The 66070-nt window shown below is 37.1% G+C and overlaps 2 protein-coding genes across 2 annotated transcripts; one reads left to right on the plus strand and one right to left on the minus strand.

Annotated features, from left to right (window-relative positions):
* The first annotated feature begins 25569 nt into the window (after window positions 1–25569).
* On the plus strand, window positions 25570–27776 carry LOC133530341 (proteasome subunit alpha type-7-like). The gene is made up of 4 exons (XM_061868250.1): window positions 25570–26012; window positions 26805–27018; window positions 27212–27364; window positions 27642–27776. The coding sequence occupies exons 1-4, from the start codon at window positions 25753–25755 to the stop codon at window positions 27753–27755; spliced, it is 741 nt and encodes a 246-aa protein (XP_061724234.1). The 5' UTR covers window positions 25570–25752; the 3' UTR covers window positions 27756–27776.
* Window positions 27777–44409: 16633 nt separating this feature from the next.
* Window positions 44410–48778, minus strand: LOC133530430 (uncharacterized). Its single transcript, XM_061868338.1, has 3 exons — window positions 48271–48778; window positions 44732–46752; window positions 44410–44418 (listed from the first exon to the last, which is right to left on the minus strand). The coding sequence occupies exons 2-3, from the start codon at window positions 46433–46435 to the stop codon at window positions 44410–44412; spliced, it is 1713 nt and encodes a 570-aa protein (XP_061724322.1). The 5' UTR covers window positions 46436–46752; window positions 48271–48778.
* Between the last annotated feature and the right edge of the window lie 17292 nt (window positions 48779–66070).

Consider the following 66070-nt stretch of genomic DNA (forward strand, 5'->3'; position numbering starts at 1 on the left):
AAAACTACTTACTAGATCTCGTTCGAACCAATTTTCGGTGGAAGTTTGCATGGCAATGTATATCATATATTTTTTTTAGATTTTTCATTCTGTTATTTTAGAAGTTACGGGGGGGGGACACACTTTTTACCACTTTGGAAGTGTCTCTCGCGCAAACTTTTCAGTTTAGAAAAAAATGATATTAGAAACCTCAATATCATTTTTAAAGACCTATCCATAGATACCCCACACGTATGAGTTTGATGAAAAAAGATTTTTTGAGTTTCAGTTCTAAGTATGGGGAACCCCCAAAATTTATTGTTTTTTTTTCTATTTTTGTGTGAACATCATAATGCGGTTCATAGAATACATCTACTTACCAAGTTTGAACAGTATAGCTTTTATAGTTTCGGAAAAAAGTGGCTGTGACAGAATCGGACAGACAGACGGACATGACGAATCTATAAGGGTTCCGTTTTTTGCCATTTGGCTACGGAACCCTAAAAATTACATAGTACACATGTATTGTATGCAATGGCCAGAGACCACAAACTAGGTAGCTTTTGCTTATGCTCCCATCAACGCATGTATAAGCATATTTTTATACGCTCCGTCCCAAATTTTGTTAATATTTTGCGTTGGTTCAAAGATAATTAGGAAGACCAAGAGTACTCACTCCATACAACGGTTTTGTTACCTTACCAAAAGTAGAGTTCCGCTACTCGATGCTAGATGTCGACTACGAAAATAATAAGCGTTTTGGTACCAAAACTGATGTATGGAGTGAGCACTCTATGTACTTCTTATTTCTCTATGGTTGGTTGAAGTTAAGTTTGATTCATGGGAACCCAAACAACTTATCCCAATATGGTGCCTATGGCCATGGTAACGTCAGTGAAAATTGAAAGTCCTTTGCTAATTATTCTTGGGATTAGTTCGGATTGATAGTGTCTTCGGAATATGCGCGGTTTCTAGCAAAGTATGAGGAAACAACAGGTTTAACCTAATGATCTTTCTTTACATTATGTCCTTTGCTGAATATGACCTACATATTTATATTTAATGCAGTTTTATTATTTTCCTCTTAAGACATTTTTAACAGTGAATGATGTCATGTAGTTTCTATGTAAGCAGATGTCGTTACTGAATCATCGGTGTCATTAATGAAATCGGTATGTTATTCAGACCAAATACTGAGAATTAATCAATATGGAGCGATTTTTATAGTCTGTTGAAAGGTTAAAGTTACTTTGCAAGAGAACAGAAGTATTAAATAAATCAACTACTGCAATAATAATATGTGACCGTAACCGGCAAAACGTCTCACTTTGTCGCTTGCCATAAGGACGCCTTGACAGGTTATTCGTGTAAAGATACAAACAAATATCGTCCTTATAGCAAGCGACAAAGTGGGACGTTTTTGCCCGTTTCGGTCACATGTATTGAAAAACTGACAGCATATTTTTTAGGCACATTTATGTGTGCTGGATTTACTAGCACCCTCGGCGCCAGTTTCCGTAAACGGTCGTCCAAAATAAGCACTAGTATAATAAGCAGCCCTTAGCTTTACTCTTCTACAAATTTTCCTAACCTTCTTATTTGCACTAAACTTGAGAGGTTCGTTCGGAGGTTGCTTGTGGCAGTTTCGACCAAGCACTTAGCGTTCTTTGGCAAGATTTGCAAGTAGGAGAATATCGTGTCATAGCAGGATCGGCACACCGGCAGTCTGGTCTAGCTTTACTTTGTATGGCACTAAACTAGCCAGGAACATTGCAGCAACTGTTATTTTGATTGCTCAAGCTAACTATTAAAGCCTACTCAGAATATGATTAGCATCCCATCTGGTGACTAAGCCTCCCACTGATGTTAATTAGTTCGTTTAGTCACTCAGTGGCGTAACGGCCATTTATAACTTCACCACCACTTTCAGAACGGATTCCAAAAAAAATATTGCCACTTCCTGAAAATCGTCGTATTCATACTCATAGATAGATAGACAGATAAAAACTTTATTGCAAAACATTATCGTGACAAAAAAACAAGAACTTATAATAAGGATAAAACTAAAACTCTGCCTACTATACTAAACTAATTACTTACTACTACTACTTTTTTTCACGATTGTGTAGTCGCGAAAAGGCGCTGACTCAGCATGTATTCTGCCGGGACCGAGCAATACCTACTCACAGGCTAAGGGGTTAATTTTGAACTCAAATTTAGTGATATCCGATAATATACAAGACTTTAAATTTGGTTTCTATTTGGGATAATGTTTTCAGATTGGATAAATTGCAATTAATAAATGATTCTGCTGATAGCAGTCCTTAATATAAGTTGGGTGAATCAACTTTTTTTGTTTTGTTATCCTGTCCGGTTGTCCAAGGGACAACAATGGCACAGTTTGTTTGAAGAGACGTTGTATGCCGTTCTATTAACATGCTTAGTAGGGGGCCCATTATGGACATTGGTTATAACGACCACAAAAACGCAAGTTTAATTCATTTAAGTACCATAAAATCAGTATTTCAATGAACTTTTGTCCCCTGGACAATTAATCGTAACCATGGCAACGAGTGACGCTAAAAAGTTGATTCTCACAGTTGCATGCATTAGTTTGACACTATTATGAATGTGACTTTGTGGTAATTTAACTCTTGTCATTCCTAATTGATGTTAAGTAGCAGCCTGTGCCGTCCTAATACAAAACGCAATATTACTCGTACTATATCCGCCAAAAAGTGTATTAATTTTGACGGCCCAGGTATTTTTTTATTAACTATTACAACTGGTATTCTCACGCAGCCCAAGTCTGTATCGAAGACCCTATTCTAAACCACTTGCTTAGGCATACGAGTTTAAGCTCTAGTGCTTACATTTTACAAATCTAATGTAACCACCTCATTGGTTATACCCTTATTTTGACCTCGGCGATAATATATCACCGCCTTAAAGTTAGTCTAATACAAACTAACTAACTGCTTTGGCTCAGCGATCCAAAAAGAATCTTGGCCTCCGAAACGAGAGAACGCCACCTGTCCCGATCCAGCGCGGTTTCACACTAACAACACAAACTAACTTAATCTAATAATTCAACCTGTCTAATCATCAGCCCATTGATGGAATTGGCGACGTTGACAGCCGACAATGTTAAGTCAAGCATTATTTCCATATACACCAAGGCTCAGATTCTGGGTCGCCGCCATATCTAGATAGGCAAGGGGACCAACATACATACTGAATGATAATCGCTTTATTAAATGAGCGATCTTGCATTCGTAATGGTGACGTCAATTGCGAATGATTATATGTTGTTCTGAATAAGTGGGGTCATGTGATTTACAGCACACAAGAACCCAAGTTGAAAACTATTAATATGTAACGGCTTAATTTACATTACAATAACTATCAGAGCTTCTCTAACTTGTATATCTACCTACAATAACTGACCTGTATATCTACCGCCTTATTCAAAATACTTAGCAAACCGCTGCTAGATTTGTCCCTTCCTAACAAACACAAATGTCAAAATGACAGATAGAGACAAACGATTACCAACGGCTTGTTAGACTTGACAGACGTTTACGAATACTGCGACACTAAACTGCAATGCAACGAAATCTGATGTACACTAACCGCAAAGGGAGGTTTAATAATACCAAAAGACCAAAAATCAACCATTTGATTAAGTTGATATGTTTGCAACCAGAGGGGGTGTTGCTCCAGATGCTGACCGAACCCAAGGAAATCGAATTCTGAGACAAACCAGTCTAATATGTTCTCAAAACACGAATAGTTATCACGAATTTTGAGAATCAGTAAGAGTACGCTGCGTTTGACTTGCTTGCGGTAGACCAACTATGGCAGTCGTCCAGAGAAATAGCTCATTTATAGTCGAGAACGCGCAGTTAAGGTGTCATAACAACGCATGCGGGCGGGCATTCGCACTGGAAAGCAGCGTTGGCGCTACGCCACGTTCATGCCGCTCATTAAGTTAGATATAGGTAACGCACAATAACATGTAATAGGGAATATAGGGATATAAACAACGCTAGCAACTACTATGGTAAAAGGACGCGTAGCTATATCACACCGCGAATAAATAATGAGTTATCAGCTGAAGATGAATGTGCTCGTAAAAACATTTTTCAATCAAAAATTATGTTGCTAATAGGTACAACGCATGACTGAATAAATAAATAGGATAGGTAAATATACTACAACAACTTATACTGTGTTAATATGATATAATTATGTATTAACCTTAGTATTATAAGTTAATCATATAATTTAGATTAAGGTACTAACGTTGAAAATGAGTGCCTCATTTCGCCGTTAAACATAAGTTTGGCGAACCTAACATAAGTTTAAAATGTACCATACTATTTTTGAAAAAAAAAAAATAGTATCGCTGGTAAATTAAATTATGAGACTTGAAAGGATATTCGGACGGGAAAATGATGAAATAGTCATAGCTGCTGTTTTGAATAATCATCCTTTGTGGGTAACTACCACCTGAACAGTGAATACGTTGGCAACAGACAATAGAGCCCTTAGGAAGGAGAAAAGTAGGAAAGCGGACCCCGTCACAGTACGGGACAAATGCTAGTCCTTTGCGGATTAGATGTCCTGTAAGGGTTGAAGATATACTTCAAAATGAGGTGAGCTGAGGTCAATATCTCACATTTTTTGAAGCGAAAACTTCTTTAGCGGCGCTGTGCACTTTTTGTGATGGGGAAAAAATGTTAAACTCGCGTCAGGTGTCACGTGACCGTCAGATTGAAAATTCGTAAGAAGGACACGTGACATCATGGTGACGTGAAAATTGAATGTCATCGAAGCCTGGTTACTTTTGAAAAATCGTATCTCATTCAAGTGTGTCATTTTATTTTCTTCAAAATGAAAATGCTGTCATAACGGTTACAGAAGTTTAATCTTTGTTAATAATGGATATATACAGATGAATACTAATCTTAATACTAATTTTAATCTTTGTTAATTGTGTTGTATTGTATCTTTGTGTTGTTGGGGGTCTATGATTGTAGACACTCAAATTCTTCTTTACCAAAAAGTTAAATAACAGAAAAGAAGCGTGATTGTTTTACTTAATATGATGGTGAACGATTCATTAACATTTACTGATTGTTTAAGCTGTAGTCCTGCTCACGTCTCATGAATTACTCTGTATATGTGTTATATATTAACACTAAAAATCTTCCACCACTCAAATTTATTTACGTAGGTATAATAGAGAATTATCTCTTTTTATAAAACTGCTACTCAATTTCTCCAAAATATCAAAAATTCACAACGTTAATATTCAAGTTTTCACTTCTGCCGGCACTCCTGGAGTGCCACCCGTTGTTTTTTTTTTATCTAGTTTACACTAGCATAATTTATGAAGTTTTCTAATTGCGTAAGCATGCCATTCAATACTTCTCCTGTGACTTGACAGGGTCCGTTGGTTCTAAAAGTAGACAATGATCAGCAGGGCTATTATGGTCGATTTTATAAATGATATGGCTGTATAAATGATAATATAACTAACATTTTATCCAGTTTTTATTGATTTGACGTCTTTTCCACTTTTGACAGCGATAGATGTTAAATGATTTACTGCATAACATGGTCGGTGGATAATTTGTCATTTGTCTTAATTTCTAACTTAAACTTAGTTGATAAGTGGATAAGTTAAATGATATAAATGACACTTGTCTAGATTTATACCGTTTTATAGCATTTACACCGTTTTGTCTACTTTTGACAGCGATAGACGGTAAATGGCAACGTTTGTTGAATAATTAAATATATAGTCGAGTTTTGACGGCTAGACTTTGATTATTTTATCCTAGTGCTCACTGGGTCACGATAAGTGCTCTTGTGCTATATAAATGGTGCAAAATACAAATTTTTGGAGTTAAGTATCAGTAAGTATCTGTTTTTTTCATTATATATACAATCAAACTCATATATTTACATATAACATTACCAATACATTTTTCAGGGATGGCAAGATATCATTTCTTCTTGGCAGCTGCTGCTATCGAAGAAAAACAAGACAGAAAACTTCAACGCCGGGCCATAAGGGATGCATGCAACCCGTTTGATAAGCCCGACGAGGAGTTTCGGCGCATATATAGGGTGCGCAAAGAATTAGCACTCTATGTGTGCTGAACTTGACGCCGACCTCAAGCCTCAACATGGCGATGGATTGCCGGCACATCTTAAAGTAAAGATATATTATTTCATAATGATATACCTACTTACAAGTCTTTGTTTTGGGTTTTAACATTACTGCACCTATTGGCTGACGGTAGTTACTAACGGGGAACTGGACAAGACCATGGCTTGTCCATTGCTCAGTCTACCGTCAGCCGGTACTTGGATCAATTTGTAATTGCGGTGAATAGAAGGTATGTCCGTTTTGGTACAGAATACCACTGACACCGGAGATAAGAAGGTAAAAAAATACGAGTATGGATGTGTAGTGAGATTTTTCTATAATGATGTTCCTTGTATACAGAGTAATCAGTATGATCACATTTGGTATTTGTATTTGAAGTGTTTCTACCTAAATATTTCAATGCAGAATCATACCTTATTTTTGTTATTATATGCAACTTCTTTACCACTCTTACATATGTATTTATGTAAGTATTATTCAATGTTAGGTACGTGTAGCTAAAGTACCAAATCATGAAAGTATTGGATTGTTTACAGACTCAAGGACACATGGATAGTCTTCCCAGGAAATGAGAGGTGTTCAGGAGGCATATGGGGTTGCTAACATTTTAGGCACAGTAGACTGCACCCAAGTAAAAATATTTCCATAACCTTTACCGCATGGCGTACAGTTTCTAAACAGAAAAGGAATTCATTCGCTAAACGTTCAGTTGGTATGTAATAACTGCAAAATCATAATTAGAAATTTTAGAATGAATGCATTTTATTTTCTTGTAAACCGTAAGATCGCCAAAGTAATCCCTGACAACACCAATGGGGATTACTTTGAATCGGGATTAGTACGTTTTGTTACAACTCATCTATCATTCATTCTGCTAAAACGGATACAAATAGGTAGTCAAATACTATTTTGTAATTTATAAGATATTAAGAGATTACATATACATATAACCGTTGTTATAATATTTTAAGTATAAATATTTGTGAAATGTTTGACGTTTTCCGCGATTAAGTACATAGATACCCAGAGTCGTTCCATGCAAGTCACCTGTTAGTTTTACGTGATGTATCTGCAAAATTGCATGGACATTGGACACTATGAATAAATTAAATTTAGGTTTACCTACCATGTTTAGGGCTCCACTCCTCAAATTTTCTCTGCGGTGACCGAACACATACCCATGTACATGGATTTTTTGAAATGGGGGACTGGGGGCAGCTGCCTACCACATCCATTGAAAAAGTATTGTACCTACGTTGGTTGCTCTTAAAGACTAAGAATTGTTATTAGAGAAAAGTGGTTTACAAATACCTTAACTAGGATTCCTTGTGTTTCAGGCAGAAATGGACAATATGAATATTTTTTTAACTATTCACTTAATTATAAAATCTTAACGTCATAATGTGTTGAGAAAATAACTTGTGAGACTTCTAATTGTTTTTGCTGCAATTACCTTATATCTTGCGATTAGTTTTAATGCAACAATATGATATTATGATAAGAAATTTTAATATAAACTGACGATAAGGCACCGACTTCAAACATATTAGTTGGTAATGCATATACTTAAAAAAGTATAATATTTTATTTTATCCTTTTTGAAGTCGGTTTACTTTTTTTGTAAAAAGTTTTTTTGATTATTTTACTTTATAGGTATAATAGGTTTTTCTTTTTTCCAGAAATCTTCCAATAAAAGGCGAACCTGAAGCGGAAATAGAAGGGGGCGCTGCTCGAGGGATGCATTACATGCAGAGAAGCGTGCCCTATTAATAAATAATTATTTCGCCTAGTATTATTTTATTTTGTTATGTTCATTAACACTGCCTTCCTGAATACATTCTGAGGAAACCGGACTAGCCCCAAGAGGTCATCCATTAATTAGATCACACGTTAAGGGGGAGAGAGGGGGTCAAGAAAATGTGACATGTTGTGACAAGAGGGAGGGGAAGTCATAAACTTTGTGACTACATAAGTCATTTATTTACGAAATATAAGGTATACATAGGATGTTGCAGTTCAACTGAGCCAAGCTAACAATAAGCACGGCGTGGGATCGAATTTAAACGGTTGTGAGTCTAACTTTAGCAAAAAAGAAATATGACTAGCGTGAATGCTCACATGAACTAGACATGATTGAAAATGAAGACCTAATAGGTTCTCCGAAACATGTCGCACAAGTGTCAAAAATAACGTGAGTTAGTTAAACCGTAGTGTTTAGCTTACGGTGTGGGCTGTCATTAGATAGGTCTTTTAAAACAAATATGGGTCTTTAATGACCATTTTTAGATAAAGATAATATTTTTGTAAATAATCGCTCTGAAAGAAAAAAAGAAGAGTCCCTCCCTTTAACTTTCGAACCATGTTGGGTCCAAATAATATGACAAAAAATCATACATTCAACTTGGAACACACGACTGGCTATTGGCAGGTCTCGACATTTTTTTTTAAGAGCTCTCAGAGGATAGCTTGTTATGCAATAACTTTAGTTTTGTACTAATTTAAATTAAATTATGAGCAGGCTCAATCAAGGGGTTCTGGAGCTATATAAGAGCCTAGAAGCCCAAAAGCTATTTGTGAGGGGTCTTATTGCTATTCTAGTCAACTTGTTTGCAAGAAAGTGTGGTCGGTGGTATCAAGTGAAAAAAAGCGGCCAAGTGCGAGTCGGACTCGCGCATGAAGGGTTCCGTACAATTTAAGACGTATTAAAAAAAATCTTCTTATTAGATCTTGTTCAACATTTTACCACTTTGGACACACATTTTACCACTTTGGAAGTGTCTCTCGCGCAAAAACTATTCAGTTTAGAAAAAAATGATATTAGGAACCTAAATATCATTTTTGAAGACCTATCCATAGATACCCCACACGTATGTGTTTGATGAAAAAAATTTTTTTTAAAATTTTATGACGTATTAAAAAAAAACTACTCACTAGATCTCGTTCAAACCAATTTTCGGTGGAAGTTTGCATAGTAATGTATATCATATATTTTTTTTAGAATTTTTCATTCTGTTATTTTAGAAGTTACAGGGGGGGGGGGGGGGACACACTTTTTTTCACTTTGGAAGGTTCTCTCGCGCAAACTATTCAGTTTAGAAAAAAATGATATTAGAAACCTTAATATCATTTTTGAAGACCTATCCATAGATACCCCACACGTATGGGTATGATGAAAAAAAAATTTTTTTTTAAATTTCATGACGTATTAAAAAAAAAACTACTTACTAGATCTCGTTCAAACCAATTTTCGGTGGAAGTTTACATGGCAATGTATATCATATATTTTTTTTAGATTTTTCATTCTGTTATTTTAGAAGCTACAGGGGGGGGGACACACTTTTTTTCACTTTGGAAGGTTCTCTCGCGCAAACTATTCAGTTTAGAAAAAAAATGATATTAGAAACCTTAATATCATTTTTTGAAGACCTATCCATAGATACCCCACACGTATGGGTATGATGAAAAAAATTTTTTTTTTTTAATTTCATGACGTATTAAAAAAAAACTACTTACTAGATCTCGTTCAAACCAATTTTCGGTGGAAGTTTACATGGCAATGTATATCATATATTTTTTTTAGATTTTTCATTCTGTTATTTTAGAAGTTACGGGGGGGGGGGGGGGACACACTTTTTACCACTTTGGAAGTGTCTCTCGCGCAAACTATTCAGTTTAGAAAAAAATGATATTAGAAACCTCAATATCATTTTTGAAGACCTATCCATAGATACCCCACACGTATGGGTTTGATGAAAAAAGATTTTTTGAGTTTCAGTTCTAAGTATGGGGAACCCCCAAAATTTATTGTTTTTTTTCTATTTTTGTGTGAAAATCTTAATGCGGTTCATAGAATACATCCACTTACTAAGTTTGAACAGTACAGCTCTTATAGTTTCGGAAAAAAGTGGCTGTGACAGAATCGGACAGACAGACGGACATGACGAATCTATAAGGGTTCCGTTTTTTGCCATTTGGCTACGGAACCCTAAAAAGCCCGGTTTACACGTTTTTAATATTGTTTTTAAATGTACCATTTTACATAATTAGCAAGATAAACGAATTCAAAATTACATAATATAGTCATTTGACAAGAAACGTAACCGTTTACCACAGATACGGTCTTTTTAAATCTCTATGGTGACTTGAAACTATACTCAAAGACACCCAGTTTGTCAGTAGAAAAAGGCGCAAAGTTTAAATTTTATATGGGAGATCAACCCTTTGCGCCTATATTTTTAAAAATTTACCGCCTTTTTTTCTACTGACCAAGTTGCTGTACCAGAGTTTATTATTTTCCGAGTAAGTAGGTGCAACAAATGCAATCGCTATACATAATTTTTGGCAAACCGCGAGGTCTCAGTTCCGGGCGAAAAACTATTGAAGGAAAACTATAGCGAACTCTGCCGTATACTAAACCATCCACGTCGCAATGGAATGCGGTGCAACGCCAGTGTGAAGACCGCCTTACGTTAATTTCACTCAATAGGCACAGTCCGTACCAAAAGTAACTCATCGTGTGAAATGTTGGAAATGATCTACACGCTTAATTTTGAACACCTTACACGCTTCACTACATTTGCCTGTCTTTCAAACCTTAAAACGTGCCTTCAAATCTAAGCGAGCAATGATTCCCCATTTGCTATGTATGAATTGTAGACACAACTTATCATTAAGCCAACTATTTATTAAAAGACGTCTTAATTAAACACAATAAGACTTTATTTTGCAAACTCTTAAATCATGGATAACTTTTAACTATCAATGTCAAATGTGGATAAGTGGTAATATGTCATTTGGCCAACTAATCATTAAAATACGCTTTAAGTATACTTGTTTACAATTTATTTTTCAAAAGCTCAAACCATGGATAATTTTTAACTGTTAATGTCATATGAAGATAAGTGGTAGAATGTGATTTAATCATCTATTCTTTAAAATACGCCTTAAGGCATAGAGTTTAAAATTCATTTTTCAAAACCTCAAAATATGTCGCGCTATCATTAGTCAATTATAGGTTACCCTCGCGACTTTATACCGAATTAAGTCACTTATCAGATAATCGCCAATCCAAGCATTAAATGATTAATGACAAAACCATCATAGGCCGGCAGATATACCTAACCATATTATGAGAGCGTTTTACTTAATTGATATAGTACGATTAATTGACACATGTACGCCGTGCCATGGCACTTAAAAATAAAGTCATAAATCTGTTCCATATAAATCAACAACACCATATCAGAATCTTATAAAATCCTAAACGGTCTATTTCTAATAAGTTACTTATTTTTGGAATATTGCCGTTTGGAGACCACAATTAGATCATCACCAACTTACTTCGAGTGAAAAATGGCGCTGTCATCGCTCAAAATACCTACTATTAATATGTTTATAGAAAGGCTAGTTCCGAATTTATCCACCATGTCTTAAAAGGTTGTAAGGAACAGAAGGCCAATTCGACCCTTCTCAATGACACTTATTAATATTGCACCATATGACCACTTTAGTGATATGTAAATAAGTGTCGATGTAAAAGGCGAATTGTTATAAATAATAATAAATAAATAAATAAATAAATAAATGGGAAATTGGACATTTATACAAAATTGGCTGTCACCAGTTTTTAAAGGCCAAAGTGGAAATATGCCCCAAATCGCCATTAGATCACCATGCCTCCTACGCGTCACCTACGCTCTCTAGCGGCGAGTATCTGTCAACATTCTTACGCTGATCGGTCGCGGGCAGAGAATATGGTAATTTCGGCAAATGTCTAAATTAGATGTGGATTGGGTTGGATGTCAAACAATCTGAAGTCTAGCCTAAAATCCGAATTTTTGCACTTTCTCACAAACTACGCAATGTTTGTTTGTTATTTGTAATATATTTCGGGGCAAATCTTGCAAGCTAAATTAGACCTACATTACTGGATTGAGCTGAAATTTCACATAAATGTGTAAGTTGGGTGACAGTGCAATATTATGTTGTGGTACCTGAGCTGATCTGATATTGGAGACAGGAGGTGAACATGTGTGATAAAACAACGCAATATAAATACGTTTGGGTTTGTTAGAATTCACACGATGAGTATGAGTTTACTGTTAAAAGAAAAGTACAGTCAGCGATGAAGTCTGTATCAAAAATGATTTAATTGACAAAAAACTTATTTTGCTTGCAAAACAGTGTTACACTCCACCAACGAGTCCAAATAACTTAACAAAAATACAGCTTTACAATGAAGCTTTTTGCAAGATTTGACTACTCCGGTATATATCTGATGGCAACTGAACGGCTTACAAATATTTTAGTGGATTGTAATTCACATTCTAACAGTTCCGAGTATATCCTTAACCGTCTACAGAACAATGTAGCTAACTTTGCACCAGGACCTTATGGCACTTGAAATACGAGCTAACTTGCCATGTTAGTTAGGTTTTATTGCAAACGCATGTAGTTATAGCTCAGAGTAGTCGTAAAATGTTAAAGTTGGAAGGCGAGCGGAATTAGTTGCCTTCGTCCAAGGGTTATGTCAAACTTTGATTTATGAGTCTGAGCCAGCCAGGTTTGACTCTGGTGCCTAATAAGTGAACTTCAGATATAGTTAGTCATAGATATAGTTAGGTCAGGTTGACGATTTGCAGCTATATAGTTCAGGTTTAGGCCGGCGCCCCACTGCAGCGCACGCTATGTACACGACCCACGTTCCTATACAAAATTTCGTGGGCTTGCCCACGGTTTGTATTAAAACGTGGGCCGTGGATGTAGCGTGCGCAGCAGTGGGGCGCCGGCCTTACAGCTAGTAGTACAGTCAGCATCAAAAGTAGCGGATCAAATAACGCTTCATAAGTATCTACCATTCTGTAACAGCTTAACAAAAAGTGATGTCTTTAATATAGAACAACTAAAACTGTAAAAGATATATTTTTGAACGCGAATTTTAGAAAATTATCTACATTTGGAAAAGTTATACGGAATATCAGATACTTTTGGCGCGTTGTTTCATCCGCTACTTTTGATGCTGACTGTACATGTAAGGTCAAAGGTCATCGAGAAATTTATTTTCACTTTTTCATGGTGGTCAAAATAACTGAAATAAGCCCATGGTTCCTATTATCAAATGTGTTTGCCAAAATCAGGCAACCCTAGCATAATTTACCTATAAGTTGGGTGCGTCCACAAATAGCAGGGTGTACGAACCCTAATGTTGATAGATTGCTGAACCTGCCCGTGCATTAGCGAATGGGTCGGCGGCGTAAACAAGCCTTTACCTACCAACACAGGCCCATGGTACAGTTGCCATCAAAAATGTATATATTGTATGTACAGTCAGCGAAACTATTAGCCACACACCTTCATATATATTTGTAAATGTCATGCTGAGCTAATAACTTTGCTGACTTTACACACAGCCGCAAAAGTCCATACCCATTTTATGATTGGAATTTGCAGCTCGCTGTAAAAGGTGCTGAAAGATATTCTTTAGATTCCGTTTGAGCTAAGTTCGCACGCCAAGTCAAGTATCAAGTATGGCCGCTCCCATTGTTACTGCATGCAAAATCGGTGCAAACCGCAAACTTAGCGTAGAGACTATGTAATCTACGTTCTTATAATAGCAACGCCATACTTCGAGTTATTTAATGAACTAGGCTTTTACGTTAAAACATTTAAGCTTAATAAATTAAGCTAGTATACAATTAATGTTCGAGTACTTTCTATTTCCTTTCTAAAGTTTCGTTAAAATATGCCTTTTGCGAACGTTATCTTAAAACAAAACACCGAATGAATACCCATTTAAACGAACCGTCACTAAACAGCCTTGTAATACCGCGTCCATTCACCTTTTGTGTTGATAGTTGATTAGAAATCTCTTTGATAAGATAATAGATCTTTGGTGGGTTAACTGGGCCACCTACTTGCCGCTGTAATGGACTACTAACTTGTGTTGGGTTCTAAGAAATAGTCAATTGAAAGCTCAGAACTAATTCAAGCTGTCTTATAAGCTTAATAGATAGAGCTTTTGAGAATGGTTCCTGGAACCACTGAATTTTTTTTTAGTCTATTAACTTACTTGGCGGGCGCGATGACCCAAAATGAGTCTTGACTTTCAGCACATCAGTCCGCCATTTTGCTCGATGCTGAGCGAATTCACGCCAGCTTTCGCTGATTAGTATAGTCCTAGGATAGTCTAGTAACTATCAGTAGGTAATTTATCTTGCTACCAGTTTTTGCTAAAGTTTGAACAGTATACGCAACTATTATATTAATAGGAATATGACAAGCTTCAAAGATCAAACTGACCCTTAACCTCCTCCTCCCAACTTTTTTAACCAAAACGGAAACTTAAAAAGGTGGGTACAGTCAGTATCAAAAGTAGCGGACCAAATAACGTTTCATAAATATCTACCTTTCTGTAACAGTTTAACAAAAAGTGATGTATTTAATATAGAACAACTAAGACTGTAAAAGATATGCTTTTGAACGTGAATTTTAGAAATGTATATGTATTTGGAAAAGTTATCTGGGATGTCAGATACTTTTGGCGGGTTGTTTCATCCGCTACTATTGATGCTGACTGTACCTGTAAATAGTGAAATGGAACTTTTCAATTTAGCTTGGAAAGTGGTAAGTTAATGTTGTGTGAAGTTACTAAAACACTCATCAACATTATCCTTCGCAGACAGGGTTGATTAGAGATGATATATTATAAAATATCAGTTACATTAAGTGGTTGCAGTAAAGTAAATCATAAGGATAACCTACAGAAAGGAAAGTTAATTGTAACGGAATAATTTCGCCCACGGTTGTCAAGGACTAACAAATCACTGAGGTAGCTATAAATCGCTAAAATTTGCATACTAGATACTGTAGATGCAAGACGTGTTGTAGACTCGACACCTCCAACAGCAGTGAGTACCAGAAATAAAAATTAATATTAGTTAATTAATATTAATATTATGTGAACCTTTTTTCAGTGCTTCACGATATGGTGCATGTTAGAACAATATTTGTGGGTCCCATTGCAATGTTCGCACGGACAACGCGTATTTAATTAGCATGCGCCACAGTAAATGACTGCATCTGATGCGAATTTACCAACCAATATCGATATTTTAATTTTATAAATTGCCCTGACATCTGTCATCCTAAAAAACTACTAATTTCTTTATCCCCGAAATACCAGTCGACATGAAAAACACATTAGGTAAGTAGATAAGACTATTGTATCTGTTGGTTATCAGCCGAGTCATGGAGTCATGGAAGTTTAATCTCTAAAGACAAATCACACAAACGCGATCAAGTCGTCGAGCCTAGTCTAATATTAATATGATCTTTAAACGGTATCAAGGCGGGATCAGACTTGGGTACTTTCGCCAGTTTCGCCACTACCGGGCGTTACTGCAATCCTCGTTACTCACCAGTCACCCGACTGGCTCGCCTTACCGAAACCAGGTGAATAAATCTTGCCGAAATATGCTAATGTCTGGATTTGACTTTGTTTAATATGACAGGTTAATCTAGTATTTATAGAATCTATATTGACTAAAGTGTCATGCTGTTGGTTACCCTGGTAGCAAATTGCAACCCGTCGATTTGAGATAATGAAAGAAGAGGATATTTACAGTTCTAAGGAAAATTTAAAAGCGAAGGTTATTACTTCTCTGGATCACTCTCTGAAAGAGCTAAGTTCGCCTTTGTACAAATGATGGTGTTTCACTACTACTACTATTACACTTCCGCTTTATGCAAACTTAGATTCCCTATGCAACACGTGTCATGTCATCACGAAACACTCGCATAGGTATTATAAGCTAGTGTAGGTCTTCTTCTTCCTCGCGTTGTCCCGGCATTATGCCACGGCTCATGGGAGCCTGGGGTCCGCTTGACAACTAATCCCAAGATTTGGCGTAGACACTAGTTTTTACGAAAGCGACTGCCATCTGACCTTCCAACCTAGAGGGGTAAACTAGGCCTTGTTGGGATAAGTCCGGTTTCCTCACGATGTTTTCCTTCACCGAAAAGCGACTGGTAAATATCAAATGATATTTCGTACGTAAGTTCCGAAAAACTCATTGGTACGAGCCAGGGTTTGAACCCGCGACCTCCGGATTGCAAGTCGCACGCTCTTACCGCTAGGCCACCAGCGCTATTATTGTAGGTATTAGTAGGTTTATTCCGAAGACGTTTCAATTTGCAATGAATTCTAGTTAGTATCGAACGAGGTCTAGGCTGAATGAATCAGCTGTTCACGGTGAACTCCAACATTATGTAATTCCATTGTTGCGAGCAAAAACTAAAATGACATTCCTATTTACTCGTCGTATTGAAGAAACCAATATAAGAGTGAACTTGCGATCCTTAGTAACTTTTGTGTTATTGGAAATAATGGTTTTACTGAGGCGAATACTCGGCCAGCCATGAATAAGACTCCTGGAATGGTGTGGGATGAAACGATCCGTTACGTTATTGAGGCTGGTACGATTAACGATAAATTGAATGCACTTATACGGCGTTCATTTGTTTTACAATGAAGTGGTGGATACTTTTATAAGCTTGTGGTTGCGACATCATTTTGTAAGTATCACGTAAAGTCACTGTGTTATATAGCAATATAGTTTACACCGTGGAAACACTATCGAATTGTTGCACCGTGGAATCGCCCATAAGCAGTATATAAACGAACTGTATTAACCAATGATGACTAGCGTTCTATAGCTTGAATTGAAATACAAGGAACGCACGCATTTTGTTTCGACCGAAAGTGTTCGCGCTTTAGCTAACCCAATCCGACCCTTTTCGACATTCAAAATCAGCTCCGCTACATATGTGGCTATAGAGCTATTACAACAGCTACCAAACCTCAATGTGACGCAGCAAGCGGAGGCGAGGCACGCACTAGTAGTCAAGTAGCTGTCCGTATAAGGCGCGGGAGAATTGTACAAAAAAGTTAACGGTGACTGTCCGAGTGTCCGCCTGTGGGTTAGTATTGACAGTTCTTAAATTGAAAGCATACCGAACTGAAACCGGTAAATATTGTTCCCGATTTAGTTCCACGATTAGCCACCGGCAAATATGATTGTGAGCGGTGATGAGGAGTTCATAAAACCTATTTCCCAGATTTGAGACCTTTGACCGATATCGAAAAAAATTTCTCACTTTCTTTAAAGGAAAATACACCTCCCAGTTTTAAATTTAACTGCATAGGATGCAATGTAACTATGTAATGTATTCTATATGTAGTAACAGCAATACACTTATGAACTAGCAGTAATTTTTTTAAATGGTAAGTTAATTATGTCGACAATCGTCAGAAGCTTTGGGCATTTTGGGATTACAGTATATCAGGTAGATTGAATGAATTACCGGAAATTGTTTGGTTCCCTCATATAGATATCACCAAGCTACACATAAAGTGGCAAACTGAAGATTATATTATAAACATCAAAAAGTCTCACCCACATGTGGTTGTATTGATTCAGGAGATTCTTAAATTGAATCATACCAAGACCTTATAAACCAAACATAATATCACATTTTAAAAGCCAAGCATAAATGTCCATATCGGTCCACCGTTTCATCGACAGCATGTGCTTGTGACAGCATTATTCGTTAATAAGCATAATGTTGTTTGTGGAGCCGATGAGATCAGCGGGATCGAACCGGCGCCGATTTGGTAACAGCCGCCTCCACTGCGCCTACGTGATATGCGGGCACAGTCGACATACGGTCGGCAGTTTGACGACGTCTTATTTGGTGAATAAACCACAACTTTCGAGTGCACTTATATTAACTTGATAGGGTCATTAAGAATATGCTATCCTCAAAAAGTGTTCATATAATCGTTGACATTCACTGTACAATTATTACTCTTTTACAAAATGGTGTCGTGCACCCTGCAACAAACTAATAAAAATCTTGACATATTTTACTAAAGTTGATACTGCGCTGCGGTTAACACGACAGATCGCACTCGTGCGCAGAACGAGTGTGGTTGACTGAACACTCAGACCACCTACGGGGCAGAACAAATGCTAGACAGACCAGTAAATTGAAGAAAGGTCAACTTGGAAATACGGTACTATACGAACTGAAAGCTGTCGATGTTTTGCTGTTTTAGTGAAGAGATCCATATAAATCCTGTACTGTTAAAAATGTATGTAGGTAATGTAATGTATAAATGCCGTACTGTTAAAAATGTATGCATTGCGACATAAGGGAGACAATACACGATATTTAACAGCGTGATTTAGGAGGCTGCCAACTCGCCCAATGACAATTATAGCACTGTTCCATATAAGACAAAGTTATCTTGGTTTATCCAGAAAATTAAACAAGCATGAAACTTAATACACTAGGCTTTTAAGAAAGCTAAGTATTTGGTTGCGTTAAATTTAAGTTATTACAGTGTCTTATTTAGCGTTGTAATCAATTCGTTGTGGTGAAAATAATCATGTTCGTAATTTAGACAATTTACAATCCTACGTCCGAAAATGTGTGAAAGCTCAAACAACATTAACACCCATTTCATTGCTCAAATCGGGGAATAGAGTATGTAAAACTTATATTGACAGTTCTTTCATATTCGTTTTGGACATGGAAAGTCTTTATCATCGCACAAACTTGGCCCTTGAATTGTCTTCAATGTAACCTAACGATCCAACGACAGACGCACGCGCAGCCGCGCACGTCACGCCGGTGCTGCCTAATCGAAGCCTATTCGTATGCCGCTCGTGGCGCCAGGCGCCTTGAACTGGCGAACTTGAACTTGCTGATTTCTATCAAATGTTACTTTTCAATAAGAAATTTACGAGGAATATGAGGAGCCAGCACTATTTTAGCTTTTACCTCGGTTGTATGGGGATCCAATCGGATCCGAACACTGAGAATTATACATTTTATTGTTGTTTCTGATGTACGTAATAATATATAAATGGCCAGTTGAGTTGAGTTTGCATTTGAATTTGTTTTCTGTGATTGAGTTTTCCAATAGCTGTTTTGGTTGTTTTGTGGTACTCATGCATAATAAATAAATAAAAAACATTTATTTCAGACCAGGTTGATCCATATAGGGTTAGTTACAGAGTATCTTAATAACTATGTTAGTGGCACAGTACAAAAACAAAAGCAAAAAATAAAATAAAAAAGATACTCGTATAAATGGTACAAGTATTGCCAGGGACAAGCAGGGCAGAGAACCTGCTCTACTTGGCCCTGCCAATCGCCACTTCCACCCAGTAGCGAGTGAGAGGAGAGTCGAGGCGCTCTGCCAACTCCCTCATAATAGTGTAAGTAAAGTAATGACTTTTAGATGCAATTTACTATTTCTCTCGATATAATATTTTGATTATTTTGTTAAAAAAATACGTGTATTAACCAGCTACAAATAGAATTGCCTTTAGCAATCTCCTTTGCATGTTAAAAAGGCATAAAACAGTATAACTAGTTCTATCTGTTCAGCCCAAAATCGTGTTCACGGGCCGTTTTTGTCGGTGTGGGTCACTAACCTGAGGCATTTGCATATTTCTGAAACTACTTCTTTAACTATGTTCTGTAAAAGGCTACGGGAAATACGTTATGAATGTGAGAAATAATTGATTAGGTACACTTATACCTTGTCGCTTAAATTTTCTGGATTATAAGATTTTTGAAAGAAACCTTTTATTTAAAAGTTCAATAACTATCTAAATTACTATTGACTACACGCGAGCGAAACATTAAGGTAAGTTTTCAATTCTATCGAGTCAATAATATCAGCAAGTTAAATTAGACCAAATAATTTATCTAAAGTTTAGTTTACAGCACTTTAGCAAGCGTTAATGTATAGATATTAGCCGTGCGACTCCAACTTGTCCTAGACAAGGGGATAACATGCAATTTCCTGCGAAGCGTTGCTTAATTTCGCGCTTACTTATTATAATATTCCCACCGCAGGGAAACCGGGCGAAAGTCGCGAGACAACGGCCATGGGAAACAAATACTAGATGCAATTCATAGTGGATGCGTAGTCGCTGCGTGGTGTTTCTTTGACCAATAAAACGAAGAAAAGTATTTGTTCTATTAGTCTCTTTGAATAGTTCAATTAACTTCGTAACTAAACTGTAATAGCATACTTTTCAGTATGGACTCAACTATAATTGTTTCATTACGAAACAATTTAGTGAACTATAATCATTTCGACAAATCGCGTCTCGCTGCGGTCAATAGGACAAAACCAAAGGATAGAAGAAAAGACATCAACGAGCCTCTTTTTCTTTTTAGGGTTCCGTAGCCAAATGGCATAAAACGGAACCCTTATAGTTTCGCCATGTCCGTCTGTCTGTCTGTCTGTCTGTCTGTCTGTCTGTCTGTCTGTCTGTCTGTCTGTCTGTCTGTCCGAGGCTTTGCTCCGTGGTCGTTAGTGCTAGAAAGCTGAAATTTGGCATGGATATATAAATCAATAAAGCCGAGAAAGTCGTACAATAAAATCTAAAAATTTAATTTTTTTTAGGGTACCTCCCCTACACGTAAAGTGAAGGTGAATTTTTTTTTTCGCTTCAACCCTAGAGTGTGGGGTATCGTTGGAAAGGTCTTTCAAAACTAATAGGGGGTTTCAAGAAACATTTTGTGATAAAGTGAATATATTCGGAGATAATCGCTCCGAAAGAAAAAAAAAATGTGTCCCCCCCCCCTCTAACTTTTGAACCATAGGTCCAAAAAATATGAAAAAAATCGTGGAAGTAGAGCTTAAGAAAGACATTAAATGAAAACTATAGCGGACATGATCAGTTTAGCTGTTTTGAGTTATCGCAAAAAGTTTTCCCTTCATAGTAAAAAGACTTATTTTAATTAGGTACTGATTATGCAAATTTGCCTATTTGTTTAACTCAGGTGAAAGGTACCGTTTCATCCCTTGGTTAACAATTTACTATACTTTAAGCTCGAGTTTAGCTTATTGTGACGGAAGAGTAACTACGGAACCCTACACTGAGCGTGGCCCGACATGCTCTTGGCCGGTTTTTTTATGATATCATCAAACGAGCAGAGCGATCGGCTGATGGAAAGCGATTATCGCCGCCAGTAAATATGAAGTCGTTTTCAGTATACACTGAATTTTGTTTATAGGTATAGTAGAAAAAGTATTATTTTAGTTGACTCATAGAAAAAAGTATTGTATACAATAGTCATATAATCAAGCTGTATTATATCATGTTTGTATAAAACTACTATATTTAAAATCAATATTCCTGAATAAAGTAACGATGACTGATAGAAATCGTGCTTACATATAAAAGAGATGTTCTTGCGTTAAGACAGTTCTGACACACAAATAACTTAATAACAATCACTTATCTCTCTTACTAATTTGTTGATGGTAACACCCCCAATAGCAAAAAAGCACACATCTATGATTTCAAAGATCTAACCAAGACTGATACTATCTCTGGCTAAACATGCCGGGACATAGCAAACGTTTTGACTTAAAATACTGTCAAAAACGAAAGCACGCTTTGTATCCAAACTATTTTCACATCCATGTACGGTCGCGGAAATTGATTCTTTAGCAACTTGCGGTTCAAGTAAATTTGGCTGTACATACTTATGGTAAGAGCTGTCCATTGTAACGTGACACGTTAACTGCTAAAGAATCAATTTCACAATTATGTATAAAAACCCAAAATATATCCTATTATCCAGATTGTCGTAAAAATCGTCTCATTAATAATTTATACTAGTGGCTCTGTGAGCGGTAGACCTCACATAGCTTAAAACTGAATAAATGTATGGCTCCGCCATAAAAAAAAAAAACATCGACTGAATCAACAAAAAAAATCATACGAAAGTATTTTTGCCCAAGCTTAAACGAAGATCTTCGCTGACGCTTTCTCAACTATAGAGTTCAGTCAAGAACTCAAGACCACAAATAACCGGATCTACTTCTGGCAACGAATAAGATCAAACGTGTGATATTGTCAACAGGCCGACTGTGTTAACAGTTATTTTTATACTATTACTTAAGTGGAAGCTTATTTGTACAATCACATCACAAGGCGGTCAATAATTGTGTAATGTTTGTTGAGACAAACATGGCGATCCGGCCCACTGTGCGTGAATCATTTTGTTGATGGGACTCTAGGGCTGTAAACCATACATGCCCATACATGGACACGTGTGGAATATTTTGCAATCAAATTGAATATCTCAATATTCAACATGTGCTTTTGTTTAACCCTATTTAATTAAAACGCATTGCGACATCCCATACATCTTGCGCAATGTATATAATCAGAAACAGATTAATAATATTTGTGGTGTTAAAAGAGGTGTACGTTTATCATATGAAGATTTGAAATATACGGACTGTTCTAAACTTAATACCAAATAGGTACTAACTTGTAACAGGGCAGGGCAGATAGCGCTGGTGGCCTAGCGGTAAGAACGTGCGACTTGCAATCCGGAGGTCGCGGGTTCAATTCAAACCCCGGCTCGTACCAATGAGGATTTCAGAACTTAATGTACGAAATATAATTTGATATTTACCAGTCGCTTTTAGGTGAAGTAAAACATCGTGAGGAAACCGGACTAATCACAACAGGGCCTAGTTTACCCTCTGCGTTGGCAGGTCAGATGGCAATCGCTTTCATAAAAACTAGTGCCTACGCCAAATCTTGGGATTAGTTGTCAAGCGGACCCCAGGCTCCCATGAGCCGTGGCAAAAATGCCAGGACAACGCGAGGAAGAAGAACTTGTAACAGGGCATCGCGATGTTTAGTACTAAACCAGGTAGATACAACAGAAGCGTTGTAGAGCACAGAGCGCAGATTGTGTTATATGCTTTACTTACATGAAATACTTAAACGTGGGCTGGACCACATTGCAATACTTTGCCAAAGCCGAGTATTTAGGTACTTCAGATCATGAAGCGATCTGATCTTTTATATATAGGTATGATAATTTACTGAATTCATCAGGTTGATGAAGAACAAAAGCCGACTTGAAATCAGATCAGTTTGAACCATGTTTATTTGCTTAAGGGTTATCTCAATACGGGACAATACGGGTGGAATGCAGACGGACGGTTTTAGCCAAGGCCGAATATAGGCGCGCGTCCAGGAATTAGCGACAAACACATTAAGTAAGAACCAGTAGTATCAGTACCGGTTATCAAGGATGTGTAAAGTCAGAGATTCTAGCATGCCTGACATCACAAAAAGGCAACTTAACTTGAGGCATGGAAAACTAAAATATGAAAGATAAAAAAATCCCCGTAAAAGCTGGTTGATTTAACGAAGTCCTCTGGATGATGTTTTGATTTTTAAGACCAACAAATTCAAGAAGTAAGAAAATAGTAGTCGGTATTATGGAAAACTTGTTTTTACGACTGAATTTTTGACATATGAAGGCGGACCAATGCTACGCACGGTACGCAAGAATATGATGAGAGTCACATAGATCCACTGTCTCTTGGGTTATTTCTTCTTTAGTTTCCAATAACACAAAAAATTCTAGGTTAATCGATACATAATAATCTGTTCCTAATATTAAGGATAGCAATTTCACAATATTTCACATCCTCCAGAAATATAAACAATTATTTTGAATCACATTAAAATATCACTATGCTATGCTGTTCACATCGAACACATAGCAACAGTGACAAATTGCAAAGCCGGGTGTTTATAATTTTACATCTAAATAAACAAACTATTACTGGGAAGGGACAAGGAACTACAAGGTTTTAATTGGAATATAAATTGTGAAATTCTTACATGTTTGCAAAAATGTATAGAACTTACTGTTATTCCATAATCATAAGTAATTAGGCCACTGGAACATTTTTTAATCTCGTGCATATACACGTTACTATATTCACACGCACTACATTTTACGATAAGCAAATAATGCCTCATCAAGTAAATCTCACATCGGTACCAAGATAAATTAATAACGATCGTTCTCTCGACTTGAGCTAAATTGGTCGTTACGACTCTTTGTCCGAATTCCGTGTCTGTGGCATTCAGTGTCTGCAATCACTCTTCTACCTGACGTTATATAATTAAAATTTAAACTTTATTAAAACAGGATTAAGGTCTTTTTTTCATGTCGCTAAATAGAATCTTTGTTGGAATGGAGGCAACTTAAACATGTAGGTATATGCTCAATTAGGAACAGACAAAAAATCTATCTAGATTGCGAATCAAAACAAATTAAGTAATAACTGTAATTTAGTGAAACATTTCGGTATGTATTATTATTTGAACAGACAAAAAACGCTTGGTAAAGTTGAAATTTTTTGAATTCGGAATTTAGTGTTCTAAATGACTATTTGCTACCTGCACACTGTATCTATCAACTTTTAAGTCGATTTACTTATTAAAAATATCAGTCTCTTTAGGAGGTAGACTTTCCTTAGATATTCTATTATATTACTTTAGAGAGATGTTGATAAAACAGTTAAGTAACAGAATCCATTTTAAATCTTTCGCTATGATATGCTGACATTTATCCCTCATGCGATTAATTTTATGCTTGCTTGCGGTGTTGCAACCATTTTATTAGCAATTTAGCAGAGACGTACGATTATTATGAATAGTTCAAAGGAGGATATAATAAATAATTCATCACTATGATCGCAGCGAAAGCGGGATTATTCGTACCTCCTTCTCGAAGGCAAAATTGTGCAAAGGTCAGTCTGCAAAACGTGGAAATAAGATGCTGCTTGCTAAATTAATGCTAAGTTCAAAGACTGCTACAAAAGCGACCTGGTCTGTTCTAACATCCAACTTATCCAAATACGCTGCTAGGGGACTGAAATAAGACCAGAGTGGGGGAATAATAAAAGAACCACAGCCAGAAGAAACTTCACAGTTCCAATCCTCTAACTCAGGGGACTCGCGTTAAAAATGAAATGCTCTGCTATGCAAAGTTTTACATTTGGGTTTGACGGGTAAACGTTCCCACAATATTCTACCTTAACCCTGTTTGATACCTACTGAAATCAAAAATCATGTCACAATGATGAACATGCTTGGATTTAAATCGGTAATTAAGTATATTTACAACTCAAACTATGATCCCTTTAAGCAGGTGACATACATTAGAAGCCGTATAATAAAGATTTCTTCATCTCCAATCACAATACCTCCATTGACAATCTTATCTCAGAAGATTACACTGATGGATGTATCGGTACAGAGATGCATTGTGGCCTCATTCTGGGGGAATAGTCACTATTGCATAAAATGATAAATGTTTCAAATATGTATGTTATAAATTACAAATATATAGCGCGACTACGCTAAGTATGCCACCACCGATGTGGGTAAATTTTATATTTATGTTAGAATATTTTTTGGATTTACAAAGTTGTAGTGGTCTTTATTTAATATGAGTACAACCTATTTAAGAGACATTCATACTTTGATTAATGTGCGTATCGCCTTAAAGTCCAAAAACAATGTTTGGAGCTGATTTAGTATTGTCAGATTTTGACAATACGAATAATGTCATAACATTGGTTTTATACAGAAGCGTTATTTTTTATCTTTATATATATTTTTATGTTTTACACCGTTTACCAAAGATATATCAAAAAAGTCCTGTGAAAGAAGAATACGATGTCTCGTTACGACAGAGCGGTGACAGTATTCTCTCCTGACGGTCAACTGCTCCAAGTCCAATACGCCCAAGAAGCAGTAAAGAGGGGGTTCGCGGCCGTGGGGATTCGAGGGCCGAACGTCGTTGTACTGGCCGGGGAGAAAAGAGCAGTTGCAAAACTGCAGGAAGACAGAATGGAGAAGAAGATATACCCGCTGGACGAGCATTTGGTGCTGGTGTTTTCCGGGTGGGCCGCTGATGCCAGAGTTATGGTTTCAAGGTTCGATGTTATCATTTGTTTCCGCTGCACTGCAATGTTTTAATGCTGCATTGCCAACACGCAGGTGGGACAACGCTTTTACAACGGATGTCTAAAAATGGGCATTCAAGGCTATATATAGGTGTTTATGGTTGTGATTTTCTGTAAAGTGTTCTCTGTAATCCATCGTTAGGCTGCGCCGACTTTGAACGAGATAAAATTCAAATTGTACGATCTGTTTACGACGTAGTTTAGCAGGAATGTTAATCCCTTGAATATACATTTATAATGTTACCACTTATCAGTAGTAGCATCCGTCTGTGCCTTCTGATGTCATTCCGGTTTCGACTAAATATTTTTACGAGCCAGAAATTGCCAAATTTGACGACCATAAAACATCTGATTTAAAGCGGCGGCAATATGGACCGACAAGATATTTTAATTCTGAAATATTTATCTTTTAAAATTATACAACTTTATGAATGATTTGGAACTTTAGCCTCGTGCGGACTAATCTGCGAATTTTGTAAACGATTTTTTTTTCGTACTGTTTATTTGATTAAAAATGTTGCACATATTCTTGTAATATAAATAAATCAAACCTTAACGATGAGCGCTCGTAATTCATGTTGTCTAATAATGGAATCATTATAAGGTCAAACAAGACTTCCCATGTCTTACAATATTGCATTTTTTTATACTTGCTGTCCGCACCCCAGACTCCCTACGATATATTTAAATCTAGCCAACTTTATGTTATTTGTGATATGTGGAATGCGTTTCTCATCTTTAACTAATATTGAATTTCCCCAGGGCACAAATCGAATGCCAATCCTTCCGGCTTATGGTAGAAGATATGGTGACCGTCGAGTACATTGCGCGTTACATCGCGGGCCTGAAGCAGAAGTATACTCAGGGCAACGGCCGCCGGCCCTTTGGCATCTCTTGCATCGTTGGCGGGTTCGACTGCGACGGGACACCACATCTGTTCCAGACTAACCCTTCGGGGACGTATTACGAGTGGCAGGTATATATACGTATGGATATGTTTGCCATTCGATCGATCCTCAAGTATCCCCAGCCCAGGAGTATCCGAGCACCAGTTTAAGAGCTTATATTCTGTCAAGTTTCAGTCAAAACTGCCTTCACGTGGTGAGATAATTCCATTTGGGGCGGGGTAAAATTCTATTACTTATTTAGGCCTGTCGTAACCTTGTCAGGCTTGCTCAGCGGGCAGATGCGACGGGGCGGTTCTGGAATTCCTGGAGAAGAACTACAGTCCGCAGAGAGTTGCCACGGATGCGGGGACCATCAAACTAGCCATCAGAGCGCTGCTGGAGGTAGTGCAGGGGAGAGATCAGAGGAAATTGGAAGTAAGTTGCATTAATAGAAACTTACGAAATTACAATTCTTCGAGCAGTGAGTTAGGGTTTTTGTAGGTGTAGGCTAAGCGCGCTGCTTTATGACTCGTGATAAAGACAAAACTCTTCAAATTAAAGCGAAAATACGAGTAATAGCGAAAACCACGACTCGTGTACCGTGGTGATGATTTATAAACTTGGATTGGAATAATAACATGCAGAATTAATTTCTTTCTGATAATTATGTATTTTGGGATGAAACGTTTCTCAAGTAAGTCATTGTTAATAGGTGGCCGTGTTGAAGAGAGATAAACCAATCAAAATGCTGGATCAACATGCGATAGACGCTATCATCGCGGAGATAGGAAAAGATAAAGAAGAGGTTAAGGAAGTTAAGAAATAAAAGACAATAAAAATAAAACGATTAAGCCTTTAAATTATTGCTTACTTAAGGAATGTAACCAAACCACATAGGTATACACACGACACTACACGCGAATTGGCCTTTCCTCACAAGTTGTAAGTAGGCCCAAAAACAAGGGCTTTTTGAGACTTACACTCGAGAGAAACGAAACGGGCCACGACATGGAAATATTCATGGAAACAGACCTGTTTTCATTCCTCTTGATTGTATTAAATATGTTTACCTCAGCTGTTTACAGTTTGGAGATCTGGGAAACCGAGCTTTGCCGGGAAAACATTCTCAAAAAAGGGCGTTGCCAGAGATAAGACCTAGGTCGATTTTTCACCCCCGAAAACCGCCATTATAGCAAATTTCAACGAAATTGTTAGAGCTGTTTCCGAGATACCCGAAATTATATATGTATACACAAGAATTGCTCGTTTAATGGTATAACAATAAGATTAAAACGGTCCATAATAATTTTAGAGTGAAATACTTACCATCGTATGGATACCCTGATCACATGCGCACATGCCTCATTAAATATTATAAATTTAACAATTTGTTAAGCTTCACGTATCATTAATAATAGGCTCTTCGATAGTAAACAAACCAGATTTTTTACTAAATATTTAGGACGTCTCATCACCTTCGGTTTTCCAGTACGAGTTTTTAAACGTGTAGCAAATAAATCTTTGCACTCATTTAGTAGCCAACTTGAAGTTTATTACTTATGTTCATGAGTTTTTTTATGCCATCCGTTAAGGTCGTTATCTGAGGCCGTTGTAAAATCACCCAATTTACTTACGTTTTTATGCTTTTAATCACAAATTCATAATTTATATATAATTTTATTTGTATCCTCGAGCACGTCATGTCATGTCATGTTTTTTCTACTGGCAAAAATAGAATCATAACAATTTATTTAAGCCTTTATAGGTAGAGGGAATTTAATTCCCACCTGATTTTGAAATTTATTTCAAAGTGATAGGGTTCAATTTTGCATAATTCAACCAACCATACCTTATAACATAAAGGCTTTTTAAAAATACGTAAGAATCTTTTATCGCGTGAAGAAACGTAACATAAGCATTTTTCAATAACACTAAGTTATTGAAAAATGCTAAACTCTTTTATTTTACATTTAAGACGTAACTTTAAACCCTAATATTCTGTAGATTAGAATTAGCACGGTATTTTAAGGCGTTAGTGTCTACGTGACACTTTCGCTTAACGCGGCATCATACTACTCTAGAAACCTACGTTTAAACACATAACATAATCTTCCCGATACATTATCAGTTTTATTAGATAAGAAACAAAACATACAGTTTTATGTCCGTTCAGAGACCGAGGATTAAGTGACGTCTTTAGTGCATTGTTAGATTGTTACCCAGATATACACAAATTTTAATTCATATTGATCATAAGATAAGATTAATTGACTTCAAATTTTAAATATCCATGTAGTTAATATTTTTAACTCGCAAAAATATTGCAATATTAAACATTTGGTCCCATATGACAATACTGTGTACAGGGTAAAGTTTTCATAATATATTTACCATAAACGTCGATCCATAGGGCCCATTTCTTACCTGTAAAAATAACAAATATTAAATAAGTTTATTGCTCTCAGCGCCATCTATTAAACTCTTTATAAACTACAATGACTTCGATTGGCATCCCACGCATCGGTGCGTTTCGGTCTCGAGTCTGCGTAGAGTTGCTAGGGAATGCCGTTAGATGGGGAGAGTTACGCGTCGCGCGCGCATGCTGTTGTTATGTCATAGGTATGTATGTCATATGACTTGGTCAACGACCGATGAGCAAAACAATCAAAATCGGCGTGCTTTCCGGCGACATCGGAGAGGTTATGTTTTAATTGTTTTATGCAACTCGAAACGAAAGTAATTAATATTGGGAATATTGGGCTGTCAACGCTGAATTGTACTTCGAAGACTTGCTAGTGAAATTTCAGTTATTCGCTATTGATTTATCTGTCATGACTGTCATCATTTCATGAAACTTATAATTTGTCAAGTAAACGTAGGTAACCTTTAATGAATCGATCAATGGATGAATGAACTTTTCAATTCGCTGTAAATTGCTGCAACAGCAATGGACCATATTCTCAGTAAGGAGTTATTGTTCTTATTGTCCCGTACATGGCTAATTTGAACCGCGACCTACATGGCATTTGCATTAGCATTCCACCTGCAATGCGAAGTGGTTACCGTGTGAAAGTACGCTAAACGAAACGTTTTGTCGCATTACATAAATTAAAACAGTATAATGAATCGATGTTTTCATTAAATACTCGTCAGTTTAATATAGAATTGGCTTCTAACTACTTGATACTTCTTTTCATGGGTTATTTTTATGTGCCAATTTTTCATGTTCTATGTCGTTCACTCTACCGCGCTTATCCAGACTTTAGAGAATATAAAAATGATATGAGGGACCACTTTGGTACAGTCAGGAGCGTCACATACATGGATAGACGGGCAAAACATATCGTAACACACTTACTTACCATAAAATAGAAATATTCGGCCACTTTGGCCGTCACTATCTAGATGCTGACTGTACCCACTCTATACCGTAAAATTTCTTACTTATACGAATCTAGAAGCAAAATAATTAATATGTAAAAGCTACATAAGCTTTCTTGAGCTTAATTTGGGGATTAGTCAATTGGTGTAGTAATGGCCTATAATATTTATTTATTTAACAAGTACAAATTGCAAATGCAAGATCTAGGCAACTCATTGGCTACGACAACATCTCGTATTTGGTCTGCTTTAGATAGTTACTAGAGAGTCAGTATTTAAATCACTATACTGTGCGTAATAATTATACTTTAGACTTGTGGTTAAGACGCTGTAAAGTAAGTGGAGAAATGGAGGAAGCTTATAAAGCAATAGTCCATGACCATCATTGTCACTTTCATAATCGTTTCAAGCTGTTGAAACTAATATTATGCCCTATGCTCCTCGAGATAATTCTAAGCGGTAGAATCTGGATTACTTCGGCAGTTACCCATACTCAGATAGAGCTTAGATCACGCTCGATGGAACCGCCAAATGGTCGTTCTAGTAACTTCCTTGATGTTCAAAGCGCGACGGAACGTATCTGATATAACGGTTATTCTTGGCCCTGGATAACCTGATATATCCTACATTGGGTAATCCCCTCTATCCTTTAAACGCGTTTGCTATAAGGTTAGGTGGGATGAGAGAAACTATAAAGCAAGATAAACATTTGTAGGGAAAATAAACACTTAGAGATAGTTAAAGATATTAAAAACAAAATTAAATAATAATATTAAGCATAAAACGAATGCATAAATAAAATGAACTTAAAAATACTTAAGTATTAGAAAGACTTTGCTCATAATACAGATCTCTTGCCCCGAGCAAAATAAACTATGATTCTCTTACCCCACCTAACCTTACTGATTTACACACATATCCGAGGATAAAAGTCATTGCTCTTATGTGTAGCGAATGTATTACATAATACGGAAAAGCACCATTGATAAACCCCTTTCTTGTTCTCGTAATCTGCATATTTTTTGCTCATGACCTTTAGGTTTAACTCTCATAGAATCCAGTGATTCATTCACCGTCGGAAATGCAGTATTTGCCGTTAAACTTCCGTAAAGTTCACATTAAAGCCGCATGCAGCACCTAAGTGGTTATTATGGTTAATATATTATAACAACTAGAAAGCTACGAACAGTTGAATACTAATTCAAAGGTCACAATCTAAACGAGGAAACTACGTATATCTTGATGTACTTAAAGGTATGATTCTATTCAAACAAGCGCCTCTAGAAAGGCATTTAAATTGCAATTTAATTGGAAAACCCTAGCGAATGATTTCATAAGCTATTAGATTCGAGATTTTATCCTCACACGGATTTTTAGGGTTCCGTAGCCAAATGGCAAAAAACGGAACCTTTATAGATTCGTCATGTCCGTCTGTCTGTCCGATTCTGTCACAGCCACTTTTTTCCGAAACTATAAGAGCTATACTGTTCAAACTTGGTAAGTAGATGTATTCTGTGAACCGCATTAGGATGTTTACACAAAAATAGAAAAAAAACAATAAATTTTGGGGGTTCCCCATACTTAGAACTGAAACTCAAAAAATCTTTTTTCATCAAACCCATACGTGTGGGGTATCTATGGATAGGTCTTTAAAAATGATATTTAGGTTTCTAATATCATTTTTTTCTAAACTGAATAGTTTGCGCGAGAGACACTTCCAAAGTGAAAAAAAGTGTCCCCCCTCCTGTAACTTCTAAAATAACGGAATGAAAAATCTAAAAAAAATATATGATATACATTACCATGCAAGCTTCCAACGAAAATTGGTTTGAACCAGATCTAGTAAGTAGTTTTTTTAATACGTCAGAAATGGTACGGAACCCTTCATGGGCGAGTCCGACTCGCACTTGGCCGCTTTTTTACCCAGAAATTAATGATAACCCGTTCGACGTAGGTACTCGTCGTGTCGTGATACTCGCGATAACCTTAAATTATAGATAAGAAAACGGACACATAATGAAATTAGGTATAAACAACTCGTCGCATAAATTTCTTTTGGATTCAACCTTTTTGGGGTAAAGCTGTCAATTGTTGATTAGCACTGGGTAGCAAAATTGGGTTAGTAGCCGTTTAAATCTCGAACCGTGATGTAACGGTGCATGTAGTTGGGATAGCGTCAATTCAAGCTTCGAACAACCTGCGCTCCATAAAAACTTATTTAGCCAACTAATATATTTATAACTCGATGAACACTTGTTATTTACAATTTTGCTGGCTTAGTTGAAATAATAATTAACCTTGTATAAGCTGACAAGCCATAAGCATTTAGCGTTATTGAAGACAGCTTTAATAACTTAATAGCAATAATTACACATGTAATCGTAATTTAATGACGACAGTTACATTGTTAATCGTTCTCGGTAGCCGATCTGCGATTCCTTGTCATCGGTCAGGCGATCTTATTGTCTGTAATTATTACGACACTCATGACCTCATGACAGTTTGCAACCTGGGTGGCAAGTCTTTTGATGTAACCGCATTATGATTTCGGTACGATGCTACGTTTAATTGCGATGCGATATTCGGTGTGGCAGTTCCGAAATTGGCAACTAAAGAACGGATGCTTACCATAAGGAATTTCGTACATCGACCCGCATGTGCCCTATCTCTACCTCAGACGCGTAATTATATTATAATAAATATATTTATTTCGAACATCAGGCCATAGCTATTACAATAACTTAAATGAAACTAAAACTACTACTTAAAGAAGTATAAATTGCTTCCCCAACAACACCTCTATTGTCCATGTGGATGGCATTCCACTTTTTGACTATTGGACAATCCAAACTATCAATAACAGTATTCAGAAGGTTGTTGGGGCTGTGCCTAACAAGGCGCATCAGGGAGGCCACTCTCTTGCACATTATGGCTTAGATTGGAAGCCATCCACGCGAGCTTCTGCAAACATTCACGACGCACTACAAAATCGAGGCAGCCCGTATATTGCTGTCCCGTCCATAATGTCAGCGGACACTGTGCGAGCGGGACAGCAGTATAAATATGCGCGTGCAATAGAGATAGGTAAAGGCGGATAAATGTACGAAATTACTTGTGGTAAGCGTCCTTTCTCTTAAACAGATTTTAATGAGTCGCCAGAGTCGACAGATCCCCGCGTACTTTCTGGACAGTTTGCCCTTCGGGCATCCGAAGCAACCACCGACCCTATCCTACCTATCTGTTGGTTTTATGTGACAGCCGTCAAAACATTACGGTGCAGGCACACATATCGGGATTCGGCGAATATTCTTGATGGCGCCTCTCGCTACCCAAGGAAAATGAAAGAGACTTCACCAATATTTGCCCATCTGGCCGCACCATAACACAAGAACATTACGATATGCCTGATCTTACGATCGGCCGCCGACATACATTTGGCTTTACACATCAGGTAGCATGTTTGAAGACAATGTGTGTTCGTTTAGTAGGAAGTGAATTGGACGCAAACGACGCTAACTGGCAAACATTGTCGGTTTTTGGCAATTAACGCGGCCGTGTGAACCAGTTTTTACACACGGTGCTCAAAGTGTATGCTTGATCCTTGGTAAAGCTTAACCACCTTAACGAACAAGTATAAGATAATACTTGTCCACCAAATTATATATAATAATTATGAATCTAAGAAATAAATCTAGAGGAATGTCGACATATCAAAATCTCAGATAAGGATGATTAAAAATAAACAATTCGACGAATGAACGAATACGTTGATCGATCGATCGAATAATATCGTTTGAAAGATCAATTCCATGTCGATAGAAGTCGATCTTATGCCTAGTCATTAATTGAGTAGTATAGTGTTTCCAAAATACACTATTTTTAAATTGTTTGAGAACCTCGGCTCAAAGAACAAAAACATACCACATAACAGCGTCTCCGTCCGTCTTTAACGAGTTCCTATGTCCATCTCTGTCTCGTAGGGACCATATTGTTAGGGTAATGACGCTAACGGTTTTAGAGCTATTCTTGACAAAAAGGTACAATTACTCAAATAAGGCTATTTGTGGAGTTTTTCCAGTTGAGAAAACGTTTGTTCGTATAAGTAGAGTAATATTAGCTGCTACATTAATATTCAATGGAAAAAGACAGTATGACATTGAGATATTCTAACAGTTACAGCATTTTAAATTTACAATGTCATTGAAGCAATATATTATTCTATTGACACGAATACCTTGCTTAAACTAATTGCTTCCGGAACATCGTTAGTCTCAATATGAAAATCATATGTACGGGGTTATTTTAGATGACATTCTTAGAAGGTCCGTAAGAATTTCTTAGAAGAAATTCGTTGCCCATGCACCATGGGTACATAGGATAATTAATAGCAAGGAGAATTTGAAATAGAGGTGGATTGTCAAAGTAAACTTTGTAGCCACAGTAAATTTACTGTCATCTTCCGACACATGATTAAAACTTTTAGAACGCCATTTGACTTTGATTCTTGTTCTTTTACTGATATGTGTTAAATTTGTTAAATATCAAAAAGTGGCGCCATTTTACCGGGCATAGGCCAAAGGTATAGCGGCATCTTTAAGAGCGATGGCGCCATACATTTGGCCTTTACAAAGTTTACTTTAAAAATCTACCTCTATTTCAAATTCTCTTTGTTAATAGTGTATGTGTATGTGTACGACAGGGTCGAGTGGAGAAAACGAGGGGAGGCATCTGCCCAGCAGCGGGACACTATAGTAGGCTATAAAAAAAAAGTGTATGGGTCAAGATCGACGACATCTTATCAACAGTTGCCTTTACGCGGGAAAGCAGGCAATTTTCTAGCTTTTAGCTCCCTCTGTTTACCAGACAGACATATTCTTCCATTCCTTGTATCAAAAACAGGAAAGACAAATTAGAACCTAAATCCATATATGACCCGTCATTAGCACCGAACCCATGCACATCGAGGATGCCAGCAATTGGGACGCCATTAGGTCAGTTAGCAGGAACCGGTTCTCAGCAACTGCTCGCTTCCTACGATGATCATGATGGATTCATGCTGTGACAACAGTTTCCCTCAGCCTACGTGAGAGGTCGTCATTTGTAAGTGGGATACGCTAAGTGCTTAGGATTGTTTACTAGCTTGCTTAGTTGTTCGTACATAGTGTCCCTGAAGTGAAACTAGACGGAACTGTTATTTAAAAACGGCTATGTTCCGCATTATAGACAAGGAGTAGCAACATCCTTAATAGTGGTTAGAGATTTCACATACATACTGCCCCTAACTTATTGGCATATAGCATTCAATTCAAACCTCTCGCTCTTGAAAATCATATGCCCGAATCCACCACTCATGGCTCTGTTACAAAATTTTCTAAATTGAATACCATGTTTACATATATATTATTCAGAGTGTTAAGATAATTCAGTTTGTGCAGTTTCATATTTGCAGTGGACACAGGAAATATCACGATAACCAGTAGGCATCACTCAAGGTCGGATCATATGTAAACATCATGATAATTCATCAGTTTGATTGAAGGTTTAAGTGTTACTTTATTAAGTTGACCATTTTTCCTGCTTGGCAATTTTAGGTGTACAACTTTTTAGTGCTAATTGCTACTCAAATGATATATTCCCATTAGTCTCCGCCCCACGTGACTGCCACCATACATAAGGCGGGGAGAAATGGCAATGATTTAAATGCAGCACCTATTCCCATCTGTTCCCGGGACTACATCCTCTTATGACAAGGAAAATTAGGGATAATAATTCACCTCGTCATCAGCAATCACATCAGTCGACTGCTTTATTCAAAGTGAATCTGGACGCCCTCTATGCCCCATCTAGGAGCCATATGACATTAAGCCAAGAGTAAGTAAAAGTCACCACCAAATACGACACCAGGACATCACTTCGGCTTAAAAGCTTGACGTCAGAAGTATGCTCGCTATCCGTAGAATCGAAAATCCTTTTCCTAAATCCAGTGGTAAAAACCGTCCCCTGGGCTTTAAAACGTGTCATGTAGCCCGCAAGAGGCTTAACTAAAATCCTACAAGATCGATGGGAACAGGGCGACAATTCACTAAGCTTATTGAACGTTTCATTTCAGACTTGCTAAGTAAAAGACAACGTTGCATATTTATTATGAAATTTAGGGTCGAATTATAACAAAGGCACGTTGAATGATGAGTTAACGAGGATACTTGAAAAGATAGACAGACAGACTCTTAATGTCAAGTTCGTCAAACCGGGAAGCGGTTCTATTTCGGTCCCTTTCTTAGGCCGCTCCCCGTTTAGAACAGTCCGAACGTCCACCGTCTATTATTATCCGGTGCGTAGACAAGATTCCAATCGCTCACACTCCGTAGCGCGGCGTAGTTATCTCTCTCTACCACTCTTCCATATTATTGCGATAGAGACAATTGAGTTTCGTTCTATACGGAGCGTTAATGGTTGGCATCTTGTCTACGCACCCTGTTACCTTTATGTTTCGACCTGTATAGGGCGAGCATGACACCGGTTATTGCCATCGCAAAGGAGCCTACTCTCTCTGGTGTAAAATACGATAGGGTCATTTTTTTACGATAAGGAAGAACGTACTGCCAGGAACTTTGAATGTTGACCCATCTACGGTTCAAGTAACTAAAATTTGGCTGTCAATACTAACGCTATGACATCTCCAATGTAAAGTGAACCCTAAATGGCTGAACAATTAAAGTCCGTGACTGTGCAACGAGTACATATTAAGTGCGTTAGTTATTTGGTAGAATAATATTGCATAGTTCTTATTTCGCCGACATAAGGAGCTACGGGACATATTTTTGAGAAAAATGTGTGCACACGGTAAAGTTAGAGATTCTAGACACTTTTCAAATAACAGTTTTCTAGTTACCGCTAAATGGTAACCAAAACTCCCTTGATAGATATCCGAACAAATAAAAGTAGAATACATCGCAATGATACAGCTTAGCACGAACTGACAAATTCATCCTACCTAGTACATACCTCCTATTAAAGTCGGTTGAAAAAACCGTGAAAGAAAACATCTTCAAAAACCAAAGTCTGGTTTAAGTCGTAAACATGTCGCAGGCAGCGCTACTTTAGACTAACTGTTAAGTAGGGTACTTGAAGTGCGTTACGCGTTACTTCTTTATGGCCATAACCGCCACTCATATAAGTGTAACAGTTTCCACGTAGTAAAACACCGCTTTTTGTGGGGCCCCTGGATCCGGTTGTCTAGTATGTGATGGGTTATGAGTTGTGGGCCACTTGTTTATTTCTAAGAACCAGGATATTATTTAAAGTTGCTACTACTGTAATAACAATACTAGTACCTAATTATATGAAGTGTTTTCAATAGTAGTTTATGTGACTGCTACGTAATAAAAGGCATTAAAATACACGAGTGTGGATTTAAGAAACGAACGAAGTGAGTTTCTTAATAGGATCACACGAGTGTTTTAATGCCTAATTATGTTCAGTTACATACACTATTTTATCTACACACATATTATAAACTTTCTATGATATATTCACTAACCCAAATTACAGGGCATCGTTGCTCTCTTGGCGGAACTCGTGGATATGTGCTGGCGTCACCGAAATATATTTATCGCTCATTTTACACGAAACTTTTGCTATAGTTACTTTAAAAACAACAAAACATATTCATTTTATACCTAAAACTAATTAAAATAAACTGTACGTAAAATGGCGGCAAATGAAAACTTTTCTCAAGCATGTCACGCATTCGTAGTTTTTTTTTTTAATTCAGAGAGTCGGGGACCTATTTCTGTATCATTCGATACAAACTAACATGCGAGATATGTCAAAATTGTATGCAATTGACATTTCATTTCGAACAAAAAGGCATCTCGACTGATATTAGAATAGAGGTCAAATGAAATTGCTTTTTTTTTCAGAGATGTTCCAAATTTGAAGTCATAACCAAATCGAGTTTGATGTAGTTATGAAACGATTACAACATCATCACAGATAAGAAATTTGTTATAAAAAAACAGTTTATCGTAATGTTGGCCATTATTTACGGATTTTGAAGGCATCATAGAGGGTTTATGATATGTGTGTAGATAAAATATTAAAATACAATTAAGACCCTGAAGATCCCGAAAATAAAGCCCGACCAGAAATATATGATCATTGTCTAGAGGGCGCTGTTGTGTCTTATGTATAGTGTGACAGACTGACAGTTCAGTTTAGTATGAAAAATTTAGTTCCAATGAAATTCCGCAATATGGCGCGTGATCATATATTACTGGTCAGGCTTTAATTACCTATCTATTCTTCTTTATCCAGTAAATTTTTCATATATATTAAGAATGATTAAGCCAACATTTGAAACATAAATCTTAATTTAATATGAAATTGTATTGCCACGAAAAGATTTAATGCAGGCATTGAAGCATGAGTAAAATCGACTGTCATCGTTCACCTTATACAATCTCACCTTCTCTGCATATAAAGATGCAGTATGTACATGCCATGAATATAGTATATAAAGTAAAGTAAAGTTACCTACAGACCGGTATAGAGCGACATCATTGCGTTAATGTCTTGTTCAATGATTGACATGTGACATCAGCGGTGATATACGATGACAAAGTTTAAGGTCGGATGACTTAATTGATTTACCTACTACGTTAAGTTGTTTTCGTGGCTTATAACCGCAATCCGGGATGTTATCAATCATTATCTATTTATATACAATATCTATTTATATGAATTATGCTTATTGAACACGATAACTTGATAAGTATAGCAGTGTGCTCATGGGAATTCCAGTTCGTAATATATCAGGAATTAGGAGTAATAGTGGCTAATTTAATAAACATACATATATTTACTGGGATACATTCTTTTATGTGCATTGTAAAGTAGTTGTACTGGCGTGAAGTGGCGCAGGATAGGGCAGAGTGGCGCTCTCTTGTGTCAAGAGGCCAAGATCCTGTTTGGGTCACTGAGCCGGTGAAGTAAGTAAGTAAGTTAAGTACGAGAAGATTTTCAGCTAGTTAATCAATTTACTTAGTTATTTATGTTGTCTATAATCTATACGGGAGCTTCATATTTTATTAACTCGTGCATGGATAGATAAATTGGAACTCGCCTCCTTGCCCGAAGAAAGTAAAGAAGGAAAACATAAGACGTAAATGTAAGCCGTTTACTAGACACTATCATAGTTTACGTTGTGATAGAATTAAACAACCATTCACTGCTTCGAACATTAATGTAATTTCAACCAAAAGAACACAGCCGTATCTTATACATGCGACGCCATATTGCTCGCTCAGGAAACAAACCTTTTTAATTTACATCTTGGTGTGATAACTATTTAACAAATATTACATTTATTTCCACATTTAAACATTTGTAAAATCTTTTCTTAATATGAAATGAATTATGGTACATGTTCAACTTACATAAAGTTAGTAATTATTTTAATAAGTATAGTAAAACATGGAATACTAAGCCGGATGCCTCAGTGCCATACTGAGGTGAAAGGCTACTCAATTGCCGTATTTTATTTAATAATTATAACTACAATGAAATATAGAAATTATTTGATGGTATCAGGTGTTTTATTAATAATATTGAATACAAATTAAGCGGCATTTCTAACATTCGGCCATCCTGTACTTTGCCTGACCCTAGGCAACTCAAAAAGCAAGAGCAGGCAAAAGAGAAAAAGGGGGAAAAAAAATATTTTCTAAGAAACTAATAAAATTACATCTTCCATTATTTAAGCTTAAATAATGTCAAAACAAAACATATTAATGTTAATAGTAATAGTAAAGTTAACCTATTCACCTATATATTATGCGACTTAAACAAAGAAACCAGTAACAAGCCGAATTCAAAAATGCAGTACATAAATGATCTGCCTTAGCATTTATATAACAAGCTTACATTCATTGAAATCAAAGGATAACATGAAACCATTTAACAATTTTTCTTGTAATATTTTCGGCCATCCTAAACAGATTGGATGACCTCATCCAATTCCTATATTGTTAATAGGTACATGTTAATAATTATAACATTGGCTAATTATTCAATATTTGGTATTCATGTTTGGTAATCACATAAATTAAACACTACCGGGATAACATTGTCTTTTGTTTCACGGTAAACGGTGGTTTTGCACTTTTCGAATCTTTTACTTTGATTTATACACAGTCTGGTGACGATTCCTCTAAACTAAACTTCATGTTAATACTTCCGGCACGTAGCATCTAGTAAATTGTCATCTTGTGTCCAGCACACCCATCAGATCTGGCAGCCTCCGGTAAGTTATACACGAACATGATGTAACAGAATCAAGTAAGTTGCACAGAACACGCTCAGGGTGTAAGTATATATGAAAAGGTCATCATCTCGCTCGATCGTACAAATAGTAAATAACGGTATCTGATAAATTGTCTTCTCGCAGAGTACACACTCTAACTGCCTTTGAAAAGTTGTCTTCAAATCACATGTCACATACACGGGATGCCTTCGCAGGAAGCATTAGAAAAATTTCCATTGTATCATATATCACACAAACTATGTCTGATAAGTTATTTTATCGCATTATACACACGCAGGGTGTAAGATGAGCTTGTTATGGCGTACCCACACAGGGGGCATCCATCTCAGGCAAGCTTAGTTGGTGCTGCTTGTTACCGCGTTCTCACGCAGGGAGCTATCGGCCTCAAGCAAGCTTATATGGTGATCCCTGTTACCGCGTTCTCACACAGGGAGCTATCGGCCTCAGAGGATCGTAACGCTTGTTACCGCGTACCCACGCAGGGGGTATCGGCCTCAAGCAAGCGTTTCAAATGGATCTTGTTACCGCATACGCACGCTGGGCGTAGCAGCGTCAGCTGAACTAAGTGCAGTGAATTGGTGGTGCGTTATCTTCTTGCTGCCGCGTACACACACAGGGTGTATCGACCTCCAGACTGCCCAGTCGCCTCAGCGCTCGGACATATGCACTCAGTTTCGGAATGTGAATCTTTATACTTTTATATATGCAATGAACATGAATATACATATATGTATATATATATATATATATCTATTAGACTTTGTGTAAAATTCAGATTAGGTACATTCTCTACGTGGCGAATAATACTATTATGTATATGACGGAAAACGTATTATAAGTATGTGTTGAAAAAATATAGTCGAGCGAGAAATAACTATTTATTCGTTATCCGAGTAACAACTTTCGTTTTCTGAGTCAGATTCAGAAATAGGGCCTAGTCTTATCCATGGTTTTATTTTATCCGCAGAGTACACGTTTTTATATTTTCTAGTCGAGAACCCATCCACACTACTAACTTCGTAACGATCATTACCCAATACCGCGGTTACCTTGTATGGGCCACTATAAGGTGGAACTAATTTGTTGCTATTCCCAATGTTACGAGAGCTCTTTAGAACCATGACTAAATCTCCCTTTTTATATTGTTTGGCTGGGGACCGTTTGTTGTCGAATCGAGCCTTCATAGATTCCTGCTGTTTTTGTATGTGCTCAGACACCTGTTCCCTTGTTATGTTAATATTTTCATTCAGGGTCAGTTGTTCCGAAATGTCATGTAAATGACTTTCAGACAAGTTAACTGTTTCTTTACCGAATACTACTTGCGCTGGCGTTTTCCCTATACCTTTATTAAAGGTATTATTGAGGCTCCATTGAACCTTGTTAAGATCACTGTCCCAGTTGCGGTCATCTTTATCGATATTTAGAGCGGTTAAAGAACTTAATATGGATCTATTATAACGCTCAATTTGACCGTTCGCACGAGGAGTTGCTACGGCATTCTTCACATGTCTGATCTGATTAGATTCTATAAAACGTTTAAACTCAGCCGAAGTAAAGCTGGTTCCTCGGTCCGATACAATCACTTTCGGGGAGCCAAACAATCCGACATATTCACTCATAATTTGAATCGTTGTTCTACTTTTGGTGTTCCTAACTGCTCGCAGAACAATAAACTTGGTAAAGGAATCTATAATTCCTAAAATATAGGTGTTTCCACTTTTACTTTTGACAAAAGGACCAACATGGTCTACGTGAACGCATTCGAATGGTGTACTCGGCTTTGGAATAGGGTATAGAAAACCTTGTTTTTTACCGGCTGGATCCTTTGCGTAGGCGCACGGGATGCAAGCGCGAACATATTTACGGGCAAAATGGGCCATGGCTGGAAACCAATAGTCTCTGCGCATTTTCTCCAAAGTTTTCTCGAATGAGAAGTGACCACTTTCATCATGACATAGCTGACAAATTTTCCACCGAGCATCACGTGGTACCACCCACTTCAACTCGACCCCAACCTTCCTGTATATTTTCCCATCTTTCATGGAGTAATTCTCTCTTATGTCTTTTGCTTCGGTACAATTTTTATCTAGGACGCTCTTGATTAGTTTAAGTCTAGGATCGCTCAATTGTACAGCCATCAGAGAGTGCTCTTCAGTGACGATATTCATTACGCCAAGTTCCGTTATATCGTTGCTTTCGTTAGGTAATGGATTTCGACTTAAGCAATCCGCATGTTGCATTTGTGTGCCTGGTCGGTATTCAATTACAAAATCGTAGTCTTGGACTAGAAGCCACCACCTAGCTATACGGGGAATAAGATCGCGTTTCGTAAGAGTCGTACGTATGGCATTACAATCAGTCACTATCTTGAACTGAATGCCCAGCAAGTAGACACGAAAGCGGTGTAATGACATTACGACTGCTAGGGTTTCCAGCTCAAACGAATGCATATGCTGCTCTTCCGTTGAGGTTTGACGGCTAAAATACGCAACGGCCTTGAGTGGTGATTTCTCGTTCTCCCTTTGTAGTAAAACTCCACCTATTCCCAGCTGACTAGCATCAGTGTGAAGTTCGGTCAAATTTTTGGGATCGTATATAGCTAAAACCGGTCTCGTAATAAGAATTTCTTTGATTAGATTAAAAGCCTTAATTTGACCTTCACCCCATACCCATGGTGTATTGGCCTTTGTTAGAGATGTTAAAGGCTTAGCTATCGTTGCGAAATTCTGGACAAATCTTCTGAAGAAACTAGCCAATCCAATAAATTGACGAACCTCGTGGCAGTTTTTGGGCACAGGAAATGAAGCAACAGCTTCCGTTTTACGTGAGCCCGGCCGTACTCCGTCTGAAGATATTTCAAACCCTAAATATTCAATAGTTGTTTTGAAAAAATGACATTTACTCAAATTTAGCGTCAAATTTGCCTCTCGTATTATACCTAAAACCCGGTGTAGTTTCGCGATGCCTTCTTCTATTGTCTTAGAACCTATAATAATGTCGTCCATATAAGCTAATACACCTGGCAATTTATTTTTATTTAATAATGAATGGACCATTCTTTGAAAAACGGCCGGCGCATTGGTTAACCCGAACGGCATTCTGTTATATTCAAAATGCCCATCTGGGGTAACAAAAGCTGTTAGATGCTTCGAGTCCTCAGATACTGGTATTTGGTGATATCCTTGTGTTAGGTCTAGCGTGGTAAAATAGCATTGACCCTGTAGATTATCTATCTGATCGTCGATAAGAGGCATCGGATATTTATCTTTGACGGTCTTTTGATTAAGAGCTCGATAGTCTACACATAGACGTAACTCTCCGTTTTTCTTAGCAACCAAAATGATGGGACTCGCGTATTCCGAACTCGACTCGCGTATTATTTCGTTGGATAGAAGCTCGTTAATAATGGTGTTTACTTTTTCTCTTTCGGACAGGGATAATCTCTGAGGCCGATATGTTACAGGGGTTTTATCATGCAATTTAATACGCATTTCTGTAACTGAGGTCCTCCCCAATTCATTAGTTGAAAACGCAAAACAATCCCTGTGATTATTCAGTAACCTAAGTAACTCCGATTTGACCTCAGATGTTAAGTTAATATCAACATTGATTTGATCACCTGTAATTGCTGCAGGGACGTTTTGAATACGTCTCACGTTAATAATAAAAGCATCGTCATTTTCTGCAGACACTACCACTTTGGGTACTCCTATGCCTCTGGCTAGAATTTTGTTTTTAGGTATCACTACTTCTTTGTTGTTTAGACTGACTGCAATCAGGCGGCCTACACCATTAATAAAGGGATACAGCCCTGGTAGTACTAAATATTCACGACCTTCGTCCAGTCTCATGTCTGAGTTAATGCTAACGAACCCATTATAGTCTTGTAAACAGATCACATCTACTATAGTATCGCTTTTAATTCTGGTTTGGTTAGCAGTTTTTATTACAATGGAATTAGATTTGTTAGACGTAACTTGATACAGCATTAACTCCTTGTCGGTCTTAAAAGCCCTAACAGATGGAAGCTCAGTGAGTGTTTGCCCTATTAAAATATCACTCGACAATAGTGAAGCCGGTACTACGTAAGCGACTACCTGTACGTCTACAAAGTCTGCTTTGACTCTAATTTGAGTCTTAGCGCAGGGAGTTATTGAACTATGGCCAAATCCTCGTAGCTTTGGCAAGTCATTTGTACTCAGATTGAGGTTTAATTCTTTGCATTTCTCCTCAGTAATCAAGGTACACTCACTGCCAAAATCAATGTACCCGGTCATTTCTACATCATTGACTCTGACTTGTTTATAATATTTAGAATCACTGTTGTAGGTACTTGCTATAAGGAAAACCTTTTTTGACATTGTGCTGTTTTCATTGGTATTAGATAATTTTTGTGCCTTACAATTGTTTTCTAGGTGGCCATGTCTCTTGCATTTGTTGCATTTAAGAATTTCTTTAGAGCATTTATATACAGTATGCCCGAGCTCCCCGCAGTTGTAACAACTTACTGAACGGGTTTTCTGATTTGACGTATTATCATTCGAAGATTTATTTTCAAACTTCCGAGAGGAGTCTTGGTAACGGTCTGAATTAGTCTTTTTGAATGCGGTAGTATCATTTTTCTTATGTGTAATGTTTCTAAAATATTCAAGGACCTGATTGGGGTCATCGTAGTGAGCCCCTTCCACGTGCATACGAATATTATACTCATAAATACCGTGACTTATACAATCCACTGCTTGACGACCCTTAAGTTTACAGCGATTTATGAGCATAATTTTGTCGTAAAAATACTCGACTAGAGTTTCATTGCGCCTACTTTTACGGTTTAACATTTCTACCAGCTGATCAGCATAATTTTGATCGTCCGGAAATGCCTCTAGCAAGTTTTGTTGCCACTCTGCCCAACTGAATTTAACCGTAGTCAGCCCATCGTACCACTTCTTTGCTAGTCCTTTAAGTTTTGGTAAAGCATAATATATAGTTTGGTGCTCAGACCAGCCGTATATTTCTGCTGACTCATTTACTTTTGTAATCCAATTTTTCATAGTTTGAGATTTCGAGTTAGGGTCGAATTCTGTAATAATATTTTGAGACCCAGGAATATGCGGAGCATTCGAACGCACACCTCCATTTTGTAACAAGTTGATTAGTTTTTCTATTATTGAGTCGCTCGTCACATCTGTACATTTGTCTTTACTGTTTGAAGAATGTACAGTTTTCGAGCTATTTAATGAAGAAGCGCAACGGCTTTCATTTTGTGCAGTCCGCGGAGACGAACATGGCGAACGAGTTGCATTATGGCCGTCTTTAATAGTGGTGATGTTACTGCGTTCTTGACAAGGTTGGTCAATCACCCGCGAACGACTTCTTTTGGGCGATGGAGTATCTATGCGCGACCTGCGCTCTGTAGGTCTTTTACGTGAAGGGGAACGGCTTCTGATTACTTTCGGTGACAATGACTTACTAAGATTCCTACGCGACCGAATTCGGCTCCTTCTTATTGTAGGTGACTGTGAATCATCGCGGGAACACCATGAACGCGATGTAGAACGAGAACGCTTGACTGATGTCGCTGGGTAAGAATCGCGTGAGGAGTAAGAGTCGCGTCTCAATCGTCGATTCCGACGTTCACGGGTACGACGACGTGAGTCCCGTGACTCCTTGGAATCGTGGTTGCGTGAGCGTCGCCGCCTCTTACGTGTTGAGTGATCAGAATTTGAACGTTCATAGGACATGTCTTTGCGCATGGGAATAGAGCCCGAAGGTGTGAAGCCTCGATCCGACATCTTGGACTTCATCAATGTATTCTAGGTAACACTATGAAGCTATCACAATAATGATTTAAATACTTAGGTATTTTTTTTTGTATCCGGTAAGATAGTAATTAAATGAGCTCTTGACTGTACGACTGTACGTGGCTATTTTCTTTTAAAATGCAATAAAAATAGTTGTTACTCGAGAGAATGAACAATAGCTAAGGTAATGTAATTATTCTCTATTGGAGGTCAAACAATCAAATATTAGAAACTAATAATTTTAACTAAATCGATTCTAAGATACCTATTTACATTGTTATACATATAATACAACCGAAACCGAGTCATATATATGCTTTCTGGAATTAAAAGTTTTATTATAACAAACTGGACCTTTTATCAGTTGACATAGGTATTAAACTTTTATGAGTAAAAACTTGAAATATATTACTATAAATAAAATATTGCATCAACTAAATCCATAGATTACCTAGGAGATGGTTACCCGTTAACCTTTTGACCGCCAAAGAAGTCATATGACGCGTGCGGCTACAGCCCAATATCAACCTTCATGCGTACCAACAAGGTTCACGATTACGCGCCGCGTACGATAGGCGTGGCGTTCAAAAGATTAAGTAACATTCATAAAATATCGTTTTAGGTAAGTACGTACAATATGACGCTGTTTGTACTTAAGCAAGAGTTCTTCAAAACAAAACAGTATTGACCAAATTTCATTGATAGTGCTGACTGCACTTTTTACGCACAATCCTATTAGGAGTCGAATGATTTCCAAAATTTTAAATTAGGTAAAGTTGAACTGCTTAATACCATAGCTGCGTGTAGACTAAGCTAAATTAGAAATTACTAACGTGACTATACTTCGGTATATATATATATATTATATTGTGCGTAAAGTCCACTACACAGCAAGCGAACACTGTATAATCTTAAGCTCTTGCAACGTTAGACTTGACAGCCTACGGGAAGGATAGGTATACGTACCCCGCCGTCAGCAATATCTAAGTTCGCCCATTTACAACAAGTGGTATAACTTAAAACAATACCAAACAAGCAGTCCGCGGTCAAATAAATGACGCGACATTTTTATTTTGCTACACCCTTTCCAGGGTCCATGTATGTAACATATATTGGTATGCAAATAAATCTTTATCTATCATTTAACCACGATGAGCTGGCAAACAGTCAGTATATAAGCAAAAATACATGTATCGAAATTTATAATTCGAACAATTTTGATCGACAATGGATTACCGGATGAGAATAAGTAGTTTGCGTATTTAAACCCGTCTTCACAATTACCGTTTTTTTTTGTTTTTGCACTTTAAAGATGAATGTAAAATACATAAATTAACTTAAAACATACCACGTACAATGTCATGTGAAGTTAAAACAGCGATAGTTCTAATATTAACATCGTAATTTGAACCCTCCGGTCCCAGCAATAAGATTGCCATTTCAGAATCCGTCTATAACTCGGCTAGGCGGAATAGTATATAAAATTGAAACTCACAATAAGTTGCAGTTCGGTGATTATGCCAACACGATATAAATTAAATTATGTCTACTATATTCCATGAACTCTTTCGTTTTCAACGAACGATTGGACCAAATTAGACGTTATTGTCATATCAATAAGAACCTTGACCAACGTCTTCCGAAGTAAACAAAAGAACCATACAAATCTTAACAACTCTATTTTAGATAAAGAAATGAAATTGTATCGTCGATCAAAATATTAATTCAAAGCATATCTGCAAATATCAACCACTAAGAGAAGGGAAAAGGTTGGTCGTTGTTGGCTGAATTAGCCGGTTCATAGAAACATAAACATAAACAATACGATTTGCACTTACCGGTCGACGCGCGGTTAATCTGCAAATACTACACCTTTCTATTGGACGTAGATATTCCTTGTCACTTCTGAATTGATAGAATTAAACAACCATTCACTGCTTCGAACATTAATGTAATTTCAACCAAAAGAACACAGCCGTATCTTATACATGCGACGCCATATTGCTCGCTCAGGAAACAAACCTTTTTAATTTACATCTTGGTGTGATAACTATTTAACAAATATTACATTTATTTCCACATTTAAACATTTGTAAAATCTTTTCTTAATATGAAATGAATTATGGTACATGTTCAACTTACATAAAGTTAGTAATTATTTTAATAAGTATAGTAAAACATGGAATACTAAGCCGGATGCCTCAGTGCCATACTGAGGTGAAAGGCTACTCAATTGCCGTATTTTATTTAATAATTATAACTACAATGAAATATAGAAATTATTTGATGGTATCAGGTGTTTTATTAATAATATTGAATACAAATTAAGCGGCATTTCTAACAGTTGGTTTTTAGTGATTAATGTACTGGTGTTATTTATTTATTTTAACTTTATTGCACGATATAAAATTTTACAAATGGCGGATTTAAATTTTTTTTATGATAGAAGAGGCAAACGAGCAGACGGATCACCTGATGGTAAGCGATTACCGCCGCCCATGGACACCTGCAACACCAGAGGGGTTGTTAGTGCGTTGCCGGCATTTAAGATGGGAGAACGCTCTTTTCTTGAAAGTTTGAAGGTTGTATCGGTCCGGAAATACCGCAGGCGACAGTTCATTCCACAGTTTAGCTGTGCGAGGCAGAAAGTTCCCTTAAGGCATTCTCTACCAGTCAACCATTGGGTCAAACAGAAACTTGCAGTTAGTGCAGGCAGTAGACTACGAGAGGTAATATGAAACAAAATTCAAGTTATTCTAAACGGTTAATGTTATTGTTTATAGGTGGTAATTATAACTAGCATATTATCATAGGTAATAAATATTATAACTAAATAAATAAAATATTCAAGTTATTTTTTACTTTGATAAATTTTATTACGTTGTATTGAAGTGTGACGAGTTTCATAATATCCTAATAATAGTGTAGGTAATTTCTAGGTAAATGGGTGTACCTAGTATGTACTGATAAGATTTCATACTATGAGTGTTTGGTGATTACAAGTATTACTATGTCTATGGTAGTTCGTTTTATGGCTTGATAAATACCGCTTATCGCAGGTATTCTAGCAGACGTAGAAAATTAATATTATATTCGTCCTAAAATAATTATATTATATTATTTATTCGTTAATTAAAAGTAAAAAAAAAAACATATTTTATACTGTATATAATTCCTTTCGATAATACCAATGCAAATTTATAGATAACTTAGTCATCGATTTAACAAGGCATATAAAGATAGCTATCTCTTTGAAGATACTATCAATGCCGACTAGAAATATTTTAAGGGCTTTGTACGATAATTAATATAATGATTATATTCCTCTATTTTAATGATCCAGGTGGACATATTCAAGTAGATAACTATATATGTATGTATTTAAAGTTTATCCCACAATCCTTTGTTTTACTAGTCAAATACAATAAATACCGAAAGATGGAGAAACTTCATGATTTGAGCAATTCGAGCATAAACCGAAATAAATTTCATACACAAAGGAAAAGTGACCAAGGCGTTCAGTGCACTGGGATCGCACCAGCGTCCTCTGCCATCGCGTCGATGCCTAAACTAAGCCGTCCGGCCGACCGGGTCACAGCGGCATGGCTTGAATTTTTCCAAATAGGTATATGCAATTACTTAAGGGCTTGCGCGACGCCCTTCTAGTTCTATAATAGTTTAGTTTAGGTAATTATTAGTTTCTATAATTTAAATGAATACTTTATGTACATAAATAGATAATTGTTTTGAGGTTATGTTATTGTTTTACGTTTGCATGTATTACTTTAGTTTATTATTGTACGCCCGAAATGGGCAAGCTGATGGACCTTTATGAAATTTATATGACCTATGTACCATCACAGCTTTGACAATAAAGAAATCTTATCTTTAAGAATTCGAGCATATCTGCAGTTTTATGTTACGTGATGGATGAATTTAAATAGTCCTTAATGTGTTTGAACTAGTTGATACTAGCGAGGCTGCTTATTATGGCAGTACTACAGGCGAGTACGCATGTTATAGCCCAAAACATATGTAAATGTCACAATTGTTGCCGCCGTCGGGTTCAATTGAGTTCTCAGTTGTAAAGGGCACAAGCCATGATATGACAGCGGTTTCATAGTAATCCGTTAAATCAAAGATACATTGATTGAGTAGGATGTGTAAAATGTAAGACAATTTCGTGCTTCGAATTTGACAGGTAAACAAGATGGCGCCGGCTCCGTACATTTTGCCGTTAATTTGATTGCCAAAGTTGACGTTTGACAATTCAGCGACGCATTACAGTGCCATCTGTTTTGGATGGCAAACTGTGCCCCTTAGTTTTCTTCTAAGACTTTACTTCCCTATTACAATCAATTATCTTTGGTTAAATGTAGGAAAACCCAAATGCAATACATATACATATAACTTGCGTTAGAGCGTTTTGCCTGTAACATTGCCATAACATTAGGCATTACGAAATATCTCACGTTAATCTAAAGTTATAGTGCATTTTAATCTCATTAAATCTCGTCTTTTTTGTGTAAGGAAAACTTTTAAAGTTTTAAGTGTTTTAACCGGGTCACGTCACCGCTATCCTGACATCGGAACAATTTTTCTTGTTTCCACGATTTTATTTAAGCAGCTAACAAACTACTGTTAGATTATTAACGCTTTGAACGCTTTATGTCATAAACACAAACATCACTCAAACGAGAAAATTCTGGGCGCAAGGGAGTTAATGTAAACCTTACTCGAAAGTGTGAAGGTTACTTTGACAGCGTCCGTCATAACACCTATAGTTGTCCTTGGCGCTATGGGCACGACTAGTAACGACATCTTTAGGTTTTCTTGGCGTTCAAAAGGTTAAACGTTTGTAAAAAAGTTACATTGTTAGATGTACGTAATGAAATAAAACGCCCTTCCCTTGTGTCTCACACGTCATTTACTCAGATAATGTAATGCTACGTGGGCGTCCAGTATTGACCACTGAGTTACATTGATTCGCCGCCCAGAGTATCGACCCGACCGAATCAAATCACGCGCCTTTTAAATGATTTCAAAAAAGCGGCCAAGTGCGAGCCCATGAAGGGTTCCGTACCATTATGACGTATTAAAAAAAACTACTTATTAGATCTCGTTCAAACCAATTTTCGATGGAAGTTTGCATGGTAATATATCTCATATTTTTTTTTAGTTTTATCATTTTGTTATTTTAGAAGTTACAGGGGGGGGGACACATTTTACCAATTTGGAAGCGTCTCTCGCGCAAACTATTCAGTTTAGAAAAAAATTATATTAGAAACCTCAATATCATTTTTGAAGACCTATCCATAGATACCCAATCATCAAACCCATACGTGTGGGGTATCTATCCCACTTTTTTTTTTTGTGCGAAACTAGTTTCGGAAAAAAGTGGCTGTGACATAATCGGACAGACAGACGGACGTCACGAATCCATAAGGGTTCCGTTTTTTGCCATTTGGCTACAGAACCCTAAAAAGGAGGGTTTATTTTTTTTTTGGGTTTTTATAGTTTGTGACCGTAGTCCGTCGATTCTAAAACGATTAGGAAAATTTCATTGAAAGGATTGTGTCAAGTCGGGCTACACAACATAAAACAACTTGAGTGGCTTTATAGTGCAAATGCTTGTACATTAATTCTCACCTTTATGGAAATCATTAGCTGAAACTTTACACTCTCTCGCGAACTACGTACTCGTTTAATTTAATCGTACCTACTAAAAGCAACATATTTAAGTAAGTGATTATTGGTCATCCTTATCTCGATATAATACGGCCTATGAATGGGCAATTGACTGTGTAGGTACTTATGCATACAGTGACGCCCAACATTGTGTAATAAATGACATCACTTATTTGTCCAGATGCCCTTTAATCGCCGTTTAATCTAGTTTATCTCGAAGGTCTTATCTACGTAAACAATTTATTCAAGGTTCTGATCTTAACTTGATAATTTGAAGGAACTCAAGATTTAGAGAACACGTTTCATCAGGATGTGAATTTACGGTGTCATGGTCGTTAGCCTGACTTGGTTACTTTATTTTGGCTTTATTACTTAGTATGTTAAAAAAAGCCTGGTTTACCCCAGGTGATACATTTTCGAACGTCTCTAAAAATAGAGCATAGCTCTCGTGGGCCTTACTCCCCTACCCTCATTCGTGCTTCGGATTCTTTAACTAACTTCAGACTATACGTCACCAAAAATTTTAATCTTAGCATTTTCAAGCGCAATGAAAAGGGAGACATTTTTGTTTCATTTAAATTCGTCACATACTGAAAAAAAAAACGAAAAATGAAACCACCATGACCAATAACATAGTGTGCTACAACCAAATATGCTTTAGCCGGTTGACAGGTAACAAAGTTTGGCACTTGTTATTTTGTCTACAACCAAGTACTTAGATACATTTAAACATTAAAACTAAACTAATAACAATACAAATAAAAATTGAAAGCAATGAGATAATTAAAGGAATACATATAAGTTATTTTGCTTAAGAAAATTTCAACTATTTCGAATTTGGACTATTTTTTCCGTCTCGTCGTAATTTAAGTTGGCTAGCCACTCCCTTATTTTATACATGCATCTAATATTTAATGGCGCTTTTCACAATTATGAGAGTGACTGGGTCAGTTTCGTTAGGATGAAGAACACAATTAACAGTTCTAACGCCAAATAATCTTCGTTTAAAGGGAATTTGATTACTCGTGGGTCACTAATATCTCCCCCACACAAACAAAGCAATCGGATCATGACAGTTAATCGGTCGTTGTCCCAAATAATGGCTGCATAAATTAAACGATTTAGCCGAACAAAAACTTTAGTAACGTTAACGTACTCGCATCGCCCACAAGGCACTGACCTGCGCAACATCTGAGATGATTCTTTGATGTTTGCTTCACGATCTATTTGAAGTTGATTAATTAGCTATTTAAGGACTCTAGTGTTTCAATGTTTGTTTTTAACACATGTTTCCTGTTTCATTTGTACGCTAGGGATAAGGTGGCATACAATTGATTTACAAAACGAACATAGAAACCAAGCGTTATAATAAAGGCATGCATAACATTTATTATGCTTTTGTCTGACAATAAATCGGCACAAAAAAACATATTGGTGGAATACGTTATACATTTTGATTGGACAAAGGGTCAAGCCTATAATTACATAGTAAAATGGTGGTGGTGGATGAAATGGTGCCTTTCATCCTAGTTAAAGTCTACTTTTCATTTCTAATGCGAGGAAACCAAACAGGACAAGGCTAATTTTCAAAATCAGTAATTAAAGTAATAGACCTATTGCCATGATTTTTCCTTGGTACTTTCGGAGACTGCATGTCTGGAGATAGCCCCCAGCGAAAAACATTTAGATATAAATATTTATGCAAAACATAAATATTTATATTTTAGAAAAATAATGCCTATCATCCCTTCGTTAACAATCTACTATTACAAAAATGTTCCTTTGTAGTCGATTTATCCGGTGACAAACCCACGTTTCACTGCATTCACAAAGATCAAATACTGTCATAAATAACCAATGATAAGGTGGACTAGCTCATACACAACATATTTACATATTTCAATCACGTCTGTCCGATCCTATTAGTGTTGAACACGTGGTGATAGTGTTGGCATAGGTCAAGTAAAAATAACCGGTGATTGATTTCCACGGCTGTCGTGAATGATTTAAATCACTCAAGTGAAGTTCATTCAGCTGTGTGCGGAGATTGACAGGTGTTAATATTATAACTGAAACGTATGCAATGCACTTGATTTTTGTATGCATTGTTTGGTAATGAATTGATGCTAAAAAAGTAATTTAACTCTTCTCACGAAGACTATAAGAGTTGTACGCTTCCTTTTTGAAAATATTAATCGCAATGAAGTGTCAACTAAGAAATTTTATTTTAATTAGACATAAGGGAACATTTCTTACCAATTTTAGCTTAATTTGTGCACTTGCGACTGCGCTATACTTTAATCGTTAATAAAATTTCCCAATCAATTAAACACCATAGCGATGAGACACAGACACATCAATCAGCTCTTTCAGATCGCACCACTAACACGAATGTCAGATGACACGTTTTAATAACAGATATCGATATAATTTATAAACAATGAATCGTAGCTTATGTCTCATTCCAATTTGAACTTTATTTTACTTTGAACAAAGGTGTTTCTCTGACAATGAAATCGAGTATTATACAATCGTGGGAATATAATAGTCGAAAATCTCATTTTCACGACAACTCTATCACTCTCGTGCGCCTAAGTTATATGTTTCTGAAGTTAGGCCTTATTTCGTTGATGGATAATTTAGTTTTCCTTGCAGAATATTACAAGATACGATGTTGTGAGAATGAAGAACGAATTTGCAAGCGTCCCGCGCGGGCGAACTCGGGAAAGTGCTGGTTACGGTGCGATGAGCACGAGATTCGTTTTTTTTTTTGCAAATACGAATGGCGTGTGGCACAATATCAGCATTAATTTTAGTAAGACGTAGAGGGTTACTTAGCCTGAGCCTGGGCCTGGGGCTAGGTAGTTGAAGTGGTGAATTGTATATTCGCCTACGAATTTGGTTTTTAAGTTGCCATTTTATTACCTAGTCTAGAACTCTATAATTAATCTTAATCCAGAGAAAAGCAGCTTCTGCTAATTTTAAACGTTAAACTACAAGTATCTATTAATTGTCAACGAAAAAAAACGGTAATTAATGTTCAATTCAATTTTCACTATTTAGAAAAGAAACCGACTCTTAAGTAGTCCGCCATTTAATCATCCGCTAAAGTTTACGCCTAATACTTACACCCTCTTGTTGCGGTGAGATGAGAAACTACGATTTACATTATCAAGTTACGTTTTATTCATGAATTTTGTATGAGCATTTAACGCGAGGGTAATAAAAGTAACGAATGTGAATGACTCTAGCTTATTCACATAAGACAAATTATCGTGAAATCAAACCTGCAGAGACGCAACGTAACTAGATTACTATATATTTGGACTATTTCTTTAAATTGCCTAAGAATTTGATAAGATTATTGCAATTTAATACTGTAACCAAACTAGATGGTAGTCATTATATTCAATGATTCCGAACGTCATCAATGAGAGTCCGTCTTGCAGATCCGAATCAAGTAACAAAACTTTGAAACAGCAGAGACACTTGGGAACCCTTGCGATTTGCGATGCATTTGGCATCTTTCTTTGTTGGCACATACGAGTACATAAGCTTGTATCGATGTTGCACCGTGCTGCAGACTGCAGTACTTGTAATGATATCAGTGCTTAGCTGGCACTCATTGGAGAAAAAAGTGGTCGAGTCAAGAGCGAGAATTTATTGATTTAATTATAGCTGTTGTAATCTGAACAGTTGTCACTTATGCAAGCAAAGAAAGATGATAACTCATAGGAGCTGTTACCGTCGTAGATTAATGGGAATAGGACAGTTAAGAGAAAAAACTGTTGAGACGCTTGTTCACTCTAATCGGAGAAAACTCAGTCAGGTGGGTGAAAAATGTTATAAGAATTAATGAACCGAAAAGTTTGTGACGTGATTTTTGCCTACCCTTCCCGGAAACAGACATATCCCTTAACATACACGGCATATTGTGCGTATACTGAAAGCTTTGCATACCGCTTAAATTCTGAAGCCCTAATAAAGAAAATGAGGATCGAATTAATTACATCCCAACGGCCCTACATGACGGTAATAAATCAGGCTCGCGGGGAAAAAGGAGCTCGAGCAAAACCGTTCCCTTCCCAGTTTGGTGCGGCTGCCAGACGACATGTGATACCAGAACAGATTTATGTAGAGTACTCCATCTTCGAACAAAGGTACATACAAGTGATGACACACGCTACAATGCAACCCGTGTCTGAATTCGGCAAAAAGGACGCAGATGATATCTGCGAGCAGTTGATACGCTCAAACGAAGTCGAGAGAATTACTAAACAGCCAAAAATAAATAGTACTGTCATTGTCCCTATACTGTGGTAATGCGCTCACGGAAAAAAGTTAATTAGTACATGTTTCTTAAAGAATTTAAATAGGGTTGACAAACGGGAGGTCATCTTAATTTGAACAAAGTTCCACGGACTAACAAAACCAGACTAAAATGTTTATTCCGCGCTGCTCGACGACGTAATTACCATAAGTGATTCTTTTCAGTAGTAGGTATATAAGAGTTAGCTTGTACATTTGTCACTCCCGGTTAGTTAATATTCATGGCACAGCGATGGACGATGGTCCAGGTAACGGGACAGGCTCTCATGCATTCCAGTGTCAGAACGGCTTTAGATCTTACTTAGACAGACAAGGAAAAACGTTTGATACGTGTCCATGTTGAAAATAAACGGTTATGACTGCTTTGGATGAAAAAACTAAAACAATGATTAGTGTTGCGAAAAAACCAGCTACTCTACCTACTACGCTACCGCCCAGCTACGCTACCGCCACCTGCTCGTCTTAAAAGCCGCAGGAGTTTTATGCGGAGCACCAGCCCCCTGCAGGGTGAGCCGGCCGATGTGCGCCGCTTGCTGTGGCAGACCCGGTGCCCTCCACCAGACGTGTACGTGCAGGCTTTGGAGCAACTACCGCCTGGCCATAAAGAACCTTGGCCAATTTGGAAGTCCTTAAACAGGCTCAGGTCCCAAGTTGGTCGCTGCAAGCAAAATATGGCCAAATGGGGATTGCTCCGTAGCTCCTCGACTCAATGTACCTGCGACACAGCAACGCAAACCATGGCACATCTACTGGCGTGCCCCACATGCCCGCATCACTGCTCGGAGCTGGATCTGAGGGACGCGACAGCCAGGGCTGTCAACACCGCTGCCTATTGGGCTTCCATCGTATAAAAAAAAAAAAAAAGGGAACCTCGACACGAAAAGAAGAAGACCAGCTACTCTCAGTGTAATTTGTATTTAGTAATCGATATAAACACCGTATATGACAAATAAATCATTAATTCACCGATCAACCTGATAATCGGCTTAATTGACCGCGGCGGCTATAAAATTAGCTCAAACAGCTGATTAAAAACATGGCAGCTTAATGAGTAAGTTATTTGCATGTGGCAACAATTAACTTTCATTGACGGAGCAACGACACTCGTCGCGAGCGCGCAACATGCGATTGAGTATGCTTCAGCGAGCGAGAACAAACGCGGGCAGGTGATAATGCCACCTGGCCTAGTACGGGCAGGTTGCATTTGTGCGGGCAATTTGTATTATCTGTCATTGGTAAATTGTTTTGCATAATTATGGAATTAATTTCAATATACAGGCTTAGCACAGTGGTGAAAACAGATTTCCAACTGTCCATGCTATTACTTTAAGAACTAGTGGCTCTGTGAGCTGTAGACCTCGCGTTAAGCTTAGAAAATTTAAAAGTGAATAATACTTGGTTCGTTCAGTCGTTATCACAGTGAATTCACAATGGTCTTAAGCGCCATAGACGCTATTGGCGTTTAAGTCTTTATGTCAATTCCGCATTTTCCAATTATGCAAAAACTGGATCGAAAAAAAAACTATTTAATCATAGAATCTGCGGCTGTATGTTTATCACGCGGTCGCATTTTTATCACTTGTCACTATGCCTGTCAGTTTCGCACTTACATACTTGTTTGAACGTGACAGTCATAGTGACAAGTGATAAAAATTGGACCGTGCTATAGCCATTGGTCACAAAATTTACCGAGAATCGGTTAAGAATTGCGACCTGTAGATGAGACCATCCGGACATACGAAACCAAAATGCCGGAGTTAAAATGTAGACCTTCACTAACGCTTCGGTCAAAAATTTGACAGATTATGTCAGCCCTACTTTTTAAAACTTAATCTGTTACCTACATAGTAGGTATAATAATAATAAAATCATTTATTTCAGACCAAGTTGATTCATATATGGTTAGTTACAGAGTATCTTAATAACTATGTTAGTGGCACAGTACAAAAACAAAAGCAAAAATAAAAAATAAAATAAAAAAGATACTTGTATAAATAGTAAAACTATTGCCAGGGACAAGCAGGGCAGAGAACCTGCTCTACTTGGCCCTGCCAATCGCCACTTCCACCCAGTAGCGAGTAAGAGGAGAGTCCAGGCGCTCTGCCAACTCCCTCAGAAGGCCGTTGCTGCTGCCCCGCATACGATTCAGCAGTATAACTAACCAACTGAATCTACAGATACCTTTGGCGCCAAATATCTATCACCTTGGTAGCATAATTTTGAGAGTTACGTGACGTTAGTTCTGTATAAATAATATAAATTACACAAACATCGTGCAAGAACTAATAAGAAATCACAATAAAATAATCTGAGCTGACATGAAACGAGTGGAATAGACCACAACAGTTTTACTGCAAATTGCACATAAATAAGAGCAATGATTCAATTTAAGCAAATCGTGTTTTCATTAACTGACAAACTTATGTTTTGTGAAGGTGCTTACACCACGACCTGAAGTGGCGTGTGCATATTTTTTGCGTCCCGTTAATACGCATAAAATGCTGTACTACGAGTAACATATTTTCCTGGGAAAGTCCAGGACGGAATGTATTTCAGCGCTTTCAAGGAGATTATCCCTAAACTGCAATTTGAAGATTTGCTCAAGGAAGTGGTCAATTTACATTCTAAGAAAAAATAATCGTACATACTCTCAGAATACCATTAAACCCAAATGATTGTACTTAGCTGGAACCTGAGACCTGACATATTTGGGTGACACCTGACTCCGTGAAACTGGGTTCCCGGAGACGCGGCCCACCTGGCGAGAACGTGCTTGTTTTATAAACAACGCTAGTAGTTAACTCTTTTTGGTCTCGTTCGAGATTGACAGATTTGGTACATAGGAATAAATCAATCAGGCTAGCTGGAGATTACATCATCGTTCCGTTTGAATGTACCTAGAAAGAAACTTAGAACTGCTTAAAGTTAAATCGATATTTAAGAAGATATAAATGTTCAAAGTATGTGTTGTTACTTTCCTAAGTAACATCTCGTTAATTATGTCTAAGTACTTTAGCTTAATTTGCTGTAAGTTATCATCATTATATGTACAGTCAGCACTTTATTATGCTCCCTAGAGCGTTATTAGTGGCCATGACAGGTGTCAAGTGAGCCGCACCCTGTGACGTCATCACATTAGGACTCAACTCGTCACCGCCCACGGTAGTTCACGGAAATTTAATACTAATCACTGAAGTGTTTGTTTGATATTGGGTGGTTTAGAGAAGGTTGCATTAAACAAATATCGATTATTGGAATACAGTACTAGCAAAAGTCAACAAACTTGCTTAGCTGTAGCTTACCACGACTGCTTAGCAATGTCAAACTAATATATTCGGTGACGTCGGCATAAATAACTTTCTAAACATCTCGCTCGCACAAATAAATAATGTGGGAGTACAAGCGAGATACATAGAAAGTAAGTTACGCACACGTTAGCGAATATGTCAGAGTCAAACTGCTGGTAGCCGTACTTGAAAAAAAAGACGTTTCTATTTTTTACAAAAATGTGTTACTGATACTTATTATAATGTATTACTGATACTTCAAGTCCAGTGATGCATAAGTTGAAAATCTGCAATATTAATATAGCGACCGTCTGCTTATCTATCAACTGAATAACAGCAATCTTTCAATTCAATTCATTTGCAGAATGTAATCGGGCTGCGATCAAAAATATGATGGATGATGCGCTAGAGTTGACACCAGCGACAGCTCACGCCATGAGAAAAGCTGAACTAGACAAATTAAACACGTTTTTATTCCACGCTACTGCCTCACTGTCAATATAAGTTAGATGATATGTCAAACTTTCTTGCTCTATGATCAATAAGGTGCATGGACGCACTGTGCTAAATAAAAAAATACTCGTATCCATAGTTTTATTAATACAAAAGTTCATCAAACGAAGGGGCATATCTATATGATTAATATACATCAAATTATGTAAAAAAAGTCCATAATGTTAATTATCCAGAGAGGAAAACGGGAACTACGTTTGTAGAAAGAAGCGGCCGTCCCCTTTCCTCTGAGTTTCTTACTATTTCAGAGTCTGATTGAATATAATGCGGTATTATGATAATTCCGCACTTACCATGGCTGGTAGTGACGTAAAATTCCATCGATCTCGGATAAGTTGCAGCGTGTGTGTGCGTACTGGAAGTTTTCTAGGCGTTTCGAGACATGGTTATCAATTTGGTTTTAAAATTATATGGTATATTTGCTTAAAATTATATGGTGTATTTGGAAGAGTACATTTTTAGGGTTCCATAGCCAAATGGCAAAAAAAGGAACCCTTATGGATTCGACATGTCTGTCTGTCTGTCTGTCCGTCCATATGTCACAGCCACTTTTTTCCGAAATTATAAGAACTAAACAGTCAGAAGGTGTCACAAAAAGCACGGTTACCTGTGCATAGAGGTCTGGGTGCCCACACTTATGTATGGTAGCGAAAGGTGGGAATGGCAGAAGAGGCATCAGAGCCAAGTGGATGCAGTAGAAATGAGAGTGTTGAGAAGTGTGTGTGGTGTGAGATTACAAGATCAAATTAGGAACAGAGTGATAAAGGGAACGTGTGGACTGAATGAAGATGTAGTGATAATAATTTAAAAAGGTATGTTGAGATGGTTTCGACACTAGGATAGAATGAGTGAAAGAAGGCTAATAAAGAGAGTGATAAGGGAGAAGTAGAAGCCGGATCTGGAAAGAGTAGACCTCGGATTTTTGATTTTATTCTCTTTGAAATCGAGTTAGGTTTAGCTGTAATTTCACGAAGCCTATCGAGAGGAAAACAATAAAAATATTATTTCCTTCGCATTTGGATACCTACCGTTCCTCATTCACTGTAAAAATATCCGGCAAAACACACAGAAACTGTAACTATAGCAGATGAAATAGATTTTTTCGAGTAATAAAAAATATTCGAATATTCGAAAAATGAGCGGCCGAATAAACGAATATAAAAACAGGTCGAATATTCGAATTGCAAGCCCTACGTGTGGGGTATAGTGGATAGGTCTTCAAAAATGATATTGAGGTTTCTAATAATTTTTTTTCTAAACTGAATAATTTGCGCGAGAGACACTTCCAAAGTGGTAAAATGTGTGTCGTCGTCGTCGTCGTCCCTGTAACTTCTAAAATAAGAAAATGATAAAACTAAAAAAAATATATGATGTACATTAACCATGCAAACTTCCACCGAATTTTGGTTTGAACGAGATCTAGTAAGTAGTTTTTTTTAATACGACATAAATGGTACGGAACCCTTCAGGGCTGAGTCCGACTCGCACTTGGCCGCTTTTTTGTCCCTTTATCGTTTCAGATCGGACAATGGCGGTCTAGCTTTGTAAATAGGTTTTATAGATTTAGAAATAAATTGCACAGTATATTCGGCAGCATATAACTGGGTTACTCCTACTGCAATCCTGATATGATCATAAATTTAACGATTCAATTTAACTATGTAGTAGCAATTTGAATAAGCAATGAGATTATACGAGATTCAAGATTAAGCAAACTAAATCTGTTTTGATTAGGTGTTAAGTTACAAATAAAATTCTTGTAACTTAATCATTACAAAATGCTTAAAGCATTAATCTAAATGTCAAAAACATAAGAATTTAGAACCTAAGAATAAGTGTCGTTTAATAATAGGCAAATGTCAGGGTCTGCTGACCACTACTTATCGTTATAACTATTTATCAACTCGTGATAAAGCTATTTTCAATTATTTAAAACAAGTTAGTGTCGTTCTATAACATCTAGTTTATTTTTATATTAAGATTGGCTAATCGATACTATCAAATACTTACTACTACTTATAGTGTGATGATCCGATGATACACGCCTTCAATTAAAATGCTTAAATTGCTTAATCTTTACAGTAAGGGGGAAGCTCTTAGGTTGAGTAATAATAAACCATATCCTAATATTATTAGGATACGGTTTATATACCAAAAGGTACATACATCAACTCGTTCCTCGAAGCTATAACATAAATGCATCATGAATAAAAGGATCCGTTACCCACAAATGTTTCAACAAACTGTTAATCATCCATAGGAAATTAACAGTAGCCCAGCCGAAGGAATGAGAATAAAAATAGAAATAGTAAATTTAACCGCGGACCCGTCGAAAGGAGCACTCGGCGCCATGATACAATGACTCATTATAATTTACTATCGTCCATTCATGAAATAAATTGTCGCTGGCCATCAAGAAGGCCCGCCATATTTGTCTAGTTCCGCTACTAACTGCCACATTCGAATTTTGAATTCCAACCGCGATTTGATTAACGCATGCGCGTAATCCACCAATATTGTGTTCGTAACAGGCGGGTGAACGCCCGCAGGGCTGACCAATGAGCGGTCAGGGTCCCAGGTTGACATTGCCCGAGCCTATTATAAAAATGACGAGCAACTGGGCTTAAGTTCTATTAGAGTATTGATTTTGCTACCTTAGCCGATCAGTCTAGTCTAAGTCTAGACCGCTTTGATATACATAGCAGCCACTAAACGAAGCTATTATTTCTTGCTGAAACATGTGCATGCCTTGAAAAGTTGCTTGACGTAAACTTGGTAATAGTTAATTATATTATAAACCTCTAGATGCCTACGGTCATTGCGGTAATTTCCGTCCAGCTCTAGTTTTTTTTAACAATCCCTTTCAGTAATGATTTACAAAATAAACGTTTATTGTTTATTATTCCCGCGTGATGACATGTTAGATTGTTTATGCCATATAATCGCTAGTTCTACTTAGTAGCATGTCACTAATTGCATCACCCAAGAAGTTACCGGGAGATAATTATCAACATTATCTCATGAGCGTATACGGCTATTTAACGATCGGTTACAATATTAGTCTTAGAGAAAGTGAACCGTACAGTACATATCATGATAAAAACCAATTATTGATAATAAGATGATCGCTAAGTATGCATAAATTGAATTAATCTTGTTTACAATGCTAGCGAAGGTGTAGAAAGTGCTCCAGTTCGCATTGTGGTCACGAATGACTTGACGTCGAAACGGTATATGTTTGGGATTCTGAGAAATCTTTTCTAGAATAGCTTGAAATTAAGGCTACTTGCTAACCGCATACTATAAGGCCGTGTCATTCACGGAGAAGCGTGCCTTGACTCGTATTGTCATGATATTAAAGGTTAGATTTGACAAATATGCGCGTCACCGTGGATGCCATGAACTATATTGAGATAAAAGCGGTATGTGGTTTATTTTGTCGATTTTTAAGTAAAATACCAAGTTTTGTGTGATGTCGATGGAAATGTTTGGTTACAAATTATGCAGAGTCTAGAATGATTTCCAGTAAATATAAAATCTTTGGCACATACATTTTCGGAATATATCAAGTTGCCTAGTTTCCCAATTCAAAAGCAAAAACGCAACAATGCATGCCAAGTTCGACGTTCAAGGAACATGTCCCAGTTTGGGCCAACGAGTGTCCGTCACTCCGTCGCCAGTCTCCCCGGCGCCAAGCGCCTGAGTTATAGGTCACAGAGGATTGGGAATTCCCTAACGTCAAGGTTCACAAATATAAACTGTAACCTAGTTAGATAGTTGCACCTACTAATAGGTTTATTTCGATAATTTCCAGCTTAACCAGGTGCCGGATAAGGTTGTTCAACGGCTAGTAGCGTAGCGTATTGATTTCCTTTGGTTACGGGTATCGGGTATACAGAGACAATCTTTAATACTTTTCCTATTTATTTAAGGTAACCAGGTACCGTCAACCGAGGTGAATAGGGACAAAACTTAAAATGTGACTATTTCTTTAAAAAATCCACACAAGTTGTATCATACAAAATGTATAATTATTGATTATTTTCAATCGAATGCCCCTATTCACCTCCGCCGTCGTTATTGACTCCCAGTTGACGGTACATCATCAAGTATCTGAATAGACACCACCACGGTGTCATTTGTATTATATGTTCAATTTCAAGGAGTAGGGAATGCAAGATAACGAATATCAAGAATATCAAGTTTCTGAGAATATATCTCACTCACCGCTAAGAATGTTAAAAGATTAAAATTAATTGAATGAGCAATTGTTGAGAAGCTAGTTTATTACCTTCTCCTGCTATAAATCTGGTTTTGATTGCAAATAAAGATAGTCAGGAAATTTATTCAATAATTGGCAGTTCGACGTAAGCGGTAAATTGTTAATTAAATCGTCGTTAGAATATAATTTATTATTAAATGGTCGCTAAGTTTTTGCAATTAACTGCAGAAATCATGCTTCATATTCATATCGCATCAATTTCATATACTTAAATAATAAATATTACAATTTTGTATTTCCACAAAAAAACATATAAAAATGTAATGCATAATTATATTTATGCATGTACTAGGTACTCAGTTAATATCTGTACTCGTAGTTGGTAAATAAAACTGGCTAGTGCATCTGCAGAGAAAGTAACGCATCGCCTTACAGGGCACTGAACCGTACTACACTTAACTAGTGCAGCGTATTGTAATTTTATACGCGCGTGTAGATCATACTTGTCGGCTCCGAGTTCTTACGAAGCAAAAACCCTTCGCCAGTGGCTACTCTTAGCGATATAAATAAATAATCTCTTTTTAGCGGTTCTTATACACTTCTTAGGTTTCTCTCTTTAGATATTACTTCCCGCGTTTTGTGTATGGCCTCTTTAGAATCTTAATTCATCAAGTTCTACAGAATGTACTTATGTACTCGTATATTGAGTAACTAGCGTAGGTTGAATAGTACAATAAACATTAAGCTTCATTGCCCAATTTAGTCTCATTAAATGGCCTGTGACATGGCCCGGAGATGGTCAATGTGTACAGTTCTTATTTCGTTTTAAGCATTCTCCCTTGATGAAGCCTAGCCATAAGTTTACCTGCCTGTATGTCATAGGCATTTATCGACATTATCAATTACAAGAATACACTGATACGAACGTGTATCAGATTTGAATCAAATAGTAATAAAAACATGCAATTGCTAATTTCAAATTCATAACACAAAACCAGCTCAATTTTATCTAACTTTTCAAACAGGTTTCTACTACATACACAGGGGTGCACCTTGTACTGAATTTCTATACAACATTTGCACATATATAGTCATTATTCTTGTGTTAATAGTATTTTATCCTGTGTAAAGAACACACCTTTAACCATTTAGGTAGTGACGTCATCCAATTTGCATCAGGCGTGTCTATAGCGAAGGTCGTCTGAAATGTATCTATAATGAAGATTTTTACATGGCCTGTTTAATTCTACATGAAAACATGGTTATCACCGAATTGCCTGTCATATCTTCGAAAAAGTTGACACACAAAATCTGTGAAACTATATGGGGGTTGGTTAAAGCTTAAGTTTTGAAATATTGCCAAGGTTTTTATCGATAGTCCTAAAACTTCTTTGTAAGAATTGCGCATGACTCTTGCAATGCCAGAAGACTATTTAATCGAATTTTATTTATATTGGCACGCAATATGCGATATTATCTTTCTGTCCAGCTTTTCAGTAATTCAGCAATTGTTTCTTGTTTCTTGGCTTACACAAATTCAGAAGTAAAGACATAAAAGACTCATGTACTCGTACATACATATATAAACTATAACAAAAC

Source organism: Cydia pomonella, chromosome 22 (assembly GCF_033807575.1).
Source record: "Cydia pomonella isolate Wapato2018A chromosome 22, ilCydPomo1, whole genome shotgun sequence".
NCBI classification, from domain to species: Eukaryota; Metazoa; Arthropoda; class Insecta; order Lepidoptera; family Tortricidae; genus Cydia; species Cydia pomonella.

What these genes read in the sequence shown, in the direction of transcription:
- LOC133530341 (XM_061868250.1), top strand. Translation starts at nt 25,753, where the DNA reads ATGTCTCGTTACGACAGAGCGGTGACAGTATTCTCTCCTGACGGTCAA. An exon ending in GCCAGAGTTATGGTTTCAAG is followed by an intron (nt 26,013 to 26,804) that starts GTTCGATGTTAT and finishes GAATTTCCCCAG; the next exon opens with GGCACAAATCGAATGCCAAT. An exon ending in GAGATCAGAGGAAATTGGAA is followed by an intron (nt 27,365 to 27,641) that starts GTAAGTTGCATT and finishes CATTGTTAATAG; the next exon opens with GTGGCCGTGTTGAAGAGAGA.
- LOC133530430 (XM_061868338.1), bottom strand. Translation starts at nt 46,435, where the DNA reads ATGAAGTCCAAGATGTCGGATCGAGGCTTCACACCTTCGGGCTCTATT.